This window comes from Eulemur rufifrons, chromosome 7 (assembly GCF_041146395.1).
Source record: "Eulemur rufifrons isolate Redbay chromosome 7, OSU_ERuf_1, whole genome shotgun sequence".
Taxonomy (NCBI): Eukaryota; Metazoa; Chordata; class Mammalia; order Primates; family Lemuridae; genus Eulemur; species Eulemur rufifrons.
This window is the reverse complement of record NC_090989.1, coordinates 105,954,200-106,026,288: the sequence shown is the minus strand read 5'-3', so window position 1 is coordinate 106,026,288 and position 72,089 is coordinate 105,954,200.

The window sequence follows — 72,089 nt, the reverse complement described above, 5'->3', positions numbered from 1 at the left end:
AAATTGATGTACCAAATATTTTGACACTTGCTCACTTGCATTTCTTTGTAGTAGACGTGAAATTGATATGTAGAAATTTTACACATACAAAATTACAATTTTGTGTGAATTTATAAACAATTTTGAAAGAGTTAAAAATATTTATTTAGAAATCTTAGTATATGTGTCATAAAACAAATGATGTCTTCCAAAATAGCTTGTTGGAAACTTTTTAAAAATTGATTTTCCGTTAACACTTGTTCTGTAATACTTTGATTTTGGAGATACTGAATTTCTGAAGCTGGAATAAAAAAACCACTAAGTCTCTCCTGTAAGATTTTATGGACATGTCTTGAATCATGGATATTATAAGTGAATATGGTACTTTGATTTAATGTGAAATATGCAAATGTTAGAATTTTTTAAAAGATGAATTTTTTACTTGCTAATTTATGAGTATTAGGATAGATATAAGCAGAATCTAAGACTATCTTTCAAAATCCCTTATTATTCAATCCTTTTATTCTGGTGGTGGGGATGAAAAGGAGAGATGAGAATTTCTCAGTGGTAGGATAAAACAGAAAATGAGGAAAGAAGATGTGTATTTTGAGTACGAAAGTGTAGCCTTTTCTTTTCCCAACAGATCATTGATTTGTAGTCTACATTGACACAGATGTTCATATTTTGGTTAAGTAAACTTTTATATTTCCAAACTATTTATTATTACTAATAATATATTATGTAAGCTGAAGTATATTAATATTGGTTATATAGACATTAAACAGATATAACTATGTTGCTACAGTTTGAAGCTATTGTGCTGCTAGAATATTTACATAATTGTAAATATTATTAATTCTAATAAAATGCTTAATGGAAATTATTTTTTAAAAAACATATATTTATCCTTCAATGTTTACATCCTAACATCTTCTGAACAAAGATAAAAAGTCTTCCTGTGAAAGATGCAGACCAAGAACATGCATTTATCCACTATACCTGTGAAGACCTTGTGAAAAAAAAAAAGTAAGATGTGTGAATAAGAATAAACTCATAATAGAAAGAAAAAAGAGATTGTGGAGGTTAGGATACGGGGGAATGTTATCATGAATGAGAAATTTCAGTAAACTCCTGCAAAACAGGAAAAGGATGAGAAACCATAGAGGAAACAAACTGAACAAATAGAAACTTGAGGTGGCTTTTGTGCATAGTGAGCTGGTTACCAAAATTTACCCTCATAAAATAAACTCAAGACATTTCTCTAAAGAAGTTGTGGAGAGCTTTGGTGGAAAGCTAATCTCTATGCAGGTCTTACTGTGTCATTTGGCAAGGCTTGAGCCAGGAAGACAGTGCCATACCAATGTAGCTTGCTGGCTCCCAACCACCCTTGCTCCATGTAGAGTAAACAGTCAGAATTTCCACTCTAGAAAGGTCCACATAGGAGAACAGTTTAATGTACATAAACCTACACACTGAGCAAAATTTTTAAGAGAGTAGCTCTTTGACAAATTTCTTCTATGGTTATTAGATTGTTTTATTTTCTTATAGATGTCAGTTTGAGTAAAGCATATCTTCCTAAAAAAGTAATCACTTCATCCATGTTTTAAAATGTATTTTGATGAAGTTTAATCAAGTAGTCAATTTTGATTATATAACTTTTCTCTGTATCTGTGGTTGTTTCCCCATCTTTATTTCTTATTTATATATTTGTTCTTTTTCTTCTCTTCTTTTGATTAGGCTAAAGTTTTAGCTTTTTTCATTTAAATAGTTATTTAATTTAGTGTTACTTCTAGTCTCATTCAACCTTCTAATTATTTCTCTGTATTTATTATTCCCTTGCTTTTTCCCTTATGTTTGAATTTGTAATTTTTCCAAATCCTTGAATTTCTACTAAATGTATTTATTTTGATTCTTTCCTCTTGATTTATTTTAGTATTTAAAACTACAAAATTTTCTCTGAGTGCAACTCCAGACATATTCTCATAATAATCAATTATATTTTTTAGGTATTCTAAAACTAAAGGTTTTATTTCCAATTTGTTCCAAGAATTTAAGAGAGATTTTTTAAAAATCTGCTTATTTTTCATCCATTTGATATTTCATAGTTAAAAGAGGCAAATCAAAGCCTTCCTATCATGCTTGGGTTTTCCATATTTTTTCTTTACAAATTCTGATCATGCATTTGATTTGTAGAAAATAAACAAAAAGGTAATATGTAAAAATATTTTCTCTTCACAACTCAGTTATTTGCAAAGATATAGCCAATACCATTATTTATTATAAACATCCCATAATACAATTTAGAGGCAGCAATGTCTATTGGATCAATAGTGATATGACCCCTCTTTCATTTTTGATATTGGTAATTTGTGTCTCTTCTTTTTTTTTTCTTGATATATGCTTCTTTGTCTATATATTAAATAAGATAATGCATTTAAAATATAAGCACATTAAAATTATTGCTTCTGGGCCTTTTAGCTAAGATCAAGTGAAGCATATTAAAATTAGGTTTTATTTTTAAAAGACATATCAATGTCAAACATGTGGTAGTTAGCTCAAATAAGAACACTAAACCATGGGATAATATTTGACAGGGCAATTTGTGTGTTTATGTTGAATATGGTAATAATGGTGATATGTTTTCATGTTCAAATTCATGGCTACATAATATATATTCTTGGATACATGTGGTTTCATGGTTAGTGTCCAAGGTATCCAGGTGAAGAACCTATATTCTAAGAGAGATTTCTATTCCAGTCTTTGAGATTACATGCCTGTAAAACAGAGGTTCACCCAAGAAATGTCATTTTCATTGATAATATTTCAGAATCTTTACTTATTTCCCATTCTTGCTTCCTTCCCTTCAATCTTTCCTTCCAGAAGCAAACTGAAAGGCTACTATGCTTCATACATTTGTGTTGGAACTAGAATTAAATTTAAAAAATCACACCTTGCTTTGTAAGAGCAAATTGTCTTGTGTGAGATATGGGATATTTAAAAGATGAGATATAACCTGTGAGAGAATAATGTCGAAATGCAATTGAAAAGCATACACAAATGAATCTGTAAATTGTCACAGAAGATATCACAGAGGAGGGAACACTTGGGGAGGCCTTTGAAAGGTGAGTGTGACATGCTCAAGAAGTCCAATACACGAAGATATTCTAGCACAGGGGGTGAGCAAAAGCCTGTTGAATGTGTGAGAGTGGTTTGTTTAGAAAATTAAAAGTAATTTAGTTCCAGGATATTTAGGTAGTGTGGGCCTCAGTCATAAATGACAGCATATGGCACTTTAAGGATGTGAGATTTTATCTCATTGGTGAAGAGCAATCGGCATTTTGAGAAGCATAGTGGCATGAATAGATTTGTACATCAGAAAGATTCCTTTGATACAGCAATAAAAATGTACAAAATATTCCAATTGGAACTATTGGCCTAGACATCCATGTGTACTTTTTAGCTCTACTACTAGATTGCTGAACAAATGATTTTTTTCATAGTATTATCAAAGTAATTGTTAATGTTAATAATTGTATCCAACATTTACAGCAATGTATCAATTCTATGTGCAAGGCACTATTGTATGTTCAAGGTTTGCATTAACTCATTCAATCATTCCCATTTTACAGATTAGAAATAAGAAAACTGAGACTTAGGAGGTTATGTAAATTATGCTAAGTCATTCAACTAGTAAATTAGAATATGTAGAATCTAACCTAGGTTTCTCACTCCAAAGCTATGCTCTGACATCAGAACCTCACGCTCTGATGACTATGTTGTCGGGGAAAAAGCATAGAAACTGGAGTCAGTTGACTTATATTCTAGCCCTATGTCTGCTTCAGTAAGACCTGGTATAGGTCAATCAAGCTCTATGGTGCTAAGTTGGAGTTATATGAGTTCAGAAGTCTACTAAGTTAGCATCAATGTTATGTGATCCTTGATTTGCTATTCCAGGAGTGGGGATAGATGTATGCATTCCAAATACTCCTGGTGGTCAGTGGCATCACCCATGATATGGCCAGCTTTGACTAAGGGTACATTCTAGAGTCATAAAAAAGAAAAGCTACCTGCCTTCATTACATTGACCCCATCAAAACTGTACTGTCACCAATTACTCTAAGTAATAGTGATGTATGATTTCATGCAGGCCTAGAACCAATGCTAGATTCTCGGAAGTTCTCAGGATCAGCTGATGTCAGAACAGTGCAAGTCCATGTGACAAGTTCAGTGGACATAAGCTTCAAGTTTAATCAATACCAATTTTGCTGGGTTTGACTAACCCACTGTTGGACTAACTTTGGTCATGTGTTCAGTATAATTTTGAATATAAAAACTACTTCTGTAAGTAGGGGTTCCCATATCTAGTTGTCTGAATCAAAGGACAATTTCTTCAAGATGATGGAAAAGAATCAGCTCCAAAGTCTTTTCATCATTTTGTCACTCAAGGCCCAAAATTAGGGCATATGGAATCTCACTGGTCAAGGTTGGCTCATGTGCCCACCTCTTGCTCAGGGGAAAGGACATCCTGTTTCATAATCTCACTAAGAGAAACATCGTGCCTCCATGAAAGCTGAGATAATCTTACAGAAAAAGAAGAGTAGATGCTGTAGAAAAGGATGACCAGTAACAGATACCTCCTATACTCACTACATTTTTTCCCTCCATTGTGCTCCACAGGGTAATTTCATTGGGCTTAATATAGTATCATTCATCAGGGTATTATCATATTCAATATGGCTACACATATTTGAAAACTCACACAACAGTGGCTTAAGTAAGATTAAAGTTTATTTCTCTCTCACATAAAAGAGATAGGTGTATAAGGCCATTTGGCAGTTAGCTGGCCTCCCTCTTCAAAGTCACCTTCAAGGTGGCTTCTGAAACTTCATCTATCAAATCTGATTTTCAGGAAGGAGAAAGGAAAAAGGGAGAAGGCAAAAGAACACATCTTCTAGCTGAGTCAGCTCCTGATAAACAGCATCCTCAGAAGTTTCCGGAGCACTGGGAATTACATCCCATTGCCCAGAACTTTGTCACCTAGCTGCCAGGGGAGCTGGCTTTGAATCTAGTCCCCTACAAGAGTGCACTGTATCCCCACTGTGATCAAGGTCTTATTATTAAGGGAGGAGAGAATGAATACTGTCTCTACTATACTTAGAAATTGCTCTTCTAATCTTCATAGTACAAGATCAATTCAAGGTAGTTATAACAATCTGAGAGTTTTAAACAACTCAATTTTTTAGTAATCAATGAAGTCATTATGTCTAAGACTTAAAGTTTTTTTCGCCTCTTGCCAATCATTTGTACTTTTTTTCTTAATTGGCTGCTATTTTCAATCAAGTACAATTGCCCTAAAGTAAAGTTACAGTCACATTCCACTGATTAGAGTTGTCTTCTAATGATTAATGAGCCAGTCTGAAAATCACACTGTGCTTATTTGGAACATGATAACATAGTTCAGTAATGAACTTTCAAGAGATTATTTATTTCCCACCACCATATTTCTAATCAAATGCTCATATGCATAATGAGTCCTTTAAGAGAAATCTGTTTTTTGCCCTGTTTACAAGGAGAGCCACCTTAATAGCAAACCATGAGCAATTGAGATGGATTGCCTAGTCAAATCTGAACATGAATTAAAATATTTCAAGAATTCCTAAGCCTGTAAAATACAATTGTATTTAAAATTCTAATAAAATCACATGAACCCAGATATGTAAGAGACCTTGGTATTTATTTAGTCTAAGCCTCAATCCAATGTCATGAATATAACCACCAGCAGGTGGTTCTCTAGCATCTTGTGGATGGCCTCTGGAAGTTGAAACTGCATTACTTCTTGTCAGTCCCTTCCAGGTGACACTAATTGTTAGAACATCCCTTTATTGAGCAAAGCCACAAAATTTACTTTCCCCATCATCATATTTAACTTTTGCTCTTCTTCTGTCATGTCAGATGTACAGTGTTAGGTATTTATTTTAGACAAAGTAAGCTGTCATCAATATCAACAGGTATATTAGAACAAAGTTTAATTTTGGAATAGCAAAAGTGGTGAAAAGATGCCCAAAGAACTAAATAAGTTAGGAAAATGGGATAAAGGGTGATGAATTTGGGAAGGCAGGCAAAAATCTGACAGAGACCTGAGGAAGTGTGGGACCTGTCCAGGCAGATATTTAATTCTGTGCCCAGAGTTCCAAGAAGGGAAAACAGAAAGCGAAAAGGCCCCGAGGTAGGTGACTTTGGTGGGTGTGTTCTGTGACTACCAGGAAGACTAGAGTAGCAGAGCAGAGTGAGTGAGGGGAAAAAGGTACGCGATTAGATAGAGAGAGAGTGAGGGAGGCCATGAAAGGGATGTGAAGTGTTTGAGGGTTTTGAACAAAGGAGTGACATAATCTTTCGTAGATTTAAAAGAACCATTCTGTCTGCTGCATGAAAAATAGATTGTAAGGCAAGGGGGAAGCAGTGAGACCACTTAGGAGGCTGCTAAGTGGAGATGGTGACTTAGGCCAAGGTAGTAATAGTGCATAAGTGCTCTGACTGTAGCTATATTTTGAAGAAAGAGCCTATGTGATGCATTAATGGATTGGTTGTGCAGAAAGGAACAAAATATAGTCAATCAGATGATTTTAACTTGAGTACCTGGAAGAATGACTGTAATGCTTAATGAAGTCAGGAATCTTGGGGGAGAGGGACATTTATGCAGGAGAACATCAAATACCTGATTTTGATTTTAATATGCTATTTAGATATTCAAATGGGCATATTGAGTAGGCAGGTAGCTATACAAATTGAAATTCATCTGAACAGTATTAGTCCAATGTCTTTTAAAGTAGTCTGATTTGTAGGATATCATCTGTCTTGTTTCCTCCTCAGTGCTCTGAGAGAGTTGGGCTTGATGATGACAGATGTTCATTTCGGTTCTCAATTTCACTATTAATGATATTATAGTCATAATGCCAATAGTATGCTGGAAGATTTTTCTTTGAGTTTGAAAATTGTATCAGATACTGTAGGGTACCCCCCACCGTCAGGATGAAGGCACCTGCTTGCTCAGTCGCTAGTGGCGTTGATGATTACAGATCACAGGTGCGTCCCATTTGGGGAACTGACCATCCTTTGATGGGGGCTGCCTTTCAGATCCCTTTCCCTGGGTGTAGTTCATATCCAATGACTGATCAATGTGGGAAGGATAATAAGGCCTTGACCCTTTGCCTCAATTTGAGAACATTCTTTTACAAACTGCATCACAGTTTAACTTCTGTGGCCTAATTATTTTCCCTTACTTCTTGGTGGAGTTCCTGAGAGAACTCCGTGACAGACCTCTGACACTCAAGTCTTCACGTCAGAATCTCATTTTCAAGGAACCCAACTTAGGCGAAAAATGTTCTACAAAAGTGAATATTCATAAATAAAATGTTGTAAGTTAAGAAGTGTAATATAAATACTAGTGATACAATTGGATTTTGTGTTATTTATATTACTTATTATAACTATCCAAGAATACTGGTTAAAGAAGAGCATTCAATTAAACTAAATCCTGTTTAGAATTATTTCACCTAATGTAGATTCACCCAGGCAGAATCAGAGTCTTATGGCAAATATGGATTTCATCTGCCTGTATTTTGTTTAATGTTTAATTTTAGATTAAACCATAGACTACACAATGAAAGGACATTTTAACAGAAATTATATTTAACAAAAGAAAAAAATTGAACCAAATAACACTTCAATTGCAAAAATACCTTAGAACAACATGGCAGGTTCATTATTTTTATAATTCAAAAACTTCACAAAAGACACCAAGATTGAATTCTCAAGGCTTTTGTGGAGATTCTCATCTGTCAATCAAATGCTCCCATCCTGAACATGTTGCTTTTCATCATTTCAAATAGTTGACATTTCTGTGATTAAAATTATCCCTTCATTTAAAAATCTCTCCCTCTAACTTCCTGTGTTTTTCAGTATTATTTTTTAAAACACTAATGAAAGGTCTTTTGATGGATTTGGTTTGTTTGCCTGACTAGTTATAAGCCAGCAAACTTTAAGAAACAGAAAGAATATTTCTTCTTTCTTAATTCTCAAAACATTCAAACTTGTTGAGTGAATTTTCTCAACTTTTATTATATATTTACTAATATTGATTTAAAAATTGTTAGAAATGTGAGAAAAAAATATACCCATAAAATGAGATATATACTAGAAAGCTCATTACTTAATGCTTTTTCAAAACTATACCTCTGAATATAGAAACATCATTTACCAACTGCCTAGAAATTTCTTACCCTCATCTTTTCTTGAAAGTCCTTTAGAATTTCAAAGTTTTTTTTTCTGTTGTTGATAGAGTAAAACTATATCTAAATAGAGAAATAAGCAATGTAATTTAGATGATTTCAAAGTGAAATAGTCTAATTTCAAATTATATTTCATGAAAAGAAAATGGAAGATTATTTTTCTAACGTTAGTATTGGTGACTGAGGTGCTTTTAGTGTATTGGAGATAGATTTCAAGTTTAAACTGTCTAAAAGTCCATTGTGGAAGACATTTTTATTTTTGCTTTTCTTTGTAACAAATCCAAATAAGGAAATTCTAACATAGATTAAAAGTAATTTAGTAGATCTATTATGTTACACATCTCTCAGATATTCTTACAAGTGATTCCTTATTGCATAAGCTAGATTCTTTTTTGTTTTCTTGCTTCAAATTGTAAAATAAGAAAACTTTGCCAGTTTCTTTAACTAGTGCATTCAGTGGCCTAGAATGACCAGTTAACAAGTAGAAGCTGAATTAGATTTTCACTTGTGTGGTTCTAAAAGGGAGAACTGAGAGCCATATGTGAACAAAACAGATGGGCACATTTCAGCACAGTGGCAGGAAGAACCTTCAAACAATTACAACTGTACAAAATTCAAATGAGCAGTGAATTACCATCCTTTGCTATGTTTAGCTATAATTGGTCTGAAACATTGTTGAGGGGACTATAGCATTGGGCAGTAAAGTTGATGTCTCATTCCAATTTTGTGATCCTTGGATTTAAGTTGATGGCTTTGATGGCTTGTTTGAATGTATCCCACTCCCCTTTAAATCAGGAATGTTTCAAATTTATATTGGAAAATTTTCATGTTGAAGCAGCAAAGCCAATTTGTCTAATTTTATTCCTCCCAGTACTATAAAATCTACTGACAGCTGGACTCTACTGACAGGTTTGAATTGTCCTTGAATTTACCTTAGGGTCACTTTGAGAATGAAGCCCTGCTAGTCTTTCTCCACAGTGACTTTCCAGGTTTCTCCATGGGCACTGTGGTAGGCAGAATAATGGCCCCTCAGAGGTGTCCCTGTCCTGATCTGTAGAACCTGTGACTATGTTCCTTTGCATGACAAAAAGGGACTTTTGCAGATGTGATTAATGTTAACCACTTTGAGATGGGGAGATTGTCTGGGTGGGCTCAATCTAATCACATGAGTCCTTATAAGCTGAGAACATTTTTCAACTGTTGTCAGGACAGAAGAAAGGTCAGAGAGATGCAATGTTGTAATCTTTGAAGATGGGGGGTAGGGGTAGGGGTGAGGCAAAAAATGTTGGCAGCTCTAGAAGCTAGAAAAAGCCGGGAAACGGATTCTCCCCTAGAGCCTCTAGCAGAGAAAGCAGCCCTGCTGACATCTTGATTTTAGCTCAGTGAGACCTGTTCTGACCTACAGAACCATGTGATTACAAATCTTTGTTGTTTAAAGCCACTGCACTTGTGGTAATTTGTGAAGGAGGCAATAGGAGACTAATACAGCATCCATAAAGCCACCTGGCTTTACCTCTGCTAAAAGAAGCCATGAGAACAGCTGCCCGTGTGCATAGTCAGAGGACGGAGCAGCCCTCTCCTGCTGAAAGCACGCAATTCGATGGCTTCGCTGTCCTGTTGCATGGATTTGAGTATCTCCAAACAATTAAAATGGCTTATATAACCAGAATAATTGTAATGTATTTCTGAATGGTGACTCTGGGATATAACAAGGTCTAAGAGGTTTTTATGAATCATCAACTTAAATATCTTCAGCATTGTTTTTAGTATCTGTAGTATTGTTATTACATTTTAATTATTTTAACACTTTCTATTGACTGAGGCTCAGAATAGATACTATTAATCTATTGCTGAGAAGCCTGATGTGACAGTTAGTAGCTTGTGGATCTGTTTTATCCAAAAGGGACTTAGGCACATGTAGAAAATAAAATAAATATACTTTTCATGCCTTCTCACTTTCTCTTCTGTGTCCCTCGTTGCCTGTGGACTATCCTACAGCTCAGAATGGGGCCTGCCATTGCATAAAGTTGACATTACTCTAAAGTTATTTCATTCCTCACACTCACTTTCTTCCTTTCCTTAAGATTAAAATAGGTAGTACCTCAAAGTGCTTATCTTTAGCATGAAGGAAAACATCAGATTAAAGTAATTCACACTAGGGGTTGAAGGTCTTAACCAGTGCAGTGTGAGGCTGGATAAACTAAGTGCACCTGTACTCAATGGCTGAGTGGGGACTTATTTCTAAAGGAAAGGATGTCAAAGGGCGCGTGTTTATTACAGGCCTACAGCTGCATTATGCAATCTTCAAACATGCATTCAATACCTACTAATGTTCACAATATGGCACTGAAGTTTAAGTTCAAAGACCTTGGAGTCACACAATGCTGATTGAGTTCAGACTCTGCTGTTTAGAGCTGAGACCATTGTTGTGATCAAGTTTCTATTTCCTCATCTGTGAAATAAGGAGAAAAGCAATGATCACATCTTGGGTTTATTGTGAGACTGATGCGAAATCCCACGTGTCCAGTGCCTAGCACAGTGCCTGACATAGAGTACGGACCCAGTAAACGTGAAATGTGAGTTACTCTCTCAGGCTCTGGATGAGACATCGCGTGAAGGCACAGAAAACAAAATGATGTAGCTCTAGACCCCACTGAGCTCTTTCCTACCCTCCAGACTTTTTCTGCCTATGAACAGGCACTAGAAAAGCAATAGCTCTCACTTTAAAAAGGTAGTTAACTCATACAAACCTGGAATTGTCAAACAAATTTTTATCAACAGCAACAAAACCCATTACTTAAATCCATGTGCATACATGGGTATTTACTTATTGCTTTAGAATTCTCAGAGTTCAATGACAGAGAAATACAAAGGAGAAAATTCATAATTAATTCATAAAATTATTTTTCCTTTAATTGTAACACTCTGAGTAAATGAATGAAGGTAATTTAGAAAAAATTATCTTTAGGCCGGGTGCGGTGGCTCACGCCTGTAATCCTAGCACTCTGGGAGGCCGAGGTGGGTGGATCGTTTGAGCTCAGGAGTTCGAGACCAGCCTGAGCAAGAGCGAGACCCCATCTCTACTAAAAATAGAAAGAAATTATATGGACAGCTAAAAATATATATAGAAAAAATTAGCCGGGCATGGTGGTGCATGCCTGTAGTCCCAGCTACTCGGGAGGCTGAGACAGGAGGATCGCTTGAGCTCAGGAGTTTGAGGTTGCTGTGAGCTAGGCTGATGCCACGGCACTCACTCTAGCCTGGGCAACAGAGTGAGACTCTGTCTCAAAAAAATAAATAAATAAATAAATAAAATAGAAAAAATTATCTTTAAAAAACATTTCACGGTAGAGTGGAAAAAAAGGAGTTTAAATCATAGAATATGACTCTACAACTTCCTCTGAAATTCTAAATTTGTTCAGGATACTTTTGTTACTGCTATAAAATAGAGAGACAATCTGAGTGAAAGGGAGGACATCAAGACTAATTTGGTGAAGGTTGTTAGGTGACAGTAATTATTAATGATTCCATTCTGTGGACTCAAAAGACCAAACCACACAAACAAACAAACAAAAAAACACCTCAATTTTAACTTCAGAATTAATAAAAAACATAAACTATAGCATGACTTGTAAGACAAGGTAAAATAAGTCAAAAAGGGTCCTCTTAGTATTTCAGAAAAGAAGAATAGAGATGCAAAAAGAGTTAAATTTTGGGAAAAGCCTGATTATAGTAAGAGCTGTTTTTTTCCCTAGGAGATACCACTCAGAATTGATTACCTTCTTTCACAGGATGAAACAATAGATGTGATTGACAAGCATGCCTAAGTCTTCATTCTTCTAGCTGATTATCAACCGTTCCTCCTGGGAGCCAATTACAATGAGTTGTTATATTTTGAGGTGCTGTCACAGACTCATTGGAAAGAGCTAGAAGTGTTAGTTCCTCGTGTCTGCAGTTCCAGCAGGGATTTCATGTCTGAGTACTGTAAGTTTAATAATAACATAATTTTAAAGAAATTTTTAGAACTGTATAGAGAAATTAGTGGAGTTACTATAATTAAATATTTATAGGAAAACTATAGAATATCAGAATAATGCTTCCTATATTCAATTATATTTAACTTCTTGTTATTGTGAATTGATAATTATTTTTGCAAACATTGAAATGAGTACTTGACTAGCATGTAGAAGTCAAATGTGTTAATAATACAGTTATTTATATTGTTAATACTTCTTTGAGAAGAAATTGAGTAAATACCCCTTGTAGCATGAAATGATAAATCTAACTGTTAGAATACTTATTTCCTGCTGAAGGGAAGCTATGAACATTTATAAATTTAATCAATCTTTCCTGGGACAAAGCAGTCCATAAAAATCACAGAGTAAGTATGTCTAATCTGCACAGAATAATGTTATCTTTCTAGGAGTAGCACTTACAAATTACTTAAGATAGTGTCTGGCACATAGTAGACACTCAATAAATGTTAACTATATTATCATTTAGAAATGGCATTTGGTTGTAAGTTACAAAGATCTAGAAATAAATGGTTTAAAAATACATTAACTTGTTGCTCATGTCCAGAGATAGGTTGTTCAAGGCTGGTATATTGACATGATATTGTCAAAATCTCAGAACACTTCTATTTTCTGCTTTACCATTCTGTTTAGAAGTTTTCATCCTCAGTACCACTTCACGCTCACAAGATGGCGACCATGACTCTATGTGCCATGTCTAGGTACAAAGAAGATAAAAAACGTGATTCTGCAAAAGGATAAATGCCAACTGGATCCATGCCATTTAAAAAAAAAAAAGCTTTCCAGAGTCCTACCCAACAACTTTTGCTCAAATATCATAGGCCTAAACTCAGTCACATGCTTTCCCTTCTCTTTAAGATGGAAAATACTGTATTTTAGCTAGATACATTGCTAAACCTAACAAAATAAAATTTCTGTTGTTAATAAAGGGAAAATTGGATTTGGGGACCAGACTAGGAGTCTTTCCCAGTGTTATTTTTGTGATTATGACTATTTGGAGGTTCACAAATAAACTAGTCCTTTCCCAGAGGTTTGCTATCCTGTGTGACTGAAATATCTCCTTTTCAGCAATGTGCTGGAGCCAGCTTATACCAACTTTGGAATTAAGTAAATTATATTAGCAACAAAGATAGTAAATACTTAAAACAAATGGCTTCCTATTTTTCACTATAATTTACTATTATCTGTGCTGTTGAAGTTATGCATATCTATTGTATCTTTATGGTGTATTATTTAATGGAATCCTATATATAACAAATAGTGTCTCCTACACGTGTCTTCCCAACTCTGTATTCAGTAACATCACTTTGGTATCTTAAAACTGGCCATGGAGGGAATATTTACATCATGGAAGTTGACAAACACTAAAATAAGGGCCCTTTTCTCTGGAGAATAGGTTGTAAATATTTACCAGCACACTTTTTCCTTCTAATATTTAGAAATATATTTTTAATAGTTTTCTGTGTTAATAACAGAAAGTATAAAAATCAGAGTGGAGCCAATTCAATGTTTCACTAACATTATAACGTACAGAAGGTTAACCAATGACCACATTAGGAGAGAGATGAATTTGTTTTTCTTCTATTCAAGCCTGGCAACAACACTCATGGGACTACCAACACCACCAGCCAGATATTTCAACTCTGAGCTAGAGAAATGAATTTTTTGTGACTGGTTCCTTGGGGAGATAGGAAACAAGAAGAACTGCTTCATGTTTTCCCCTAAGGACTAATAAGTTTGTTTATGTCCCTTTGAGCTTGGAGCACTCATCAAAAAAGAAAAAGAAATTTTCCCTCACTGCCTCTCTGATTGTCACTCTTTGGAGGGTAAAAAAATGAGGCATTTTGAGGGAATAAAGATGCAATATTAAGCAGAAAATAAATGAGACAATGTAGTAAGAATCATTTAAAAGGGTGATTTATAACTCCTTTTCTGTATCTAGTATTTAAATTGAGACTATTCAATTAAAGCTAATTTTGTTTTTTCAGCTTGAGTGCTTTTCCTTTGCTATCAACAATTGTGTGTAAACCTTCTGCTCTACTCTCTGGAGTCTGAGATGGTACCAGAGAAATCCATAGGAGAAAGCAGTGTAACAACATACTCGTTTTGCAAGGCTGCGGAGAAGCAAGCGCTCTTCATTGAGAAGAATGGGAGTGTGAATTAGTGTGACCTCTATGAAGGAAATTTTGGCAATATTTATCAAAATTGTAAATGCATATAGCTCTTGACCCAGTAATTCTACTTTTGGGAATATATTGTACAGATATACTTGTACATAAGCTAAATGATACAGGTTCAATCATATTCTTTGTAACATTTTTGCATAACAACAAATGGTTAGAATCAACTCAAAATCCATCAGTAGGAGTGGAAATTATGACTAATTTTTACAGTGGAGTGCTATATAGCTGTAAAAGGTCCTAGAAACTATATAGTGAAATAAAAATACATATCAGAACAGTATGTATAATATACCTTGTGAGTAAGAGAAAATAAAAATCTATAGCTGTATCTTCTTGAAAATGTATTACTCTGAAAGGATCCATACAATCTAAGAATAGAGATTTCTATGTGGAAGGAAGGGATGTTCTGGCTAGACGAGGGATAAGATTTGAAGGAAAGCAACCCTTTTTTTTGTTTTTTAGCTTTTATAGTTATTCATTTCTTTAGTCACGTGAATGTATTATCTACTTAAAAAATATCTTAAAACCATATACATAGCTTGTAACACTGAAAGAGAAAGGAACTTGCCTACCATCACCAGAGACATTATTTAGTGTGATTTAATAATGCGTTCCAGCTGTGAGATGGCTCCTTCACTCACAAACATAAGGGAGGAGAGTTTAACGAAGGCACCGTGTGTAGAGATGTGCAGATTTAAGGGAATCGACATAAGAGAGTGAGCCACTGAGGGACTAACAAGGGTGGTGGGAGCTGTCATGGAGGTGCTGCAGAGAGAGTAGTTCTTAACAGCAGAAGCAGCTATTGCTAGAAACAGTGGGGCAGTGAGGAGCAGAAGGAATCAACATCCCAGCCTTGCTGTCCTCCCACCCCTGATCTCTAGCTAGTGACAAACAGAAGTCAGAGGGCAATGAACACTGTTGCATACTCTCCATAGTGGTCATCTTCCTGGGGGACCACGGAGGACAGAGAAGGTGGCGAAGAGATCTAGGTGACAAATGAAAAATAACCAGCGCAGGATATCAGGGTGGCAATTTGTATCCTGGATGTGTATGTACATCCATACATATGGGTATGTGTTATATTGATGGGTTGAAAATGGCCCTTATATATTGGTACCCATGTTTACTTCTTCACATCAGGCTTGGACCATTAACTCAAATCCTACCTGCACCAAATTTAGTTTTACATATCCAATTGCTTTAAATGTGGCCCAAGAAAGTATATTTTTTAGCTTTTTAAAGACAGCCCTCTTTGTATACCCCGTGAAACTACACCCAGTGTCTACAGGTCATGGGTACGACAAACCCCTGCTGCTCCTTGCCACTCTTACCCAGAGACTTTCCTCCCTGCTGCTGAGGGACATTACCAAGACATGTAAGTTTCCTCTCTGATTCTTCTCCCGCCCCAGGTTCCCGTGCCCTTTTGCCCTCTTCCCTTCTGAGTGGTAGCCCCATCCTGTTGTTTCTGGTAGGTCGGTATCTGTGGAAAACATCCCTTCTCTTGCAACACGTCAAAGCACCACCCAATAATGGTCCTTATGTACTACTGCCACCTCGTGGTCATGTTTTTTTCTTGCTTGGTCCCCAAATCTAACCCATAACTACCTAATTCAATTAATGTAAGTAGTAGCTGGTATTCAGATGATTTTTAAAATAAATTATTCCATTTTGCTATTAAAACGAGCCTTTGGATCGAGTTATATTATCCCTGCTCAAAGTTAAATGGCTTCTCCAAGGTCTGAAGGCCATGGTGAAACCAGGATTCAAACTCAAGCAGGCCTTCTGACTTCAAATCCTAACCTGTCCTCCATACCACGTACAGGATTCTTCAGTCCCCTGAAATCCCTCATTTCTCCTATCCCGTCATTGTTGCCTAGTACACAATATTTATTATATTCTGCTTTTCCTTTCAAGGGGAGCAACAAGATGATATGCTCAGAGGTTCATCTGATGGAGAGGTTAGCAGATTAGCAAAAAAAAGTATCCTAAAGACTTTCTGGATCTTCTGTTTTTTAGCCAAGTTATATAACTATTTAACTTAAAAAAAAACTCCCACTCTAAAACTCCTTACATGTGTCATGTAAAATGTAATAAACTTTTTGAATGCAAAGCTTGGCTCATAAGATGGAGAAGGACATCTCCAGGGAATGAGAAACAAAGGATATCATAATACCTGAAATTATACCTGCTCCGTATATCTTTAAATCTGCATGTCCCAAAGTATTGGCTTTTTGCAGCTCCACATAGGACGGAACATGAGGTCTTGGGCACTCAGTACAAGGATTTGGAATTGAAGCGCCCTATAAACCTGAGAGCCATCAAAGGCTACATTCCTAAAGATTGATAGACTTATAAAATCTGTTCTCCAGAAAAGAAAAACAATATGGAAATTAATCAGTCTTGGTGTAGGCTCTGGTTTGAAAGTAATCTTGAGGGTTGGGATTCATTTTTCACTTACCTGTAAGGTTCAGTGAACCCCACATTAGACAAATAAATTTATGTGGTTCCAGATTGGTAGTAACACAGAACACCTGGTAGAAGCAAAAGCAAATACTCTCTGGAGACATGCCCAGTCATCAGGGACTTCATTGAACTCCTGCTTACTAAGTGTAGTCATTCAACTTAAGTTCATGATACAAAATTACAAAGCATCTGAGGAATAGGTCAGATGAGCAAAAGCCCGTAAACCCAAGGAAAAGCCAAATTTAATCCTTAAGGGCCTTGGTTATTCAAATTATTGTGTATAGAGGCCGGGCGCGGTGGCTCACGCCTGTAATCCTAGCACTCTGGGAGGCCGAGGTGGGCGGATCGTTTGAGCTCAGAAGTTCGAGACCAGCCTGAGCAAGAGTGAGACCCCATCTCTACTAAAAATAGAAAGAAATTATATGGACAGCTAAAAATATATATAGAAAAAAAATTAGCCGGGCATGGTGGTGCATGCCTGTAGTCCCAGCTACTCGGGAGGCTGAGACAGGAGGATTGCTTGAGCTCAGGAGTTTGAGGTTGCTGTGAGCTAGGCTAACGTCACGGCACTCACTCTAGCCCGGGCAACAGAGTGAGACTCTGTCTCAAAAAAAAAAAAAAAAAAAAAAATTATTGTGTATAGAATTACACATGCATGCATACACATGCACTTATTGCATAGAAAATAATATAAGGTGATTTTAAGTTTTCCCAAGGACTTTTGCTGAGTTTTCCCAAGAATGGCATTGCCATTCTTGATTTGATGCAGAAGGGATACGGAGAAGATTTTGTCATTTACTCTTCAATTGGAATTTGCCTTTTTAAACACATAGGTAGGTGGTAAAGATGAAAATTTATAAAATAAATGGAAGTCTTCTTTGAAACTGAAAATTATAATACTAACCCTTAGAGATAATTTTAGTAGTTTGAGAAATAGCAGCCTGCCACCTGGTCTCATGGTTTGCCTGGCCTTATTTCCTGTGTGTAAAATGAACATTTTAAACAAGATTGTGGATGAAAAAGAAAATTCTTTTTCTTCTTTCTCTTTTTTTTTTCTTTGGAAGTCTTGAAAAAGAAGATAACTGCTACTTCTCAGAATTCTGCTGTTTTTCATGGTGGTAAGTTGATAAGTTTCCAGGTAAAACCAGATAAACCTAGATCTATCGTGTTACTATGGAATCATTTCCTAGATACACTGTTAGGTGAGAAACCTGAAGATGCAGAGCAGTGTGTACATGCCCTACTTCTTAAAAATATACATCTCATACTTATTTATGTGTGAATAGATTATTCTTGCAGGAATACGCAAAAAAAACTTACAATTATATTTGTTTGGGGGAAGATGCTAGTGAATTTGTAGACCTGGGATGGAGTAAAACTGACAATTTTAAACCTCATATATGTGTTATTTCAATTTTAGGAACGAGGTTAATTGAAAAAAACAGACAAATTCCCTCATTAACCAATAGATACCATCTTTAGTTAATGGTTATGTATTATTTGCCATAAATCTAGGTAATGTATCTACCACGTATAGTGCATTAGACAGCTAGAGTATATCTGCTTAGGTTTGATTCCTGGCTCCACAATTTTTTAGCTTTATGAATTTGGGCAAGTTTTTAATCTGTCTATGCCTCAATGTCTTCTTCTATTTAATGGTCAAAATAATAAAGCTGTTTTGAAAATTAAGTAAGCTAATCCGTATAAAATTCTTTATACAGTACCCAACACGTGGAAAAGAGTGAATGTTAGCTCCTATTGAGATTTTAACCTCGATAACTATTTTTCAGTTCCTATATTTCAAACACATTTAGGTACTTGAAATCTCAAAAAAATCACTAATTAAAGAGGGTAGAAAGTTTTAATACACTGTAGGACACTATTATTTGACAATTATTATAGATTCACTTTCGAAACTTCTACTGGCCAGGTATATTTTGAAGATAATGACAAAACCATGCTGAAATATCAGAATAAGATCAATGCTATTGCCTTACGTAAATGTTTGGTCCTCGGGCTATATATCATTTGATGAACACCTGCCCAGAAAAATTGCATTTCACAGCTTACCAAATATTTTATATGAGTATTGGGAAGTGCATCCTGTGGACAAGAAAATAAAATATGCACTTTGTTTATGAAATCATATTGCTACTCCATTTGATATTACAAGTCAATGAAATCCTCCAGTAATACCAGCTGAGAGAATGCGTGGCTTCCAGAGAATTCCAATTTGTTCTTTTACAATGAGAAATGTGATTAATTATCAAACAGACCAAAATACCAGACTTTATTGATGACTATAATTTCTTCCCAGAAGACTAATTTACATCTGAAGACAAAACCTAACAATACTGAGTTTACAAAGCACATCTTCTGAACCTAGGGAGTTGGGGGTGATTTTTAGCCACATGATAACCCTCTCCTTGGAGGAAAATAGACTTTGATTTTCCTTGACTACTCATCACAGCTGGAGATCTATGGATTAAATTTAATTCTAGGATTTTTCCTGTTGTTGTTTTACCATTTGGTTCTAGGTAAAAATTGTTTCTTTTGCAAATGTTAATGATATTTACTTTGCCCCAGGTTAGACGTGCTGATATCCTCAGATATTTCTTATCATTACCCTGAATATATAGATGACTATTTTAATAAACCATGTTAGATACCTGTACCAGCTTACTATTGCTGTATAACAAATTCCCACAAACTTAGTGTCTGAAAACAACACAAATTTATTATCTCCCAGTTTTTATGCTATTGGAATTGAAGCATGATGGGATAGTAGGATCTTCAGCTCAGGGTTTCACCAGGTTGAAATCAAGGTGTCAGTCGGACCTGTGATCTCACCTGAGACTCAGGGAAATTGTCTTCCAAGCTCACTGGTTGTTGGCAGAATTCAGTTGCTTATGGTTGTAGGACTGAGGCCCTCAGCTACTAAAGGTCCACTATTCCCAGCCATGAAACTCTCCACTGGATGGCAGTTTGTTTCTTCAGGGTCAACAGAAGAACATCTGCTGCTGCCTGGAATATTTCTCTCCAGTCTGTTAAACAAAGTTTTATGTAACTTAATCTAAACAAAGGACCGGTCACCCTTCATATTGATAGCTGCCACCCACACAAAGTGGAGAGGATTATACAAGGCTGTACACCGGAGAGAATCCCAGAGGCCATCTTAGAATTCTGCCCACCACACTGTCTATTTACTGGTTATTATGAGGGTGGGAAGGAAAGAAGGGAGTATTTGACTTGACCTGTGGATGCACTGAAGCAAAATATCAATTTAAGTTGTGGTGTGTCTAGCTCTTGTTGCCCCCAAGTTTTTTCTATCAAAGTTTGGTCTTTCCATGTGGGTAAAACCTGACTTTTTACATACGTGGATTTGCAGAATCAGAATTGAAGGATTCTAAGAATTTACATGAGAGAGAAGATAATGCTAGGCCGGGCGTGGTGCCTCGCGCCTGTAATCCTAACACTCTGGGAGGCTGAGGTAGGAGGATTGCTTGAGGTCAGGAGTTTGAGACCAGCCTGAGCAAGAGCAAGACCTCATCTCTACTAAAAACAGAAAAAATTAGTCAGTCAACAAAAATCAGAAAAAAATTAGCCAGGTGTGGTGATCCACGCCTGTAGTCCGAGCTCCTTGGGAGACTGTGGCAGGAGGATTGCTTGAGCCCAGGAGTTTGAGGTTGCTGTGAGGTAGGCTGGCACCACAGCACTCTAGCCCTGGCAATAGAGTGAGACTCTGTCTCAAAAAAAAAAAAAAGAAGCTAATGCTGATGTGTTCTAGAATTATGCTGCTTTTTAGGATTAAAAAATAGCTTTTATGATAAAAGATAGCTTGTCTACATAAATTATTTTTATTGGGATTCAGATTTAAAAATTATGGTAATTGTGTATAAGCAATTAAAAGAATCATCAGTTGAATGCTCATTATACCAGGTGCGCTACATACATTATTTCCTCAAATCTTCCCTATAAGAAAATTGAAGTTCAATTAATATCAATAATGAGTAACTTATAAAAATTAATAAATATCAAGTTATTGCTCAATACCAACAGCTAGTAGATCTCAGAGATAGGGGTTCAAATCTAGCTCCATTTGAGTTGAAGGAGTATTTCTCTAAATTTTAAACTGTTATTGAAACTGGGAGCTCCAGAAATACCCGTTCAGCTTGTCCACAAACATTTATTGAGGGTGTACTATTTGCCAGACACTGTTCGAACTTGTAGGGATATAATGTTGAACAAGATAGACAAGGTCTCTGCCTTGCAGAATAAGAGCTCAAATTTCTTCCAGAGTCTAAGACATAAATTTTTCTTATGTTACATAGAAATTATGCCTGTTAGTATTAATAATACTAATCATTAATAGTAATATTAGTAATACTGTTTTCCACTGAATACAATAAATTTGTTTGGATTTCTGATATAGCCACAATGGATCTAAATAAAATTTTTTTCAACCTTAATAAATACTATAACATTTTTACTTGCAGTTACTATAAAGAAGAGAGCAAGAAGCTCTGTGTGTGTGCTTATGTGTGCATGTGTGCTTTGGTTTGAGAAAAAATAACTTATTCTGAATCAACTTTAACATCTTTGTTTCTCTTTTTGTAGGGTGCCATTAAAACAAAAAGACTTTTGAAGTAAACTGATGTGCACCCTTTCCACAGTACAGAAATGAAGATGTTAAACCTAACTTCCTCTGTGAAAAACAGAGACAACTGTTGCCACCTAATGATGGCAATGCAAACAATGCAAACGAAGTGCAGATTTTTCCTTCAATAAGCATCTGAAATTTTTACAGCACATTGGACTATGTATTAGTAAAAATGGTATCAATTTAATATGCAAATGATATTAAAATAAAACAATTTGGCAATGATAAATATGGAAATGCTTATTAATGTCAGTTATGTATTATTATTAATATATGATGGGACTTTGAAAAAACTTTATGCCTCATATTAATACCTGACATCAGTAACAGTCTGATGAACTTTTCTATGGTGCTACTTCTGTGATAACAAATACATAATATAACATGAGAAAATTACTTTTTACAGTTTTTAAATTATGTTGGAAAAAATCTAAATATCCAAGGTTAATTGCTTTAAATTTACCATTAAATAAAATTAAATATTTGATCGTATCTTTGTAATTATTTTTTATTCATGTGTTTAAATGTCCATAAATTTCATCTTCTCTTGGGATGTCTATTTAAAGTGTTTATTTAAGGCTAATGTTTATTATATGATTTAAGATGAATTACTATAATGTCAAAGTTGGATCAGTCAGCCAGTACAATGACTTAATGGGGGTGTGATGATCATTAACATTCAGGATATGCCCTGTGAAGAGACGGCACAGAAAGTTGCCTACCTAATGAGATTTGTAGGTTGCTCACATTTTTGCACTGTCATACTCTTCACTATTCTTCTATGTATGAATGCCAAGTCATTGTTTCCCCAGTTAAAGTGAAAGTTTCTCTTTAAGATGACTGACTATATTATCCCTTTGTTCATGTATTTGGGTTTGCTGTGTCTTGTGGACATCATTGCTCTTTGGAAGGGGGACAAGGGACAGAAGATTCTGATGAGTATTCAGTGGAGAAAGCTAGTCCTGACTACAGGACCAGCAAGATAAGGCAAGTGTGAAAGTGCCCAATGTGAGGCCCTTTTTCTCTGGCACTGAATTCCTAAGGGAATCTGGCGAAAGGAGAAACTTTGAGGGCAATGTAAAGGGCCTAGAGAGATCATTTGCCCACTAAGCTATGTTAGTGGTAGAAGTCTGGGATTTGGAGTCAGAAGACCTCCGTGTATAGCCCTCGCTAGATCATCAATTAATCTTTTAAGCCTTGGTTTGTTTGTTTGTTTATTTATTTATAAAATGGGTGTAAAAATACTTGTGTAAAGATGCACAATTGCTAGCTCACATAATAACCAATCCTTCCTCTTAGTTGCTACGAGTTAGTCTATAATTAGACTATATGTTGCTATAATGAATCTTAACGAATTATATCCCACCAGCTTAGGTTGGGCCATAATCGGAGGATTATATGATGTGGAGAGAGAGATTTTAATATTTTCAAGGCAGAAACTTGCTCAAGCCAGGAAGATATTGTCATTTGCTTCACATGAGTCAACACTGACTTCTGAGGATAAATTTTCTGATACATAGAAAACTGTAAAGGCACTCAGTTCATAGTTTTTACCTCTTAAATCAATAGTATATCTGTAGGAGAGACCATTAGTGTCCACCAAATACTCCCCATTATCTCATTAACATTTCCTACCTGCTCTTTCAGTTAGGGTGGGGCCAAGTGACTAGCTCTTTAGTGAAGGGACTGCACAAAGAAGTGACACGTGTTCTTCCAGATGAAAAAATAGTAAGAGCCAGTGCAGTTCCAGATTTTTCTCCTTCCCAGCCACAGGGATTTTGTGTGTCCCAGATGGTATAACAAGGCCATTATATTAATAATGCAATATAAGATGTAGTACAATATAATTTTATTATATATTATATAAAATTAAATATAGTTAACAATATATCATGTACAATATATAACTGATAATTATTTACAATTTAAAACATATAATTTATATAAGATATAATAATGTAATGTAATAGCCAAAATGGGGAGAAAGACTGCCTGATTCACACTGAACCATATCTGAGATATAAGAAAGAAAGAAATCTGTTCCCTGATGAATAGAATAAGGGAAAGGACATTTTATTAGAATAAGTAAATAGATAGGAGATATCCCATCCTTGATTAGAGAAAATGATATTCTAATGATGCCAGTGGTCAAAATGTAGTTGGATCATTTGTTCAGGAAGTCATGAGCTTTCCACGTCTGAATGATATCTGGGTTAAAAATTCATTTTTGTTTTTCATAGATAATAGTTACAATTTTGGTGAACATAAGTGTGGGCTGGTGGACAGGCCATCCAGAACTCTGTCACCTGGTCTGGGTGAGTGTGGGAGTCACTTGGGAAAAGGGACACTGTCATCAAGATTTTGAGTTCTCTGGCACCTACAGTCAGAATCTTTTACTTCACTTCTGATTTGGTTTGCTCTCAAGTTGAACAGGATTTGTTTATGCACTTAGGTTCTGCCTACCAGGATCATATTATCTATTTGGATCTAGATACATTTTGATAATTTTTCTTCTACAGACAATGCTGTTAATTATGTTTGTGCACCTGAAAAACACAACTTCACATTTTAGATAGAGGTACTTGCTTTTCTGTGGGCAATTGTGCACCTATGGGAGAGTAATGTGCTAAATGAAGAAAATAATTGCCATGAATTTTATTTATAATTAGATTATGATGTTGGTGCCCAGGAAAGTTGGGTCTAATATATATTTGCTGTATAAGAGAATGCATGAATGAATGGATGGATGGATGCATGGACAGAAGAAAGAAGGAATAAATCCTGAATAGAAACATGAAATAGATCAGCAATTGGCATTTTGCTGTTGTAAAGGAAACCTTATCTTCTATTTTATCCTCTAACTTGTTGCTACTTGATTACAGGAAGACTATTTTACTTTCTTTTGATTTTCTAGCTACAAAATACAGGCATACCTCAGAGATATTGTGGGTCTGGCTCCAGATCACCACAATAAAGCAAATTTCACTATAAAGTGAGTCACATGAAATTTTTGGTTTTCCAGTGCTTATAACACATATGTTTACACCCGCCATAGTTTATTAAGTGTGCAGTAGCATTATGTCTAAAAAATGTATATACCTTAATTTTTAAAATACTTTATTGCTAAAGATTGCTAATGATCATCTGAGCCTTCAGTGAGTCATAATCTTTTTGCTAGTGGAGGGTCTTGCCTCTCTTTGATAGCTGGTGACAGATGAGGGTGGTTGCTGAAAGTTGGGGTGGCTGTGGCAATTCCTTAAAATAAAGCAACAATGAAGTTTGCTGCATCTATTGACTCTCCTTTCATGAAACAGTTTTCTGTAGCATGCGATGCTGTTTGATAGCATTTTACCAACAGTAAAACTTCTTTCAAAATTGGAGTCAATCTTCTCAACCCTGTTGCTGCTTTATCAGCTAAATTTATGGAATATTCTAAATCCCTCTTGTCATTTTAACAATGTTCACAGCATCTTCACTAGTCGATTCCATCTCAAGAATCCTCTTTTCTTTGCTCATCCATTAAAAGCAACTCCTCATTTGTTAATTTGATCATGAGAATGCAGCAATTCAGTCACGTTTTCAAACGCCACTTTTAATTCTAGTTCTCTTGCTATTTTCACTATATCAGCAGTTACTTGCTCTGCTGAAGTCTTGAACCCCTGAAAGTCATTCATAAGGGTTGGAGTCAACCTCTTTCAAACTCCTGTCAATGTTGATGTTTTGACCTCATCCCTTAAATCCCAAATGTTCTTAATGGCATCTGGAATGCTAAATTCTTTCCAAAAGGTTTTCATTTTACTTTGCCCAGATCCATAAGAGGAGTCACTATCTATGACAGCTAGAGCTTCACAAAATGCATATCTTAAATAATAACTTGAAAAATCAAAATTATTCTTTGATCCATGGGCTGCAGAGTGGATGTTGTTTTAGCAGGCATGAAAACAACATTAATCTCTTTGTGTATCTCTAGCAGAATTCTTGGGTGACCAGGTGCATTGCCAATGAGCAATAATCTTTTGAAAGGAATTTTTTTTTCTGAACAGTAGGTCTTAACAGTGGGCTTTAAATATTCAGTAAACCATGTAGTAAACAGATGTGCTGTCACTCAGGTTTTGTTGTTCCATTTATAGAGCACAGGCAGGGTATATTTAGCATAATTCTTAAGGGTGCTAGGACTTTCAGCTAAATGAACATTGGCTTCAATTTAAGGGCACCAGCTTCACCAACCCCAAACAAGAAAGTCTGTCTTTTGAAGCTTTGGAAGCCAGGCATTGACTCCTCTCTAGCTATGAAAGTCCCAGATGGCATCTTTTTCCAATATAAACCTGTGTCATATACATTGAAAATCTCTTACATAGTGTAGTCACCTACAGAAATTATTTTAACTAGATCTTCTAGGTAATTTGCTACAGCTTCTATATTAGCACTTCCTGCTGCACTTTGCACTTTTATGTTATGGAGATGGCTGCTTTCTTTAAACCTCATGAACCAACCTCTACTAGCTTCAAACTTTACCTCTGTAGCTTTCTCACCTTCCTCAGCCTTCATAGAATTGAAGACAGTTAGGGCCTTGCTCTGGATTAGGCTTGGGCTTTGGGGAATGTTATGGCTGGTTTGATCTTCTATCCATACCACTCAAACTTTCTCCATAACAGCAATAAAGCTGTTTCACTTTCTTATTATTCGTGTGTTCACTGGAGTATCACTTGTAATTTCCTTCACGACCTTTTCCTTTGCTTTCATAGTGTCGCTGACTGTTTGGCTCAAGAGGCCTAGCTTTTGGCCTATCTTAGCTTTGAGATGTGCCTTTCTCACTAAATTTAATCATTTCTAGCTTTTGATTTAAAGTGAGAGACCTGTGACTCTTCCTTTCACTTGAACACTTAGAGGGCATTGTAGGGTTATTACATCATTGTGTTTCAGGGAATAGGGAGGCACAAGGAAAGGGAGAGAGACGAGGAATGGCCAGTTGGTGGAGCAGTCAGAACACACACAACACATCAATTAAGGTCGCCGCCTTATATGGGTGCCTTTCATGGCACCCAAAAATAATCAAAAGTTTGAAATTATGTGAGAATTACAAAAAATGTGACACAGAGACACAAAGGGAGCACATGCCGTTGGAAAAATGGTGCTCATAGAATTGCTTGATGCAGGATTGTGACAGACCTTCAATTTATAAAAGACAAAATATCTGCAAAGTGCAAGAAAGTGAAACACAATAAAACGAGGTACATCTGTAATTGTATATTTAGGCAATTTCTATTATTTTTTAATTTTATTATTTTGTATTCTTCAGGTACCAAATTAAATGTATTATGAAAATGAAAAATTAACCTCACAATTTCCATTTTTCCTGTCTCTCAATTATATATTTGTGTTGGTTGATATATCTAGGGAAAAAATTTAAAAATAGCAATAATGATGGCTATCTTTCCATTGTTCTCGACTTTAAAAAAATGTGTTTAGTAGAGACTGGGAAGGGTAGCACGAGAAGGGGATAAAGTGGGGATGGTTAATGGGTACCAGATTACATTTAGATAGCAAGAATGAACAATATTTGACAGCATGGGAAAGTGACTACAGTCAACAATAAGCATACTTTAAAACAACTAAAAGAGTGGAATTAGAATGTTTCTAACACAAAGATATAAAAAATGCTCAAGGTGATGGATACCCCAATTACCTTGACTTGATTAATTTACATTGTATGCCTATATCAAAACATCACATGTACCCTATAAATACATACAACTATTATGTACCCATAATAATTAAAAATAAAAATTTTTAAAGGAAGCGTTTTTAGATTATAGCTCTTAAGTATGACCCTGGCATTTGGGTTGGCATATACCATAACTCATTAGATAGATAGATGAATATGCTTATCTCTATATGTGTATACATATATATGTATATGTGTATATACACATACACATAAGTCAGAGATATATATTCACACTTAGATATATTTATATTCCTATGAATATATGCATGGAGATGTCTGTATCTCCATATCTTATATGTAAACAATTTTCTTCAAAATACATTGAACTTTGCCAATATTCAATATCTTTGGATATGTTGTTTTACTCTTTTTATCTAGCATGATGAGTTATAGTAACAGATTTCTTAGAAATGAATCATCTTTGCATTCCCAGAATGAACTCAACTTATGTAATGCAATTTATTTTAATAAGCTAATACATTATTTGCTATATTTTATTGTATATTTGAGATTGGTCTATACTTTTCCACTTTTTGTGTTATTTTTGTTAGGATTTGAAATAAATGTTCCTCTGGCTTTTTGTAATGAATCTAAAAGTTTTTATTCCTTTTTTGTGCTTGGAAACATTTAATAATAGTGAGGTTGAGCCTAAATTAATCTTATTCTTTCCTGATATGTTATTTGGCTATAAATTTTTCTCTGAAGTTTTTCACATAGATTCTAATATTTTTATTGGAATTTTTCATTATTTTATATATTTTATTTTCTGCCATAGATAGATATATGATAGATAGATCATAGATATGTTAAAGAAAGATTCATACATTTTTAAGTATTGTAAAACATTACTCTTGGAATAGATGTTAGGAACCCTAATCACACATTTGTCTGTGTATTAGTATGAACACAAAACTGTTTCTGGAAAAAAAAATGAAAAGAAAGAAAAGAAAAGAAAAAGGAAAAGAAAAGAAAAGAGAGCCACGCTTTCCTTTTCTAAGGAATGTTTCTTGAGTAAGCATCTCAGTTTTTATTGACAGAACTCAACCCTTCCAATGTTTGTTTATCAGCCTCATAAATATGCCTTTAGAGTTTTTATGGTTAAAGCCTTGAATTTTCTTCCATTTGAATGTAGCAGAAACTCCATTATGAAAAACAATGACTTATTTCTCTAAGTAGTCCTAACTTTATCTTGGTTCAAATCATACTAACAAATGTGCCACATTGATGTAACACAAATATAATCAAAGTCACAACTCAGAGATATTTATAGATAACTTTTGGTTAAAAGCTTACCACATGACATGGCAGTTGCTTTATAATTAGCTGTAGAAAATTTTCTTCCAGGTATTAGTAACTGGAAAACCTGAATTTTTTTTTCTGAGCAACCAATACGCTTTTATGTTATGGTCACTAATATATCTTTATCTTATTTTCTTCTTTAGCATCTAGAAATATTACAGCTAAATTTTGGACCATTCCCAGGAATTGTACATGACATCAAAGTGTTAACTTTGTATAAATAAACTATCTCTAACTTCATCTTATTTCTTGCTTTTATTTTTCTTTTGCTCCCTGTTTAAGTTTATAAGTTGTCAAAATCTTATTTGGTTCCAAGGGATATATATTCTATTTAAACTAATTTAATCAAAGAGGAGAATTTATTAGATGATGCTATTTTTTATAGAGCCCAAAGAAGAGAATTCTTCTGGACCTGAGGTATTAACTAGAGCTATAGGTTGAAAAATCATTATGATTTTGTCTCCACTTTGTATATCTGCTCATCTTTGCATAACAATTTAATACCTTACATTTCTTTTCACTTATGGTATTAACTTCCAGTCCAAATGATGGTACATGGCCCATATGAACACTGGGAAAGTGTATAATCAGAATTAAAGAATTAAAAGTACTCATTCTTATTCAGTAGGTGAATAAAATTATTGGCTTAATTTAAAGCTTTTCAAGTCAAGCATGTATATGTAAAAAATTTGAAGAATAAAAATAGAATTAAGGACACTGATCAATCTAACAGAATGGAAGAAAAAATATGAGAAAAGGAAAAACATTGTTAACAGCACTCAATAATATGATAGTAAAACATCTACTATAAAAATCCACAATAAATACAAACATGAAATGGCAGGATTAAAGACAGAAATTCTCAGTTTGGTTAAAACTAAAAAATTAAGCTATATCTTATTTATAAAAGAGATACTAATAACATTAGAAAAGATTGTCAAACAAAATAGATTTTAATTAGATACATTATTATGGATTAGAGGGCATTACATTGTAAAAGGAAGATACTATGATTTTGGTGCTATATGACCCTAGCAATGCATCTGTAATATACATGAAGCAAAAATTATAAATAGAAATTGGTAGATATGCATTCATAGAAAGAGCTTTGTATCTCTACTTAATATAATTTTAAAAAGTAGTTGCTTGAGCAAGCAAAAAGTTAGTGTTTATAATATAGAGGATTTGAACAATACAATTTGTAAACTTGATATAATAGCCATATATGAAGTGGGCATAAAACAATTAGAGAACACATTATTGCCAGACACAAAATCTTTTAAAAACAGGGCTGGGCAAGGTGGCTCATACCTGTAATCCCAGCACTTTAGGGACTGAGGCAGGAGGATAGCTTAAGGACAGAAGTTCGAGACAAGCCTGGGCAACATAGAAAGATCCTGTCACTATAAAAAAAAATAAAAAGTTAGCCAGCCATGGTAGAGCACACCTGTAGTCCTAGCTACCTGGGTGTCTGGGACAGGAGGATCACTTGAGCCCAGGAGTTTGAGGGTTCAGTGAGCTATGATCGCATCACTCCAGCTGGAGAACAGAGCAAGACCCTATCTCTAAAACAAGCAAGCAAACAAACAAAATAACCAGTAAAACCCCAAACCACACATTGTCTACAAAGAAACTCAACAAAATCAGAAGCAAATAGCAATAAATTTAAAAATCAATAGCAAAAATACAGGCATTTGGAAATTTAAAAATGCATGTTTATGTAATTTATTATTTAAAGAAGAAATAATCAAATATTCACATATCAAAATGGATGCCTGAGATATAATATCAAATGAAAAGATCACCATTGTATTTCATGGCTGAGTAGGACTCCATAGTATACATATACCACATTTTATTAATTCACTCATGTATTCATGGGCACTTGGGTTGTTTCCACATCCACAGCAATTGTGAAATGTGCTGCTATAAACGTTCTAGTGCAGATGTCTTTTTTATAGAATGTCTTTTTTTCTTCTGGGTGGATACCCAGTAGTGGGATTGCTGGATCAAATGGTAGTTATACTTGTATCTCTTTGAGGTATCGCCATATTGCTTTCCACAGAGGTTGTACTAATTTGCAGTCCTTTGCAGTCTTACCAGCAGTGTATTGATGTTCCTATCTCTCCGCAACCATGCCAACATTTATTGTTTTGGGACTTTTTGATAAAGGCCATTCTCACTGGAGTTAAGTGATATCTCATTGCGGTTTTGATTTGCATTTCCCTGATGATTAGAGATGCTGAGCATTTTTTCATATGTTTGTTGGATTATTCTGGATAGAGCTGGAGCCCATTCTACTAAGTGAAGTAGAATGGAAGAATAGAAAAACAAGCACCACATGTACTCACCATAAAATTGGTATTAATTGATCAACACTCATGTGCACATATAGTAGTAACATTCATTGGGTGTTGGGCAGGTGGGGAGGTGGAGAACAGGATGGGCATATACACACCTAATGGGTGCGTTGTGCACTGTCTGGGGGATGGACATGCTTGAAGCTCTGACTCGGGTGGGACAAAGGCAATATATGTAACCTAAACATTTGTACCCCCATAATATGCCGAAATAAAATTAATTAATTAATTAAAACAATTTAAAAATACCAAATGAAAAAGGAAGTTGTGGAGTTGTAACATGCCATTTGTGTAGATTTAAATACAAAAAACAGTATTACTACATTACATAGGCACTGACTACTTTAACATTCCTAAGAATGATTAAAAGTCTCTTCAGGGCATTGGATACTTCTAGGAAAATCAAGAAGGGAAAAGAATGGAGTTAGAACTATAGCTGGATCTATATAACATGTAATTTCTTTTTTAGAAAAAGATGTGAAGCAAATATGGTGCTGTTAACTTCTCTTAAATCTGGTTGTTGGATGACATGCTAATTTTGTTCTTTTCTGAATGGATAACATATTTTGTAATTAAAATAAAAGAACGTCTTTAAAGAAATAAGTCAGCAAAGTAGAAAACAAATGTCTCTATAGTCTGCGGAAGTTGTTTCCATTCTGGCTCTCCACTGAGAAGAGTGTGGGGCTTTGCATGAATTATATAATTTTATTGGGTCCCAGTTTCTTATGTCATAGAATAATTCTGAGAATTACATAAGGTTTCTATATATATCGTTCACGTAATTTTGAACTTCCACGTGGTAGATACTCACCAAATATTTATTCCCACGTTTGTTGAATAAATGAATGAACGAAGGCTCAGTCACGACTCTGTTGGTGTTCTAAGATTATGATGAGTGAGCAATGCATACTCCTCAATTTAGAATCCAGAAATATGTCTGATAAAGTAAACAAGAGATAACTGTATCTGTGTCTGCCAAGAGGTGTGCAGTGAGTCTTGTTATTTTCTGACCATTATCTTTTGGCAGCAGCAAATAAAACATGACTTTCTGCCATATGAAAAAGCTGCACCTTTGGTTGTCATGTCCATTGTTTGTCTTGATTTAAAGATTTTTTCCAGTGTATAGTTCAAAAAATAATTTCTAGGTGGTCTCCTCAGCAACATCTATTTCCTTTAGAAATAAAATGCTGCCTAGATTTTGAATATGATAGTGTTTGTGAAAATGATGGACTATTTATTTAGCAATATTTAACCTCATAGTCATTCAAAGAAAGCTTCTCTCTATCTCCCAAAAAGGCAGGGCTCTGTCAAGGATCTTCATGCTCAATATTAGACTCTCATCATAGAACACGAAGTTTCTAGGCTACATGGTGCCAAAATAACCAGTTGAAAGGTGAATAATTCAGTCGAGATGATTTTGTGGAATTCTTTAGAAGAAAATATGCTTAGTTTAAAAAAATTAATTGACCATTTCCCTGAACTCAGCCTCTTTTCAAATGAATTTATCAAAGCCATCTGTATGTCTAGACATGGCCAAAGATAAAGTATTCCCACCAGTATATTAAGTAATGAAAATGAACAAATTAGAAAATGAATAGTTCTTTAGGGAATGTTAGTAATCTTGGTGAAAGAATTGAAGGAATAGTTTATGTTTGAAATCTACTTAAAGCCTATATTCTTAGTATTCCAAGGCAAGTAATTTGTTAAAATATTAATTTCAAAAACAGTTAATTTGCCATCTGGAGGCAATATTTTATAAGAGATAACTACTTAAGACTTATCTAAAGCAGTTTTAAGAAATATACTGCAAATTTTTTTTCTTTGAGGAACTAATAGATGGAATAATTGATTTTAAAAATCTGACAGCAGTATATTTGCTGTAAGTACAGTCATTCCTCAATATTCATGGGGAATTGATTTCAGGACTCTCAAGGACACCAAAATTCACAGGTGCTAAAGTCCCTTATAGTATTTGTAGTATTTGCATGTAACCTATACACCTTTCCATATGCTTTAAATCATGTCTACATTACTCGTGATACCTAATACAATGTAGACGCTATGTAAATAGTTGTTATGCCATATTTTTACTTTTATTTTTATTGTTGTATTGTTATTTTTTATTGTTTTTTACAAATATTTTTGAACCAATGTTGATTGAATCACCAGGTGAGGAACCTGTGAATACAGAGGGCTGACTGTATTATGGAATCACTAAACAGTATTTGTGTAGATAATTTTGATCTGTAAAATGAGAAGACTATGTGCTTAGGATTTTCATTAAGGCATAGTAACATTCTGAGTTAGAACTCTTCACATTATTCATATGATCTAGACAAATATTCCCAATTAAAATTTAATAAAAAAGCAACTGTTCTTAGTTCCTTGTGTTTCATCATTGTTCTTGTATATGGAGGGTTGTGAAGTGAAAGAAAGAATGAATGAGGAAAGGAAGACTCTGACTTGATACTGAAGAAGGAGTCATACTTGATCTGGGATCTCACGCAAAATGCACCACACTGCCTAGACCATGACTGTATTTTTAAAATTTTTTTCTTTTTCTTTTTTTTTTTTACAGCTTTATTGAGATGTAATTCATTTTGTCCTATTTTCTGGGTTGTCTTTTCACCATCTTGATGCTGTCTGGATGTGTTTCATTTGAAACACAAACATTTTTAATTATTTTTAATTTCAATAAAATCCAACTTATCTAGTTTTTTGTTGTTCTTGTTCTTGCTTATGCTTTTGGTGGCATGTCTAAGAGGGTTTTGCAAAACAAGGTCATGATTTACTCTTGTGTTTTCTTCTCTGAGTTTTATAGTGTTATCTTTTACATTTGTGTCTATCTTCCATTTGGATATTATTTCTTGTGTGCGGTGTAAGAAAAGGGTTCTGCTTAACTCTTTTGCATGTGGGTGTCCAGTGTCATAGTACCATATGTGGAAAAGGCTATTCTTTCTCCATTGAATGGTCTTGGTATCTCTGTCAAAAATCAATTGATTATAAATATGAGTACATATTTTTGGACTCTCAATTCTATTCCATTGATCTATATGTTTATCCTCATACCAGTATCACACTTTTTTGAGTACTGTAGCTTTGTAGTAAGTTTTGAAATTGGGAAATGTGAATTCTGTTCATTTGTTCTTTTCATCAAGAAGATTTTTGCTATTGTAGGTCTCTTGAATTTGTGTGAATTTCAGGATCAGTTATAAATATCTGCAAAAAAAATAATGCAGGCATTTTGACAGGTGTGTTGAATCTGTGCATCAATTTGGGAAGTATTGCCATCCTAACATTAAGTCTCCTACATCCATAAAAATGGAATAGATTTCTGTTTACTTAGATACTCTTTAATTTCAAAAATTTTTGTAGTTTTCAGTGGATAAATGTTACATATTTCAATTTATACTTAACTGCTTTATTATTTTTTATTCTTTTGTAAATTGAATTATTTTCTTAATTTCATCTTTGAAATGTTCATTATACTAGCATTAATATATAGAAGTACATATGATTCTTACATGTTGATCTCATATCCTGCATCTTTGATGAACTTATTTATTAATTCTAATAGTTTTTTAGTGGACTTCAGTTTTTCATATTTTTCTATACAAGATAATATCATCTACAAATAGAGATAATTTTAATTCTTTCTTTCCAAAGTGGATGCTGTTATTTGTTTTTCTTACCTAAATGCCCTAACTAAAACTTTCAATAGAATGTTGAATAGAAGAGGTGAGATTGGTCATTCTTGCCTTGTTTCTGATCTTAGGGGGAAAGCATTCAGCCTTTCACCGTTAAGAATGATGTCAGCTGTGGATTTTTATTTTTCATAGATGCCATTTTTCAGGTACAGTTCTCTTCCATTCCTAGTTTATTGAGTGTTTTTATCATGAAGATGCTTTTTCTGCATCTGAGATGATTGTATACTTTTCATCCTTTAGTGTAATATGGCATATCACATTGACTAATTTTTACATGTTAAGCCAACATTGCATTTTGGAATACATTCCACTTGGTCATGGTGTATAATCCTTTTTATATATTGATAGATTTTGTTTGCTGATATCTTGTTGAAGATTTTTGTATCTATAGTCATATGAGATATTCATCTTTAATTTTCTTTTCGTATATTGTCTTTGTCTTGTTTTGATCAGGGTAGCAATGGCCTCATAAAATGAGTTAGGAATTATTCTGTCCTCTTCAACTTTTTGAAAAAGTTAGTGAAGAATTGCTGTTTATTCTTCTTTAAATATTTTTTAGAATTCACCAATGTAGACATCTGGTCTTGGGTTTTTCTTTGTTGGAAGTTTTAAAATACTTAATTCATTCTCTTTACTTATTATAGGTCTATTTACATTACCTATTTCTTTTATGGCAGTTTTGTTGGTTTCTTTCCTTCTAGAAATTTTTCCATTTCATCTAAGTTAACTAGTTTGTTTATAGATAATTATTTATATTATTCCTTTAATCTGTTTTATTTCTGTAAGGTCAGTAATGATGTTTCTCCTTTTGTCATTGATTGTTCTCTGTATTTTCCCAGTCAGAATAGCTAAGTAAATTTCATAATTTTGTTGATCATTTCAAAGGACCAACTTTTGTTTCATTGATTTTGATATTGGTTTTCTAACCTCTATTTTACTAACTTAAATTCTAATCTGTATTATTTCCTTTTCTCTGTTTGCTGTGGGTTTAGTGTGCTTTTTCCAGTGTTATAAGGTAAAAGTTTAGATTATTGGTATTTATTCCTTTAAATATATGTGCTATAAATTTCTCTCAAAGCACAGCTTACAGTATCTCATGAGTTCAGTATGTTATATTTTCATTTTTGTTCATCTCTAATTCCTTTTGTAATTTATTCTTTGACTCATTGGTTATTTATAAGTATGATGCTTAATTTTGACATATCTAGGAATTTCTCCAGGTTTTTTCCATCATTTATTTCTAATTTCATTCCATTGCTGTTAGAGAAAATACTTACATGACTTCAATATTTTAAAATTCATTAAGGTTTGTTTTATGGCTTAGGAAAATGTCTATCCAGGAGAATTTTCTCTGTGTCCTAGCATATGGTCTATCCTGAAGAATATGTACATGAGAAGAATGTGTACACTGCTGTTGTTGGCGGGATTGTTCTGTTGATGTCTCTTAGGACTAGTTGGCCTATAGTATTGTTCAAGTCTTCTATTGCCTTGTTATTCTTTTACCTAGATTTATATCTATTATAGAAAGTGGGATATTGAGGTCTCCAGCTAGTACTGTTGGAATGTCTATTTCTCCCTTCAATTCTGTCAGTTTTTGATTCATGTATTTTGGAGCTCTATTGTCAGGTGTATATATGTTTGTAATTATTCTATCTTCCTGACAGATTGACCCTTTAAAATTATAAAATGTCCCTCCTTTTCTCTACACATTTTTTTCTTTAAAGTATATTGTATCTGACATTAAGATGGTCACTCTGACTTTCTTATGATTGCTCTTTTCATTATATATTAATAGCTTTATTTATTAATTTACATTCAAAATATTTATCACTTTGAATTCAATATGTGTCTTCTATAGAAAGCATGTGGTTGCATCCTGAGTTTGCTGTTGTTGTCATTCTGGCAATCTCTGCCTTTTTATTGAATTGTTTAGTACGTTCCCATTTAATATTATTGCTATGATTGGATTTATGCTGGCCATGTTACTTTATATTTTATATGTGTGTTATGTCATTTAATTCCTTTGTTATTTTTTTTACTTGTTTCTTTTGAATTTAGGGAATATTTTCTAGTGTTACTTTTAAATTCCTTTAAATATAAATATATATGTTATTTATATTACTCTTATATTGGCTATTCTAGGGCTTACATTATATATGTCAAATTTTAGAATCTATCTCAGACTTGTGCTAATTTAATTTCAGTGACATAGTAAAACATTACTCCTATATAATTCTAGTCTCTCTTTTCCCTCTTTTTGGTGTTATTAATATTATTTTATATAATACATCTTCCATGGAGCACTGTGAGCTAAGCCAGATTTCTCCCTGGGCAAGCCATTGTCTGGGTCATTAAAGAAGTCTGACAAAATGCTAGGGATTAGTAAACTGTGGTATATGTATACCATGGAATATTACTCAGCTATAAGGAATGATGAAGATACGACATCTCTATGGTTCTCCTGGAGAGAGTTGGAACCCATTATATTAAGTGAAGTATCCCAAGAATGGAGAAACAAGCATCACATGTACTCACCAGAAAATTGGTTTCCCTGATCATCACCTAAATACAAATCTGGAAACGACACCAATTGGACATCAGACTGAGGTGGGGGGTGGGGGAGGGGATGGGGGTATGCCTACACAATGAGTGCATTGCGCACCGTTTGGGGAGTGGTAACACTTGAAGGTGCTGACTCGGGAAAGGGGGGGTGGGGAAAAAATATGAAACTATTGTTTTTAACTTGCACTGTTCACTTAATAATTTATCATGAATATTTCCCATATTATTTCATATCATTGTACAAGAAATAATGTATACATTATGAGGACATACTGTATCTAACAAGATATACTGTTAGACTCTTTGATTCTGTAAAATTAAATTGAAAAAAAAAAAGATAAAAAAAAAAATGCTAGGGTCATACATGCCTTTATAAGGGAACTAATCAACACTGTCTACAACATCACTGAAAGCGTTAACACGTTAGCCTCAACATGCTCAAGGAGCAGCACTGCATAATGGGAATATTTTTATCCACTGACCTCTTGGAATCCACTGGACTGGATACTCTCGGGGCTTAACTCCTTGTTCTGTATTTCAAAACTACCTTTCATGTTAATGTTTTCTTTCTTCATTTTAGGGATCTCTTTTTCAAGGTGCCTGATCTGTAGGACCCTAAACAACTGATTTTTGCTACTACCTCTTTATAGATGGTTTAACTGAATTTGTGAGAACAATGCCAATGAGTCCTTAGGAGACTATTCCTTAGAGCTTGTTTTGCTCCACTCAGGAGGCTTGTGATTGCCCTTGAGTCATTCAGTGATGAGTGGCATTCAGAGAAGAAGCTGACAATGCCGAACTGTATATGTCTGAGCACTGTGTGCTTGGAAAACAGTAATAGTTAAGAATCTCCCCTTTTAGTGTTCCACTGAACAACTTACTGCAAAGAGCCACTCTTGTCCAAATGACTTAGATAAGACTCACAGAAGACCCCTTGCTTACCTAAGACAAGGCCAGACGCAGACCCTCCAAATTTCCATTCTTTATCTCATAACTGATTAGCTGAACTGTCTGTCCCCATTGACTAACTTGGCTTAACCAAGTGTTAGTCAGCTTCCCACCTCCATACAGATCGCTGAACTGAGACTTGCACCTGAGATTAAATAAGCATTGAATGCAAGAACACCTTTCTCTACAGCCCCTCCTAAGAACTGGCTGACGGCAGAGGAAAACATTCGCTGATCAACCTCTCCATCATGCCACCTGCTCACCCCACTTCCCCATACCAGGTTCTTTCCAGCCCTGTTTACTCTTCCCTATAAAAGAAAAGCATTTTTCTGCCTGATCTTTAAGATGCTTACAGGCCTCATGGTTGCTCCTATGGTGAGAAAGTTCTCTCTATTGCAATAGTCCCCCTTTTGGTACCACAATAGTCTTCTTGAATAAAATACCTTTTTACCTAAGCCTAGATTTGTTTTTCATTGGCAGGACAAAATATTCAAATATTGTTAACTCACATTAATGTTCACAACAGAATATAACACTTTCGAGGAAGCCCTCAACAGCCAGCGGTTAGATGACTCATCCTCTCCATGTCAGCTAGCCTCTCTCCTGGTCATCTCAATATTTATAGAATGGATCTATAAACAGTGTCCATTTCGGTAGGAATAGAAACCATGTGTGAGCTCAAGATCATAGGCTCTCTCTCACCAAGGCTGATTTGGCAGCTGTCACTGCTGAATGTTCAAGTACTAGCAACAGAGACCAAAGCTGAGCCCCCAGTATGACACCATTCCTCAGGAAAACCAGCAAGTAGCTTGGTGGCAGTTCTGCTGTATCAGGTGCTTGCACCTGAAAGGGAACTGCAGTCAGTTCTCACCAGAAGTGCCACATATTCCAGCTATAGTTTTCCTCAGCCTACCCACAGTGCTTCCAGCAGTACTGCCATCTAAGGAATTACAGAATCCCTGCCCTTTTGATACAACATCCCATACAATATTACCTCTGAAAAAGAAACCCATTTTAGTTACAAACCCAAATGAGTTACAACATTGAGGATAGAGAGGGAATATGTCTAAAACCCAGAGGATCTACCACACAGAAAATTTGATGCTTCTGTGCCCATTGATAATTATACATGGGTGATAATACCAACTGTGATCCAACAAGAATAAGGCAAGTAAGGAATCAGACCCATTAGGGTTCAACATCTGGGTTACCTCAATAGAGTTACCAACTCACCTGAGTTTGTCTGGGACTCTGCCAGTTTTTAGCACTGAAAATCTTACATTCCAAGAAACCTCTGTGTTTTAGGCAAATTAAAGTTTAAAACTGAGTCTTGTATCCTAGAAACCTCAATCTCAGGCAAATTGGGCTGATTAATCAATCTACCCCAACAAGGAAACAATTCAGAAAATGTAAAGTGCTGGCCAAAAGTGAAAACAATCTAGAATGGATGGTGGGGGAGGAAGATGATAAATAAAATTGATGAACTTAGAATCAGTTGTATAATCATGAACTGTGTCTTTATTAACCCTCTTTAAATCTTTGCAGAGGATTGCATCCATCTCTGAAAATTAGACTTGTCCATCATCTCTTGAGGAATAAGCAATGAGGTGGGCAATTTTATTATAACAATTTTACAGATGAGATAAATGAGACTAAGAGTGATTGTGTAACTTGCCCAAGATCACAAAGCCAAGGAAGGATATGAATGCAAGTCTTCCTAATTTCCAGTCCTGTAGGTCTTTATCACTGTGTCATACTGTTTTGTATCTGTAACCATGTCCCCAACTAAATCATAAATTCCTAGGGGGAAGAATACATATTTATTTTTGAATTAAATAAGAAGTAAATAAAGTGCTACTATAGCACATAATAGTATTAAATATTAACTCCCTTCTATTTTGTGTACACCTCTCTTCACTTTGCCATTATTTTATTTTACCGAATTGAGTGTAAGAACATGCAGTTCACTTCATAGTTTAAAATTATTTGAAGAAAATAAGAATTTGCAGAGGTTATATCTGAAATACTTATCAATGCTAGTATAATAAAAATAAACATAAAATATAAAAAAGGATATCTTTTTATTCTTTAAAGTATCACCATTCAACAGAACTTTCAGAGATGCTGGAAATATTCTGTCTGTGCAGTCCAATTATGGCAGCCATTAGCCACATGTGGCTTTCTGAGCACTTGAAATGTGATGTTCAATGAAGAATTGAATTTATAATTTTAGATAATTTAAATTTAAATAGCCACATCTGGCTAGCAGCTACCATATTGAACAGCACAGGTCTAAATTATATAAAACTGTATAACAAGTCATATAAGTCGCAGCAAAAGTCATTGATCAAATTATTCTAATAATTTTCCATTCTTGTGTGGCTCTGGCTTCTATCTAAGCTATGTTTTGACTGTGTCTCTTCCAATTATTTCTTCATTGAGTTTATAGTCATTCATTACTGGGAATCCTGTCAGGCACTTACAGGGGTGCGTTCACACGCTGCCCTCCACCTCAGCTTTCCTGTTTTCCTCACCGCTCCCCTGTTCCACCTCTTGGTGACTCTTCACCATGAACTGTAATGATATTTATCATGCCATTCAGATACTCTTTGGATGCCAGGAGCTGGTCCTGGGAACGTTCGAGCCAGAGGACAAGAGAGACATAGGAGGGCATGGTGGCATAAATAGAGGGGACAAAGTGGGTTGGATTTGTCTCATTCTGATTGCCAGAGCCACTACCTTTCCAGGACCTTGTTTCACTTAAAAAAAGGGAAGAGTTCAGTTAAGTGCAGTCCAGCCAATACATGTGACAAAGACAAAAAAAAAAAAAAAAGAATAGAAAGTGCAAAAGACAGACTAAGATAGACAGGGGCTCAGTCAGGGCTCCCTTCCGAGGCTTGGTTTGCCCTGGCAAGTGACAGAGCAGGTAGGCACAGGGACGACGGGGCAGCCTCATGTGAGACTCCTCTGTCCAGGGACCAGTTGTAGTAAAAGTAGACTCTTACTGGAGAGTCTACTCTTCTAGATGTTAACCAGAGTCTCGGGGACATACATACCTACAGACTTGCTCTATCTACAGAGATTTATGTGCTCCACCAGGGGTTAAATTGTCCAACAAACAGAGCTCCCAGGCCTACCTGAAGAAATGTTAACACACTATATGGGAATATATCACCTCCAATCACCTGTTTAGGTCCTTGGTTAATATCTGTGCTGGAAGGAACATGCATTACCCCTTTGGGCAGTAAAGCATCTATTCAGGGGTTAAAAAAAAGTAGGTCGTCCTCAATATGACATGTCAATCCATCCCCACCAACTTTTGAAGTAAACAACAGGAGATTTATATCTGGCCACTGCCCTCAATCTCAGCTTCAGAACCCAAAGGGAAAAAATGACTTGGAATTGCAATAGGCATGATGGTATGATTGGTGTTGATTGATTAATTTATACTGCTTCTTATACTCTTAGACTATTATCAGCCAGCACAGAATTACTACAGTATTTTAACAACTCATAAATTTTGTAAGTTTGACATTCTCATGGGAGTATCAGTCCTAAAGGCATGCAGTGGCCTTTCCCATTAGTTTCTCACAACTTTGTCTTTGCCATAATTCCTTGTCTCTCCCAGGAACTGTAAATTGTTTTAAAGTATTGTTTGCCTCTGTGTCAATTGTGTTCAAACGAGAATAATATTTGTTTATCAGCTAGGGCCTGATCACTGAATAATTAATATTTGAGTGACTTCCAGGTATCATCCAGGTTTTATTAATAAAGAAGCCCGTCTGCTGAAAAGTGATTTGTCTCAGGACTCAGTGAAGGTTGGTGCTCTGGTCTCTAGAGCTGCATATATAACTTGTGGCATGCCCAGCGGAAACTGGACTCTGCTTAAAGGATTCAAAAGAGAGTTAGAGTGTTAACTTTCTTAGGTAGATTAGAAGTCTCACTCCAGGTAGTGGGGAGGAGATGTTTTTATTCATTTATTTACTTAAATTAGTGAAATTTACCAAAGGACTTAGGGAAAATCACTGAAGCCAAACCCTGGAGTAAGAGCCACTAACATCATTTAATGAGTTTTAGACAACACCTTCCAGTACAAGGTCTCCCAATAAGCTTAGCTAGCAGCTCTCTGGTTGTCTCCACTCTGGCCTGGAACTCTTGTTTTTTACTGTCTCGGCCCTGCAAATTCCTTTCTGTGACCTGATGACATTCTGTACTGGGATGCAGCTTCTTTGTTTCTGGGCCTTCACGACTATTTACGTAGAGCCCTCAGCCTTCCCATCTGTCAGTGCTCAAAGTTCACTCCAAGTGCAGCCTACAGAGTCCACAGTTCCTCTCCAGCATGTTTGGCTAAATGCTGCCTGACTGCCTTCTATTTTATTGTGAACCCCACAAGCGGTGTTTTCTTTACTGGCCTCCTGCAGTCCTTGTTGACCTGATTGTCCACTGGGCATGGCCCTTTTCCTGCCTGGGTTCTTGGCCTCTTGAAAGTCCTGCCCTGCCTGCGAGGTCTGCTCTCTTGCACACAAGCCTGATACAGGAAGGGTGATCCAGTGACTCATCTTGTTTTGGTAGGGTGAGCAAGTTCCTGATCAAGGCCTGAATTGAAGCACGCCCTCCACATTTCAGGGAGACTCTGGCATTTAGTTCCATGGTTACACATTCCACCAGCATTAACAGCCCAGCAATATTACTACTACAAGTGCAGGGAATAGTAACTACTGAACAGATTGTATTTTGACTCCAAATAAAAGGTGGAATGTGTTCATGATAACTGATGAGTTATTTGGCTCAACTGATAGGTTCTATAATTATATACCTGAAAACAAAGTTACTCTTCTGGCCCGATATTTGGAGACATTAACCTATGTTCCCTCTCTTTATAATATTTCCTCTTCTCCCATCTTTCCATTCAAGCAGAAACTTCTGAATCAGCTCTCATTCTCAAGAGAGATCTATGAAAGGGCAAAAGCCCATGCTGCCTGAGAATAAGTCATTTCTTGCTTTTGGTTTTTAAAATGCTAAACCCTAGAGTTTTAAAAAGGTTATCTAGTCAAAGTAAAATGCCTTAATTTAAAAAAAAAGGAAAGATAAAGATCTTTTACACACTAGTACTGTCAGAGGAGAGGGAAGCAGAAGGGACTCTGTGCAGGGTCTCAGGCAGTTTCAGGCTGCTATAGCAAGTTACCATAGACTGGGTGGCTTAAACAGCACATATTTATTTCTCACGGTTCTGGAGGCTGGGAAGCCCAGGGTGAAGGTGTCAGCAGATCCAGTGTGTGGTGAGGGCTCACTTCCTGGTTTGCAGATAGCTGTCTTATTGTGTCCTCACATGGCAGACAGTGGAGGGAGAAAAAGCAACTCTCTCATGTCTCTTCTTATAAGGACACTAATCCAATCGTATGGGCTCCCTTCTCATGACTTAATTACCTCCCAGGGGCCCCACCTCCTAATATCATCATATTCAGGGTTAGGATTTCAACATGAATTTTGGTGGGACACAAATATTTAGTCCATAGCATCCATTCTGCTGGGTGGCCCTGGGGACTCACTAAAGGGAGTGACTGCATGATATAACTGCACCAGGGATCTCAAATACCTACCACGGTAAAGGCAGGTGATATAAATAGTTAAGGACCTCCTGTTAAAAAAATCTTGCAATGATTATAACATCAACTGAGCCCCTGCCTCAGTGTTGGGGAGATAATGAGATTGGATGGGAGAGGTAAACAGGCAGCCCCTTCTCAGCTCCTGCAGTTGTTGCCACGTGGAGAGGTGGCCCATTTTTGCTAGATCTTCTGATTTTCAAGAAGCTAGAAATTTTCATTTTTTTTTTCAGTGAACTCTCCTGACTTTTAAAATTTGGCTTAAATGTTTTTGAAACATAGAGTGGGCCAAACAAAGCACATCTGCAGGCCAGATGTAGCCTCCATGCCACAGATTTGCAACCTTTAGTCTAGGCAGGTCCAAGGGCCATCTCAGCAAAGATTCTTGTGCCTGTGGGTGGCGCTGTAGCAGCAGAGGGCTGTTGGTCTAAAGGGTCATGCAGATAGGGGCCCTGTAATTTGCAAAGTGATAACCAAGGACCGAAGGCAACTCCACCACCAATGTTTTGGCCTGTGGCCTACCTCTGGGGGTAAGCAAGAAGTGGGAATTCTGATAAGCAGAAAGCTCTGAGGGTAATTGTTTCACCATTCAGACAGGATGAAGGTTGAAAATATATACTGATTTGGGGTATGGAGAGAAGCGACGTGATAATTCTTGCACACAAGAATTTGTGAACCAATATTTATATTGGCTACGACCAAGGATTGTCAGGTTCTGCTAACAATTCCTGGGTGAGCACAAAATGCCTCCTGACTCCCAGCATCCCACCACCCATCAAGGATTCTCTGCATTTCCTTAACCTTCAAGCCACCTAGTGACCTGGAGATTATGCTGTGAACTTTGTTACAAGGGAGAGGAATCCTGTTCCATAGAGAATCTAGACAGATGATTACCATACTTTGCTTTTAACATCTTTATTGAAGTATAATTCATATAACATAAAATTTAGTCACTGTAACTTTACATTTCAATGATTTTAGTAAGTTTATAGAGTTGTGTAATAATCACCATAATCCACTTTCAGAACATGTCAATCACAGCAGACAGCTACCTCGCACCCCTTTACAGTCAATCCTTGCTCTACTCTCAGCCCTAGGCAACCACTGAACTGCTTTCTATCTCTATAGATTTTCCTTTTATGGAAAATTCATATAAGTGGAATCACAAAATATGTAGTCTTTTGCATCATATGTCTTTCACGAGCATAAAGTGTTTGAGGTTCATTCATGTTGAGGCATGAATTAGTAGTTTTTGCTTTTTATTTCTAAGTAGTATTCCACTGTATGGATATGCCACATTTAAAAAAAATATATTCAACATTTGGTGGACATTTGAATTGCCTCCAGTTTTTGGCTTTATGAATAAGGCTTCCATCAATATTTGTGTACATGTTTTTGTGTGGTTATGCTTTCAAGAGGGAGCATTTCAATATCAGCTACAAGGGTGTAGGAACCCATTTCATAGCCAGAAATGCAGAAACTAAGGTATGCTTGAGGAACCAGGGAATGATGTATGTTCATATTAATAGTAAAAAATAATGGGGGAGAGAATATGTGGGTAATGAAAAAGAGAAGTAAATGACACCCAATCCAACCACCATTAGATACAGTTCAAAGAATAGCCTCCCAGAAGTAATACACACACACACAATTTTATGTATCCTGAGCATACCTCAAATTTCTAGCCTTCTGAGATCACTGTTTTCATAAATATTGGGATGTCTGTTTTATTGCAATATTTTTGGAAATTCCTGGGGAGTGCATGCCATCTCCTGGTTGTTGTCTATTACTCCATCTCTTTTTTTTTTTTTCTTAATTTATGATTGATACATAATGTACAATGATGTTTTGATATATGTATACATTGTATCACTCCACCTTTTAACAGCCCTCCTCTACTTTCTCTTATCATGTTGACCATCTGTAGCAGTGGAGACCTGGGAAAACCAAAACAAAACCTCGTTCACAGGAATAGAGAATCCCTACTCGCAACCTGTATGATGCTTCTCTGAGTGTCAGCCCTAACCTTGCTGCCTTGCTCTTGCCATAAGGTCCCTCAGCTCCAGTAGAGTATTGAGCCTGTGTAGATGCTAGACGGATAACTAGTCAGTGGTCTTAAGCTTACGACCACTCAAAAGACAGGGTAGAAGAAGCTCTTTCATTACTAGATGTAAGAACAAAAGAAAGGTGTTTGGATTCTATAATTTGTGACTCCCAAACCATGAGTATCCTTGGCTTTCTTGCAAATTAAGACACTTTTAAGAGATCTGCATGAAACAGGCCTATGAAGACTGGTCCCAGGTGGTTATTCCTCAAATTGCTTAACACTTTGCTGACTTTGCCACCATACTGAGATGACTTGCACAACCAGGAGCCCTGCACTGTCTTCTGTACATGTTTACCGCACATATCAAGACCTTCTATTGATGTCTGTCTCACCCCTCTCTGAGCATCCTAGGAGTGGTGCTGCCTGGCCAGTAGTAAACCTATTTTGAGGAAGAACTCCTGTTGTCCCCATTTTCCTATATGAATCACCAGAAATCCTATGGTAATCTGGCAGGGTTGAAGTGAAGGGGGCATATGGCTTTCCCAACCCCCAGCTCAAATAATATACTCTCTTCCTACGACACAAACCTGCTCTTTTTGTTGTTTGGTTTAAATTCTTAATGCCAGCCCTGTCTTCATTTCCTTCATCAGCCCAGTAGCTCACTTGCACTATGCTACAGGGATAAATAATCACACTGAGAATTAGAAGGTAAAAGCAAGCTTAGGGCTATGATTCAGGATATTCATGAGAATTAGATGAGTTAATACAAGAAAGAACTCAGAATTGTGGTTGGACCATAGTAAATACTAAATAAATGTAAGTGATGATGATGAAGATGATGATTACAATGTGAAGAAAAAGTCTGCTGAACTTTTATTTGCTCCATCTATCTGTCTGACACCAACACTAGTTTTTATTATACTTTTAAAATACCACTATTTCTCCTCATTATTTCTTTACTGAATTTTCCTATATATTTTAATTTTTTCTTCCAGATGAATTTCAGAATGATTTATGTCAAGTGCCAAAGAAAGTCCTGATGAGAATTAAAATGATATATAATATATAAATTTGGGGAGAATAAACATGAGCACAATATCATTTTCTCTTTCATCGCTAGGTCTCCATATATTCATGCATTGTATTTAGTCCTTCAGTAGAGATTCATTGTCATATTAGTCTCATACATTTCTAATCACATTTATTCATAAGAGCTTTTGCATGATTTGTTGCTATTGTGAAATTATCTATCCTATTTTAAATGGTTACTATTTTCCTTAACAAATGCTATTGAATTTATGCATTTATTTTGTACTTCCACCATCTTACTGAATTCTCTCATGATTTCTCAGTTAAATTTGATAAAACCTGCAAAAATGAATTGAGAGAAAATGTGAGTCATAAATATTCTGAGAGAATCTGTCTTAGCAGAGTATAATGCCAGAGAATTTTTTACTGAGCAATTTAAGAAAGAGTACAAAATTCAAGAAAACAACTAAATACAGAATTGCAATGCTGTCATTCTTTTTTGATATCCTCTTTTTAAAAATATATAGTCTGACTTAATAAATACATATACACAAAAATGACATTTTTATTATTGTCATTAATCCTTTGTTTTTTACAAGAACATGATCCCTCTAATCTCAATTTCAGTAGGATATTACCCTTTGCTGAAATGCTATTCCAGTAACTCTTTTAGAAAGAGTAATCTAGAATAATTTGTTCTTATTAAATTCATGGTGGCTTCAATGATTATCATTTTTTTTGCTAGATTAAATAATTCATTATAAAGTTTTACCTAGAGTTGTTCTCAGGCTCACCAGGTATATTTTGTGGCTTACCTTTTCTTTCTCCTTTGAAAACTGGAACAAGATTTGTCTGTTTTTTTCTTTGTTTATTTGGTAGATGAGCCTGGTTTCATGGTTATTGGCAGCTGCTCAGCAATTTCATCTGCAAGTTCCCTCAGCCCCTGGGATGTAATGAATCTAGGACAGGAAACTTGAACTAATTATGAGCTGATAGGTGATATCTGAAGATGTCCTCATCTGTTTTGGCCTTCAGTTTTCTCTTACTAATGCTTTCTTCTTCCCGGATTTCTGGTCTAAGAATGACTTTATTTGACAGCAAAAATGAAAGAAAAGCAAGAAATTGAGCAGTTCATTATTTTCTATTATCCATTCTAATTATACTTTCTTATCTCTAAGTAAGCTCTTTCTTGTTCTTCACTTGAACATAACTATTCATTTTATTTATTTTACATATTTTTAAAACCTGGTCTTGTTCTGGCCCATCTTACATGTCTAGTACCATCTTGTTTGTATGTGTGCGTATGTGTGTGTGGCCTCCTTTGTTTCTTTTTTTATATTAAATTTCAGGGGTGGGAGGGATGGGTGTATACACACATAATGAGTGCGATGTGCACCATCTAGGGGATGGACATGCGTGAAGCTCTGATTCGGAGGGGGGAGGAGAGCAAGGGCAATATATGTAACCTACATTTTTATACCCCTGTAATATGATGAAATAAAAAAATTTCAGAATATTATGGGGGTGCAAATGTTTTGTTACATGAATTGCTTTTGTACTACTCGAGTCAAGGTTATAAGTGTGCCCATCACCCAGAGAGTGTACACTGCACCCCTTAGGTATGATGTATGATTTCACCCATTCCTCCCCGCGCCCACTTGCATGATTTCCATTGAGTTTTACGTCCATTTGTCCCCATGAGTGCTGATTGGTTAGTTCCAATTTAATAGTGAGTATATGTGGTGTTTGTTTTTCCATTCTTGTGATACTTCACTTAGGAGAATGGTCTCCAGTTCTAACCAGATTGTTGCAAAAGGTATTAATTCATTTTTCAAATGGCTGAGTAGTACTCTATGGTGTACATATACCACATTTTATTAATTCACTCATGAACTGATGGGCACTTGGATTGATTCCACTTCTTTGTGATTGTGAATTGTGCTGCAGTAAACATTCTAGTGCAAGTGTCTTTTTGATAAAATGACTTTCATTCCTTTGTGTAAATACCCAGTAGTGGGATTGCTGGATCAAATGGTAGGTCTATTTTTAGTTCTTTGAGGAATCTCCACACTATTTTCCATAGAAGTTGCACTAGTTTGCAGTCCTACCAGAAGTGTGTAAGTGTTCCTTTCTCTCCACATCCATGCCAGCATCTACTGTTTTGGGATTTTTTGATAAAAGCCATTCTCACTGGTTTTAGGTGATAGCTCATTGTGGTTTTGACTTGCATTTCTCTGATGATTAGTGACGTTGAGCATTTTCTTCATATGTTTTTTAGCCATTAGTCTATCTTCTTTTCTGTTCCTGTCTTTTGAACACTTTTTAATAGCATTGTTTGATTTTTTTCTTGCTGATTTGCTTGAGTTCTTTGTAGATTCTGGTTATTAGCCCTTCATTGGATGTATAGCATGTGAATATTTTCTACCATTTTGTAGGTGTTCTATTTGTTCTGTTGACTGTTTCCTTGGCTGTGCATAAGCTTCTTAACTTAATCAAGTTCCATTTATTTGTTTTTGTGGTTGCCGTGATTGCCTTTGGGGTCTTCATCATAAATTCTTTGCTAGGCAGATATCTAGAAAAGTTTTTCTAACAATTTCTCCTAGAATTCTTATGGTTTCATGTCTTAGATTTAAGTCTGTTATCCATCTTGAATTAATTTTTGTGAGTGATAAAATATATGGATCCTATTTCAGTCTTCTACATGTGGCTATGCAATTTTCCCAGCACAATTTATTGAATAGGGATGCTTTTCCCAGTGCATATTGCTGCCTACTTTGTCAAAGGTCAGATGGCAATATGTGGATGGTTTTATACCTGGGTTCTCTGTTCTGTTCCATTGATCTATGTCTCTATTTTTGTGCCAGTACCATGCTAGTTTGTTACTGTAAACTTGTAGTATAGCTTAAAGTCTGGTAAAGTGATACCTCCAGATTCATCATCTTCTATATTCCTAAGTCATATGTCCCTTCTTTACTCTTCCCAACATGTTATTTAATGGCTGAGCTTAATACATAACTACTTATGCAGTCATTTCAGACTCATTATGAATATACCCTTTCCTCTGAATTGGGAGCACATGAGCCTATGTAAATAAAATTTAACTTTCATGTGGATATCAACCTTCTTATATTGTCACCTTTTAAAGAGTTTCTAGCTATGTTATTATACCTATTTATTCTCTGAACTTTTGAAATCTAAAAATTAGATTTTCCTTTTGGATATAAATGTCATCTTATTAGTATATCCTGGCACTGCCTTTCCCAAAGTCCAACCAAAATACTAAGGAAATCAGAGAAAAAAAATTGAAACGCTCACACTCACATGCACACACTAGAACTAACAGTTGATTGCATGAATCTAATAAAAATTAAACTCACTGACTACAATATTGAGTGAGTACACAGAAACGTACTCTTGGCGATCTACCCATTTTATTTGGCTTGAAAAACAGTGTTAGCCTATTTACAAGAAAGTAGGGTGAGAAGAATTCTTCTACATCTGCCCCATCCATAAATGCAATGACTGGAATAGCCTGAAAACTGGGCAACCAGCGCTGTACTGCATAGTGATGCTCTTCAAATAAATTATGATGCTACCTATACACCAATCCTAGGATCCCATATCATTTGCTTATCTAGTCCTTTCTTATCACTACCTCCTGGAGACAAAATTTCCAGGAAACAAATAGGTAGACAGTGATGATGGTGGGCAGGGTGGGTAGAGCTGAGTGGGAGGCTAGTCACAGTATGCTCCATTCTGGGAGGTAAAATGCTTTCTCCACATGGAGCTCTGAGGGTAGCTGCAAAAATAGTTCTGAAAGAATATAATAGAAAGGATGTGTCTTTTTTAAAAAAAAAAATTTTACGCATTATGTACTAAATTAGTCTTCTCTCTCACTACAGAGAAACCACACTAATAATGCTATATTATAAGGGAATATTGTGAACAACTGTATGTCAACAAATGACACAATTTAGGTAGAATTCTTAGAAGGACTAAAACTACTAAAACTGCAATAAAAAGAAATAAAACACTTGAACATAAGTAAAGAACTTGAATTAGTTGTTAACAATCTTTTCACAAAAAAGGTCCAGCCCCAGAATGCTTCATGGATGAATCCTATCAAACAATTAAATAAGCGATAATACCTATCCTCCACCAGGAAGTAGTGCGGGAGGAAGTATATCCCAGTTCATTCTATGAGTTCAGCATACAAAAGAACAAAAGACAAAGGCATCACAGAGAAAGAAAACAAATATTCCTCATGAACATAGATGAAAAATCATTTAATAAATTATTAGCAAACTCAATTCAATAACATATAACACACATAAAAAAGGATTATATACCATGATCAAGTGGCATTTATCCCAGAAATGCAAGATTGGCTTCACATCTGGAAATGAGTTGCTGTAGTACTTGATACTAATAGAAAGAAGGACAAAAAACACATGATCATCTCAAAGATCCAGAAAAAGCATTGGACAAGATCCAACATTCATTCATAATAAAAATTATCAACAAACTAGAAATACAAAGAAACTTCTTTTTTCTGAAAAAGGACACCTATGAACAATTTAGCAAAAGAAGTAAAATAATTGTGCACTGCATATTATAAAATATTCTTGAGAGAAATTAAAGAAAATTTAGACATTTCATGATTATGGATTAGAAAACTCAATGTTGTCAAAATGGCAATTTTCTTGAAATTAATCCACAAATTTAATGCAATCTTCATCAAAATCCCAGCATGATTTTATGTAGAAACTGATAAGTTTCTCCTAAAATTAATATAGAAATGCAAAATATCTAGAATATCCAAAACAATTTTTAAAAAGGAAGAACAAATTTGGAGAATTTTCACTACTCAATTTCCAAGCATATTATACTGCTACAATAATGGAAACAGTATGTTATTTGTGTAAAGACAAGTATATAGATCAATGGAACAGAATTAATAGTTTAGAAATAATTGTTTATGATTTTTAACAAAGATACCCAAACAGTGTAAGAGCATAAAGAAAGTCTTTTCAACTAGTGGTACTGGGACAATTGGATATCTATATTTAAAAAAGATTATTACCTTACCACACACATAAAATTTAACTCAAAGTGAATTGTACACTTAAATGCACAAGCTAAAGCTATAAAACTTCTATAATAAAACATAAGAGAAAGTCCTCATGTTCTTGGTATGAGCAAAGAGTTCTTAGACATGACAACAATAGCATGGATCATAAAAAAAGCATAATAAATTGAGCTAATTAAAAGCTTTTGTACTTTAAAAGACATCATTAAGAAAATGTAAAGACAAGTCACAAACTGGGAAAAATATTTGCAAAATATATATCTGGTAAAGATCTTATATCCAGAATATGAAAGAACTCTTACAATTCAATTATTAGAAGACAAAAAAAAAAATTAAAAAGAGACAGAAGACTCACAACTCAAAAATAACAAAAAATAACCCAATTTAAAAATGGGCAAAGGACTTGACTAGACATTTCTCTAAAGAAAATATACAAATGGCTAATGAGCACATGAAAAAAATGCTTAACATTATTAACCATCAGGGAAATTGAAATTAAAAACACAGTGTGATATCAGAGTACATCCACTAGGATCTCTCTCTGGGAGATTGTAGTCTGGTTGGAAGAGACAGACATGTAAATAGCATCTGTTAGAGTTTCTACAATGGAAGTCTAAATAGGGTTTAATAGATACACAAAGGCCATGGATGAAAAATTGCAGCAACAGATAGGCTGGATACCTCTCACCAGACTTTCTGTGGTGTTTTGACTCCAAGCTTTAGGAAGAAAGTCCCTTCCCCTATCAATGGCCCTATCAAGAAATTACAAACGACCTCATCTCAGACTTTCTTTCATACTCTGAATAAAGTTTCTTCAAACTTTTAGTGTTTGAGGGTCTACTTATATCTCTTTATTGCTTTTCATCCATCCATCCATTTACCCATCCATCTATCCATCCATTTATTCATTCATTCAATCATTCATTTAGTCATATAATCAGTAAATAATTTTTGAGCATCTCTTGTAAGCCAGCACTGTTCTAGGCACTTGAAAATAAAAAGTGAAAAAAAAAAAAAAACAAAACTCAAACACCATTGCCCTAACGGGGCTTAAATTATCAAAACAGAAAAGAAAGGTTTGAAGTTTTTATCTATGGGAAGAAGTGCACATCATTTTTATTGTGTTTGTTCCCATCTTTATTTCTCTTTTCCTTATTCTTTGCCATATTCTACAACTTAGGTCTGTTAAGCTTGATGCTAAATTCCTTATGCCCGTACTTGATAATCTTTGACTATTTAGTGTACTTTTCCTCATTTTCGCCATCAAATCTCTGAATTTTTTTCCAGAACAGCTGAAATATATCTCTCAAGCTCCAAGTTCCCCATTACCATCTTTTTCATGTGGGAGGAATCAAACTTGCATTGAGCACAACCAGAATTGGTAATTGCCTCAGCATGAAGACAAATATAGCTGCTTTCCTGCACATTACTAGGACAAGACCCCTGAATTCATGCCTAATGGTCACTGCTTAGGGAATCTGCTTTCCATTGGCCTTGATACTCTTTGAAGCTATTCTAGATAGCTCTAGCTTTTCTGAGTGAGTTTATGGGGGCTTAGACTGATTAAATCAATCCACAAGCATCTGTAAATGCCAGCCATTGACACCATTGGCTAGCCTAACTCAACCAATATCAGAATGCTTAAGATGTTTAAAACAGAAGAAATAAAGACATAAAAATTATCTGGTATCATTTATTATACTATTTCACAATAGTAGCAATTTTAGAAATCGCTTCTCCTTTTGAGGTTAATAAATTTAATTAGTTCATCAAATGAAAGTTTAAGTTGCTATATAAAAACTTATGCATTTATTTTAACTATTTAAGAATCTTATTTTAAATAAGATTGTTCTGATTTTAATGTGTATAAGGAATTATTTCTGCTTTTATCTATACTTTTGTATGAGAATATTAAACAGTACATGAAGGTAACTCTTAGAAATAGAAGAGGGACTAATATTTACTAACTGCCTATATAAATTAATGAGCAAATAAGATGTAACTCAATCCTCATAGTAACAATAATATACATATTATTGTTCATATACTTTGGAAGAAGTAATAGAGGCTCAAATGTGAACACAAATTTCATCATGATCACAGAATTATTAAGCAGGAAAGGAAGGATTGATTCTCAGATCTCTTTGAATGCAAACTTCTGTAACAGTTCCATTGCAACATCTCATATTTAAGTTTAAGAAATAATGTTTACAGTTAGAAGAGCCCCTGAATTTATACTAAAAGTTAACCAAGCATAGTAAATATGGCTACATTTCAGTTATAAATTCATTCTTTACAAAATCTCATCATTGGAAGAAGTTGAAGGAAGGCGTGATTCATAAATTCAATTACTTGTGTATTTGCTCTCAGAAGCAATGAATAATTTTTCTCTTGCCTCTTTAGTCAATTTAACACATGTACAGATGCTTTTATGATAATGGTACAACAGAAATGCATCTTACAGATTGCCACTTTGGGAGAAACAACTAATTTTACATTTTTGAGGGAGAGAACTCGATTTAAAATTCTCTTTACTATGTTTTTAGAGACTCCTGAAATTAAAAAAAAAAAAAACTTTCTTCATTTCCCTAAGTCATTATTTGTGTTATAATTTCAATAGTGTCTCCCAGACTTTTGCCATCAATGAAACAAAAGATTCTTTCAAGAAACTGACCAACAAAACAAGAAATTACTGGCAATAATATTTTGGTTCATTTTTTCATAACAAAGATTTCATTTATGCTTATTGTTGATTGCCTTCTCTAAATCTATCCAAAAAGAGGTCAGATGATCCTATTCATTTTGAAGAAAATGCATCTATTAACTTAAAATTTTCAACTCTATCACTGAATGGTCGTATTTGGTTAGGTTTAGGTCTTAGAAAGTAAAGAAATATACTGGTCATTAAACTATTGGAAAATGTCAAAATGTTTCTAAAAGCAAATGAAATGACAGGGAATGCCTTCTCTACATCCAGATGAGGATGAGCACTCAGAGTCTGCATATCGCCTCCATGGAGCTTCCCTCTCTACCTGCTGGGATAAAGCCGCGGAGCTTGAGTGTGACAGCCGGAACCAAAGCTACATCTTCAGCTGCGTTGATTGCAGCCTGTGGGGACAGAAAAGTTTAAAGCCTAATCATTCTCCTTTTTAAAATGTAAGTAGAGGGCCGGCGCGGTGGCTCACGCCTGTAATCCTAGCACTCTGGGAGGCCGAGGTGGGCGGATCGTTTGAGCTCAGGAGTTCGAGACCAGCCTGAGCAAGAGCGAGACCCCATCTCTACTAAAAATAGAAAGAAATTATATGGACAGCTAAAACTATATATAGAAAAAAAATTAGCCGGGCATGGTGGCGCATGCCTGTAGTCCCAGCTACTCGGGAGGCTGAGACAGGAGGATCCCTTGAGCTCAGGAGTTTGAGGTTGCTGTGAGCTAGGCTGACGCCACGGCACTCACTCTAGTCTGGGCAACAGAGAGAGACTCTGTCTCAAAAAAAAAAAAAAAAAAAAAAAAAAAAAAAAAAATGTAAGTAGATCAGAAACTTCTCATCTTATTAGATACAAACCCAAGTCCCCCGTGGCTTTGCCACCAGCTACATCTCAGACCTCATCTCCCACCCTTTTCCCATGCCTTACTAGCTCCCACCACCCTCAAACACACAAAGCATGCTCCTGTCTCAATGACTTTGTGGTTGCTCTGCCCTGTGCCTGGGATTCTTTCCTCTTGATACAGCCACTTAATTTACTCCCTAAGTTCCCTCAGTTCTGTTAACATGTCACCTTATTAGAGAGGTCTTTCTAGAACATATAATATGAAGTAAGACTTTCTCTCTTACCATCGCTTTATGAAGTTCCCTTGTATTATTTTTATACTGTTTAGTCACTACCTTGCATATGATGTGTTGCTCATAGTCTCTTTGCCCCTACCAGAGTTGAAAGTGCCAGGAAGAGTAGGGACAATAGTTTTACTATGCTTTACCTAGAACTATGTTCCTGGTACATAGCAGGATCTCAAAAAGGACTGGTAAAATAAATTGTTGAATAAAATCAGCAAGGCTTATTTTCTTTTTGACATTAAATGTCCATAGTGATTAACAGAATGGTTTAATTGCTTTAATGACCAGGAAATGGAAGTGAATGACAGAAAGGTCAATGAATAGAAAATTTAGGGGAGCATTTCAGAAAGCAGGGGCTTGGCTAAGTCTTGAGATGTAACCCATGGTTTATTTGGGCTGGTATATGAAGAAAGCCCACTCTGGAGTCATGTCACGATTACTGTCTTAGTTTTCAGCAGCACTCAATATTTTTCATTTATTTCTATTGGTTCCCTGTTTCCTATTCTGAAAAGATTTAAACTTCATACACTTGAAGTTAGACTGATATAATCTCCTCCTTAAAAGAAAACAGAAGCGATGCTAACATACTTTGCTTAGGATTAGAAAACCCTATTTAGAAGATTATTTTGGGGTGTATGCTGTTTTTTAATACAGCTTCCACATAATAGCTTTTAATTTTTCAATATAGAAAATGTTTACTGGGATAAAGCTAGAACAATCTGATCTGATACTTGGGGACTTTATAGCACTCTTACATTTTTGTTCAGGAAGATGAATAATGTACTAGCTGAGAATAATAATGTGAAAGATAGAATGTGGTGATGGCATACTATTGTTCCCTTAAACAGCTCTGAAAATCATACTTTACTTTTTGTGTGTGTTGAGGCTAAAAATATGCTTACCATTCATTCTAAACAATTCTTATCCATATCTAGGCTATTTTTATGAATAAGATAGCTATGTTCTGACTTGCTGTTTTATTTTCATTGTGCTAAATTTAGGGTTTTTCAACTTCTTTTATAGAAATAAAGAGAGAGGGCAAGAGAGAGAAAGGGGAGAGGTTTTGTGCAAGGCTAGAATATATTTATGATTTTAGAGTTTTTATTTTTAAAGGCCAATATATATATATGTATATATATATACACACATACATACACAATAAATTAGTTTTCTCATAAAATATAATGAGTACTTCACGTTTAAGCATGCTCCTTGTTCTTTAACATTTTATGCATTCTCTAAATGTGTAGGTTAGTTTCCAGGAACTTAGCAAAGAAATGATAAATAATTTACATTTCTTTTTTTCCCCAGAGTTAAGCTATTGTCACAGACATATCTATTAAATCCTATAATTTAAACTACATATATCTGTTCAATAAGACCTCTTCAATTTGATTCACAAGAGTGAATTTTGAGGTATCATAATTGAATTTGTACAGTGATTGACCATATTGAGGGCAGGTAAGGGCAGAATTTTATTTCTGATTTCTCCAGAAGAGATGATAACAATGAAGTAAATCATAATTGAATTCTGGACACAAGCAAAACATAAAGAAATATAAATTTAGTTTGCAAATGTCCATAAATGCATTATGCTTAGAGTTCAATGCCATTTTAATGTTTTCTTTCTAAATAAAAAATTACATTCTTTGAATTTTTCAAAACTGAATGTGTTGTTAACGCCCTGGCCACTTTTTATATCACTAAATCAATTTTTATTGCTTAATTTGTCATTATTGTAAGGAAATTATCTTTACAACCAAAGTATTTAGGCTATGATCCGAACATAGATTGGATATTTGATGATCCTGCTCAGGCACTACTGTGTTAATTAAACATTTTCTTTATTACTGCAAACCTCATTCATTTTTTTGTGTATCTATAATATGTATCTGTTAAGTGCTAAAGGATTAAAAAAATCAAACAGCTTGGACTTCTAATTTTTTTCATTAAGGAAAAATATATGTCCTTAGTTATAAGTGTTCTTAGTTATGATTTTTTTTTTAAAAAAAAACAAACTCTTGACTGAAATTAAGTGCATTTGAAAATAGTAATAGAATGAAAAAGATTTGTAGAATGGACATTAAATAATTTTATTAAATCTAGCTACCTTTATTATCTAATTCTTTTAAATAACTTTCCTCTTGCCATTACAAGAGAAAGTTATTGTATTTCATTCTCAATTTTTTCTAGAGATATATTTCTTTCTAGAGAAGAAAATAGTATATACATAATGTGTCCTAAAGCATTTAATAAACAATTCTTTATGTGCCTAGCTTAATAATAAGTTGTAATGCCCAGCTTAATTTCCCCTTTCCAGTTGTTTAGATGTGTTTCATCAATTATACTTCAAAATATTTTGTAATAATATTAATAGATTCAATTTATTGAATATTTATTGTATAACAGACATGGCCAATATAGCCTAAAAAAGAATCTTGCCTAAAAGTTAGGTGCTATTATATTTTCATTTTACAGACAAGAAAACTGAACTTAAAAAGTCAAAAACATAAAGCCAGTAAGTGGATAAGCAGAATTTTAATGCAGATCTGTCTTACTCTAAGCCTATGCTCACAACAATTTCTTATTTATTACTCCAAGAGGGGAAGTTACATATATTGATTCCTTACTGCCTATCACATATTATACGGGGAAGATTGCATATGTTATTAGTTCCTTACCACAGTACTATATATAATAAATATTTAATGACTGTATTGTACAGATGGGCAATATTTGTTCCATAAATCTGAGTTCTCCTCCCATAACTAGACAGGTAACTTTGGGAAAAATGGGTAACCTTTCCAAGAAGCAACTTTTTAGATAAATGAGCATTTGTTTAATGACTCTCTAAGCAATGATATAGTCTCCACCTATGAAACTTAGAATATCTTATCTGAGAGATTCCCCAGCAAGGACTGCCATTGCACGTAACAGTCTCCTCCATAATCCAACATTTGTGTAGATTCCCTGCTGGGAAAAAATATAATTGACAGTTATGCTTTTTCCCCTGCCCTAGTGTCAGACTCTGATTTCAATAAAACCCTACCAAAACATTCCCTTTTCACTCATAGGCTCTGGAGAATATATAAATGGACTCTTCCTCTAAAAAGTTTTCAGATGCTTGGGCAAGATCACTTCCAAGTTAACTTCCAGTTTTCTTCCTGTGATTTTATTCTTGATTCTCTATAGAGGCACAGTTACTTTAACTAAGGTAGTTTATATTTGAAGGGGATGTTGGCAGTAATGTCTCATTAAATAAGTACCCTTGTGTATGGACTTCATTTAACACCAGCTGAAGAAACAAAATGAAGGAACAAAATGAAGAAATTCTCAAAGCTCAACATCCCTAAAGGCAAATTGGCAGAAGTGTCTGTTAAAAGAAGACAGAATCATAAGAGATTTATGCTCAATAGCTTTTCTTTCTTTTTCGACTTCTGTGAGGTAGAAGACATGACTTATCAGATCCAGGAACAGGGAACTAAAAATAAACAGTGCATCTTTCTCCTCTCAGAGAAAGTCTTCCTATGGTACAGGAAAGATGAGATGCCGTAGAAAAGCCATGGAAACATCTAAGATTGGTCTTAATGCCTAGCTGTGTAGGATTATAAGAATACTTCTAGGTATGTTTATAGAGAGAAGAGAGAACACAAGAGGAAATAAAGAAGCTGAAAATGGAATGAAAAGCAGAAAACTCAAACCATGAAGCAAAGCCCTAGAAATTACGTGTAGCATAAAGTGCCTAATAGATGTTAAAGTTGCAGTTTAGCGGGGGTTATGTTTTCCTCTTAGGTGGGAAAAATGAAAATGAATAGAGTTTATGATCCCACTAGCAATAGTTAAAAATGTGGAAAAATGGTGCTTATGAATCTGGAGGTGAGGAGATGGAGAAAGGGCAAACAATGCCCTTATTGTTCAAGAAACGTCACTGAGGTATCGCTGCCACCTGGTGGCCAACATCAAGTTTAATTCTATCTGGTTCCTGTTTTGGGGTTAGGGCTCCAGTATTTTTTAAAAGAAGATATGGAAAAACAATAAAGTCACTGCCATTGTTTCTCCATGACCTCTAGTTTGTGTTCTCTTCCAAGGCTCCTCCACTTGTAGGAGGCTGTATGTATTTCAGTAAGTACTTACCTCTTGTGGACGAGAATAGAAAATCACTTTCTATGGACTGTATTTTGCGCTTTTAGTTACACATCATCGTATTTTTCCTGCTTAGAAGAATAGGCTCATCTTTTTATTTTAATTTTTTTTTGGGGGAGCTAACATTCTTCTTATGGCTTACCTTTAAGCCATAAGAATTTGAATATTTAATTGGAATGAAACTATATGGAAAGTTAAGCACTCAATTTTTTTTTCTTTCTTTCTTTTTTTTTTTTTTTTTACAAAATATTTAACCACCAACTGGCAGAATTTCACTTTTTTCCCCTCATGGAATGATCTGATGAGATATTTTCTCACAACTACTGTGGGCTAAAAGATCAGTCAAGTAACTCTACAGTCCCAAATTCTGAAGAAATTGCACATGAAGAGGGATGGAAAGAGGATGAAGAAAAAAAGAGTAAAACAAAGCTTCTTACAACTTAGATCTGTATTTCCTTAATCTCAAAGTTTTGGAACTCATAAAAACCACAGATTTACAGAGCTACTGATTATATTTATAACAAGTTGTCACTTTAGTTTTTTCCACCATTGTTAGTTATATTGCAGAAAACCTACCTTCTTGGTGTTAATGAATAAAATCATCACGTTTAGTGAAAAAGTTTGGGACAACTAAATAATCTTCAAATAACCAGCCCTATGCTTCTGCCCAGTAGCACTTGGAGGCAAATGTACAGACATAGACTTAAAATAATGTAGTAATAAATTCTAAATTCACACTTGGTTCTTTTCCTCTGCAATAAATGGTTCGTCCAATTAATCCATAACAACAGTATCTGCTTCCTGAACTCTGGCACTCCAACACAATCACAGCATATGCAAATATACAGGAATAAAACATAAAATAGATATGTGTTTTTAATTTAACCCTCTGCTTTCTTCTGTCAGACATGTACTCATTCATTTTATATTTTATTTTCATATCTTAATAGCCCCATCTGAAGAGAGTGTGTAATTGTCAAGAGGAAGGGAAAATGTGGATGAAGAGATGTATGGGACTACGCATTCCTCAGTTTATCCCTGATTAAAGTGGATATTTCTAGTAACATCATATTGCTAATTTCCAGACACTGTAAGTACATTTCGTTAGTCAACTCAAATGCAGAAGGACCCCTAAAAGGGCAATAATATGAATATATCTTTGACAGACAGGATATTCAAAGAGAAGAAAAGTAAAGTGTTAGATCAGGCACAAAATGTCTGAGTGTTTTACTCTTCTGCTTTCTTTTCTTACCTAGTCCTTCTACAGTGCACGAAAGGCCCCCCGGTCAGCCAGCCATATACCACATTACCACCGTCACAAATTTTGCCTTTATTTTTTACATTTACTATGATTCACTGATTTTTTTTCTTTAAATTCACTTTTACTTAGCCTCATTCTAGGTAATAAAATACATGAAATGACAATTTTGATGTTAATTTTTATAATCCCCATTAAAAATGTAAATATTAAAGTAAAAAAAAAAAAACCTCAAAAGCCAAAAAAATGAAAGTTAAAGGAAAGAAAATAAAAATAGTATTTTTTCCATTACATATTAGGCATCCATCTCTCTTTTCTCTCTATCTCTCTCTCACATAAACATATAATGGCAATCTACCTCTGAAAGTATATTGCCCTAGATGTTTAGGAAATGATTGAAGGAAGAAACGTAAAAAATATAATAATTTAAAGAATTCAAAGTAATTTCATACAGAAATTTCTACTTCTGTCCATAATAGAATAAAAAGGACCAGACGTAACTTCCTGCTATCAACATAGAACACCGGATGAAATATATAAAATAAACTAATTTTAGACTTTAGACAATAGGCAACCCAGGACTATGATCCCTGGAGAAGGAAAGCAATGATGGGGCTCTATAACCCCTTCCCCCCAAGCTTCCTGCTAGAGGCAATTTCTGTACCACAGCCACAAGGAAGGGAAACCCAGAGTCCAGTAGTCTCAGGGATTTGAGCAGACAGTAATTAGAGTTCAGAGAGTTTGAGGTCCTTCGAAGTTGCAGTGTAGAATTACAGAAAGAAAAGAGCTATTAAAAAGACAAGACAAAACAAAACAAAAAATTCAGCTGCAAATATCTGTATTGGAATCACTGTGAGTCTAGGCACTGTCACTGTTGAGTACTAGACAGTTCATGGAAGAGTAAAACTCCATAGCATCAGACAAAGAGCAATCTGAGATTTGTAAACAGAATAATTTCTAGAGCTTACAAAAGCCAGGGTGTCATTTGAGCACCAACCAATCAGGGTGAAGAGTCCTCAGTAATCACTTAGGGGCATTCAATGCAGACTCCAAACAATCATGCCTTAGTGAAATTATTTCTGGAGTAAATGCTACTCAAAACCATCCCTAACAAAGCTTGAAAACAAGACTCAAAAATGTTCAAACTGATCTGCAACTTACCTGTTTGCCAAAATACTCTTTAAAGGAAAACAAGAAAATACGAACACTTAACAATGTCCAATGATCGCTAAAAAAATCACTGGATATGACAAAAAGCAGGGAAATGTGACCACACCAGGAGGAAAAGTATTTAAAAGAGAATGTAAGCCCAATGAGAAGGGGGCAGGGAACCCATACACATATTTCACTTTGATTTTTACACTAATCAATTAAGGCATTGCACAGCATTATTTAACCCATGTTAAAGATAAGAAAACTGAGTCACAGATATAGAAAAAACTGCCAAAAACTCACAAGCCCGATAATTCTTAGAATCAAACTAGAGCCCGAGTCTCCTAAATCCTTAATGTTCTTAAGTACATGGTAGTGTGAATCATAGTTAAAAGAGGCCACTGTGGATGACAGTGGACTACAATAAAATTTCTTAGAGAAGGCATAGGTAAAAATATCAAAGAAAACTGTGCAAGTGTAAGTGTGTGCCTGTGTGTACGTTCATAGGGGCTGTGCTGTGTACATTATATAATTTGTCAGAATATTTATTCTTATTCATAAAGCACATTTTATAATACTGTGCTCAAATCTTAGTATAGTCAGCTCTATAAAAATGACTATGCTGACGAAACTAGGGCTAACACCTCCTCGATTCTAAAGACAGGGCCCCAAAACATTGCTCTAAAAAGATAACTGGAGAAAAAGCAGCAGCAGGGAATTAGTTTTATAACTAAGAGCCACTTTTATGTGGCAAGGTCAATTAACTCAGGAAATAGTTTAAAAATTGAACTTACATAATATTTGTTACTGGAAATTTCTAAAGTATCAACAATTTGTCTTAAAAATTTCTATATAACTCTCAGAGAAAAAGGACTGACTAGCAGATGTGTAAAGGGGCCAGTGTAATTCTAATGCTTCATATTGGATAGCTGTTCTTGGTCTTTTTTTAATACACTGGAGTGTTATAGCCTATGGAAGGAATGCAAACTTTAGAGTATCAAAATGCTCTCTCTTTTTATGCTATGCACTGAAAAATAAATTAGGAGCTTACTATCATTGTTATGTTACATTTAGAGCACAGGAATAGAAATGATCAGGTATGCAAAGGTCAATATAAGACCTCACCAATGTGAACACTTTGATGAATATAAAAGTGTGCTTCCTTATAAGTGCACTCTAAAAGACATAAATAATTATCTACAATTTATATAATAATTAAGTAAATGTATATAAATGAGATTACACATATGCATATATACATATATGCAATCATGTATGTGTGCATGTGAACACACATGTATATATATATGTTTGGAAAACACTGAATATGATATTCTTTCTTAAAGATTCACAAAGGCTATTAAAGGGTTTGCAAAATTGTGCAAAAAGTTTTCATGTACTGGCAAACTTCTCAGACATTGGAATCTTGTTTTGAAAAATAACTTAATATCCTGCAGAGCTACTATTTTTTCAAATCCCCGTTTGGGTTTTGGTGCTGGAATAAGACCCTCTGTGTACAAACCTAAGTATATTGCTCTTTAATTACTTAATCTTGTTGCGACTCAGTCTCCTCACACCAAAAATAGAATAATGAGAATATATCGAAGATTTGTGTGAGAATTTAAATTACAAACTTTGTTCAAAACAGTATCTGGCCCAGAGTAAATATTCAATAAATTTTAGCTATATTGACTAAAATTTTATAAAACAGATAAAATTGTAGAGAAAAATGTTTTTCATTAAAATAGTGGATTGTTATTGCAAGACAACTTTGAAAAAATTCAGAGTGAAAGGGCACATCATGTTCAATGTTCAAAAAAAGAGAAATGGGCTATTTTTCTTCACTTGACACTTTTTACGCCTAAACTAAGAGCATGAAATGCCCCAATATGGTGGCTTTCTCAGTTTCGGGGAGATCTTCACTAGCCTTTGAGGCAAATAAATAGAGGAGATTTCTCTGTTGAATGGAAACAGAAAATCTATCACTTTAAATGGAAATAATAACTGGCCCCAAAGCAGTAAGCAAATAGAATGTAGTTTAAAAAGTCTGTTTTCATTTAAATTTAGATGTTTTCCAATTGTCCATTTTAAATTTAAAACCCTGCATTAAGTTTCTCTCAAAATCAATCCTGTGATAAAAAGTGGAGTGAAACTAGTGGTTAATGATACTTTTTACTCACCTCTTTTGATTTTAGCTCACTTTGGTAATTATCAAAGCCAACTTAGCCACAGCTTAGTACATGGCACTAACTCACACAGAGGGGAATTATTCTTTTCTGAAAAAACAAACAAGCAAATATTTTAGAGAAATTTGCTGTATCCCTATCTACAGAATAGCACTCAAACATAGGCAGAAAACCTTCCAACAGGACTTTCTTCCTAAGAATCAGGTTGTTCTTAGGGGAGTTGGCCCCAAAACCAGACAAATCTAAACCTAAACTCAGCTCCCCATCTTCCAAACTGTGTGAATTTGAGCACATTATTTGGCCGTTCTGTAACTTACCCTACCTAGAAGAGGGAAATCATGCCACCTGCTATGTGAGGTTGCAGAGGGAAGAAATAAGTGAAATAACACATGGAAGGAACCTAGCAGAGGGCCTAGCAAGGTGTAAGTACCAACCAGATGTTAATTTCATTCCTTTCCATCCATAAGCTAATAACATAAAATGAAATATTCGTAAATTGAAGCACATAACAAAACATTCTTTTTTTTTTTTTTGGTGGGGGGAAGAAAGAGAATTTTTATTACTTTGCTGGCAAAGGAGGAAAGATGACAGACTTTTTCTCTAAAAATCCAAATTTCCTGAACGTAAGTAGAAATACAGAGCTTTTAAAGGGAGGGCCCCTCAGTTCTAGGCTATTGTGGTTAACCATTCTAACCCTCCCTTCTCTGCTAAAGACAAAGCCTCACCTGGACCCACCTGGGGGGCTGGTGCTGGCTAGGATGCAAAAACATAAGGCCTTCTCCCTGCTCCGCCCAACCACTGGCCTGAGGAGGGATGCAGGTTGCAGTTCAGAATAATTTCTGCCTCTTTGAAACTTCCCCCACTCTTTGTGAGAATAAAACATGTGCTTTAAAAAATTTTATAAAATTTTATTCATTATTTGTCATCACATGAATAAGATGGGGAAAGAAAATTCCTGTGTCTTTGCTGCTATTCCCCTATTAAGCAAAACCTGCACCCTACCTTCCTCTGCCTGGCTGGTTGGCTCAAATACTCCTTCCTTTGGATGTTTTTCTCCACTCATAGCCCTGGCTGAGTTGACCATTTCATCCTCTGGACCCCTGTGGGACTTACTTGTAGTAATTATTGGGTTTAGCCTGTACTTGCACTGTCATTGGTTTTTTTAATGCTCATGTAATACTGGCTGGTAAAAGAAGGTGTATTTTAGCCGGTTGTCTGTACCTCAGAACTCAAATGGACACCAAAACCATATTACTTGTAACCACTCATTCTGGAAGCCAGGGTACACATTTTACATAAGCTGTAATATAAAATACCATATAAACGTTCTCTATGTAATCTTGGATTACTGAATGTAATACCTACGTAGTCTGGTTTATAGATCAATAGGGAAGAGTGATATCATGAAACCAAGCTACAACCTCTTTGTATACCACTGTGCAAAGATAGGTTGTCTAGTAAAGCAATAGCATTAAAACAACCATTAGCCACAGTAAGAAATGCATTTTACATTTCAGACTTCTACAACTAGCACACACACAAACACTTGTACACATGCATAACTAAAACAAAATTTTCACAACATAATACTTTCTTTTATAGTAACTGAGAGACTCTAGTTCTATTTTATTCCATTTTTTTTGGATGCTGGTTATGGCATAGTAAATTAATTTCACATACTGCCAGAGAATTAATGAGTGCTTAACAGCACATGAAACATCATATTATTCTTCCACCCCTCTCAAATTTTCAGAATCTTTGTTTTGTAAAATATTCTATGAGTGTTCTACTTTGGTATTGATTTTCCCAATAAAATACCAGTATGTTTCAATGTTAAAAACCCAGATTGCACAAATAAAATCAGATATATAAACAGATCTTTCTTTAAATGAGAAATGCTATGTATTAAGGCCATAGTTTTCCAAATTCATGACGCTAGCTTCTAATTTTATTTGTGATTAGCACCATGATGGCCACCAGACATCTCCCACACACATTACACCAATTATAAATTTGTTTTTACAATGAATGGTCACTTCATAAACATGAGGCATGAAAGATACACTTCCTGTGCTGTTCTCCACAGACAGCTGGGGAGGAAAAATCTGATTCTTTATACAAAGTCTCCTTGTTGTCAGCACATACGGTCTGTAGTCTCCAGACAGGGTGTCAGCCCTTTGGCAGTGAGGTACAGGAAAATGTCAGCTTTTGCTACTGAAGTTAAATGAAGTTCACCACTTGGAGAAGCAGTGCAGCTCCTAAATGAGTTTCTGTGTAGGCTTACTGATGATGCAACAACAGTATCTCTCCAACGTCAAGGGAGCAAATGTAATTTTAATGTAAGAAAAAAACTAGATGCACTTAATTATATAATATCAGCAAAGACAGTAGAGAAAGATAATGAGTGAAAAAGGATTACTTTCTCGAACAGAACTCCAAGTTCAATATAAATAGCATAATGTCTTTTTAGCTCTACTATTTCAGGGAAGATGTGAAAAACAGCCTATACCTTAGCCTGATGACATTTTCCATTAAAATAGTCCAACTCCCTTTGTTCTGGCTACAGCCTTCTGATAGAACAGTTTCCAGTGTAGATGGTTTTTAATGTGGATGTTCTTTGAGGAAAGATAACACAATGAACACTCTAACTCCTTGTCAGTTCTTTATCAATATAAATTAAAGCAATTGAATCTTGGCTAATAAAGTGAAGACCACAAAGTTTAAAGAGGGTAAAAACTTTAAGAGCATTCAATTCCTTTCTTTTACAGATTTGGAAATTGAGAACTAGAGGGTAATGTGACTTTCCAAGGCTGCAGATTACAAATTTATCTAGGTTGAGCTGTCTCCGCACGCCAGATTACTCCAAAGTAAATGGAAGTAACTAATGGTCCTCCCATATTTGATTATTCTAGATTCACTGGGAAAGACAATGCTACTTCTAAACATACAAATTTGAGACTCCCTCTCCCTCAGTAGAACTCCATCAAAGGGTACAATTTGAGTGACCAAAATTTTGCACTAAGGGTAGAAAAACCTAAATCTAAACCCAGCTGTGTGACATCAGCCAATTTGTATGATTTATTTAAACTTCCCCTTTCTTATATTTAAAATGAGGATGTTAATACCACATTAATAATACCTAACCCACATGGTTAGTGTAATGATTTAATAAATACATAACAAGCACCTATTAAGTGTCAGTTATTCTTAAAATAAGATTTCATTCTGTCTCTTATGTCTGAATTCTCTATAAATATAACTCAGAAACTGGACTTCTATTCTTATTTTGGAGCCAAGGTTTTGGACATGGGTAGAACTAAATTGTCTACCACAATGATTCTCAGAATGTGACTCCCAAAAGGTAGTAGCATCATCACATGGGAGCTTGTTAGAAATGCAATTTTCAAGCTTCACCCCACACCTCATGAATCAGACACACTAAGGATGGAGTCTAGAAATCTGAGTTTTAAAAATTGCTCGAAGGGATTCGGATACATGCTAAGGTTCAAGAGTCACTGGTTTACCGGATTCAGAGGGGGTGGAGATGGAGATGGGTGGTGGGATCAAACCATAAGATCCATTTGAAGGCAGCTTCTATTAAAAGAAGACTGGGCAGAGGCATTAGAAAAATAGCTATAAGGGGCTGGGCACGGTGGCTCACACCTGTAATCCCAGAACTTTTGGAGGCTGAGGCAAGAGGATTGCTTGAGGCCAGGAGTTTAAGACCAGCCTGGGCAACATAGAAAGATCTTGTCTCTACAAAAAAATTTTTAAAAACTAGCCGGTGTGGTGGCATATAGTCCCAGCTACTTGGGAGGCTGAGGCAGGAGGATCACTCAAGCATAGGCTGCAGTGAGCTATGATGATGCCACTGCACTCCAGTCTGCGTGACAGAGCAAGACCCTGTCTCAAAAAAAAAAAAAAAAAAGGAAAAACAGTTGTGAGGCAAAACATTAGTCAGAAGGGGTGAGAGTAGGGTGGAGACAAGACAGGGAGAAATGCTCCAAGTCAGGAGATATTCCATATCTAAGGCACATCAACATTGAATGGAGAGTTCCCTATAAATAGATGGGGAAAAAGATGTTATGACTTTGAGCCCAGAAACTACGCTATCCCAACTCACCCTAAACCTATTAATTCTATTAAATTCCCACTTACTTTAAACAGAGTCCACACAGAACAGCTATTTTGGATAAGTCATAGATACTGTCAGACTGAAGGTTTATAGAGATAGACTTTTGTGATTTAAAAATCTAACCCTTAGTAATTTCTAATTCTCATGATTTCAACAAATTATTCTTCAAAAGACACTTCGAATTTCCCAGCTTAATAACAGAGGCAGAAACACCACATTTTTGTCTGGTTCAGCCCTGACTCTTGGCCCCAAATGCAGCAACTACAGTGATCAGAAATGATTTAGTGTCTGAAGAAAAGTTCTTAAAGGAGGCCATAACTGCGCCCAAACTGTACCCACTGGTAGGGGAACCAATCCCTTTATTCTACAGTCATCAGACATTTGTTATATTTATGTTTAGACCTGTAGCTCATATTCTGGTGACTGGGCACATGTATTGATACATGCACTATAAAGGAATAGGTCTGCCCTCTGTATTCTGTACAACACTGCAAGGTTAATCTAGTGAGGTTCACCTGCATAGAAACATAAAATCTTCAGTCTCTTGTAGATGGAATTTAGCCCCAACTCCTTTGTGCTATTCCAAAGACTGGAATCCTGGCCATCCAGTTCTCTCTCTCTCATTTCTTTTCCCTGGAGCCAGTTGGCTGAGACTTCATATATTTCCCATGACCCTTTGCCCCTGTCCATGCTTTACTTATGTTTTTATTTTCCATTTAAAGTGTATTCTACCCCAACTGAGCCATGATCTTGATTCCCTTTAATAAATTCATTCATCCAATCAATAAATGTCATTATATACATACAGTGCATTGGCACTTACAAGTTACTGAGGACTGAAGAAGTCCTGTTTCTGCACTTGCATTGGCTCACAGCCTAGTGGTGGGAGACAGACAAGGTAACAGATATTTCTAATATGGCGTAAGAAGATTACGAGCTTCTAGAGGACAGGACCTCTGTCCTATGTCCTAATCCTCATTCACAACCTCTAGCACACCTGAGCTGCCTATATAACTAGAGCTTAAATTGCAGTGATATTGAGTTGAACTGAGGTCTAAGAATGGTAAAATCCTGCCTGAATTTGTCCTTTTGTAGGGAGAAATAGCAAAGAAAGTGGAATATCTAAGGAAGGAATGCCTTTTCTGAGAAATTTTGCAATTACAGGGAATAGATACAAAGGAGATAGAAAGAAAATAAGAAAGCGTTTGTGGGCTGACTCTGGAGAACCTCAAATGAGAGGTTCTCAGGCAAGAACAGGAATTCCCAGAATGTAGGGCAGAGGACAGGCCCTCAAGTCATTCTTTTTGGTTAGGAGTGCCTGTCATGTGAGGAAACCACTGCTGTTCCTTGTCCCATTGCCTTGAGGGAAATCTCCTGATTTCACCTCACCTCACCCAAAAGATCTTCAAACTCCTGGTTGCTTCTAACCGTTCCTGGAAACACTGTTTCTCTCAGCACAAATTCTCCTTGATGTTTTGTGGCTTCATTTGCTACACTGTTGACTAGGTAGTAAGAAAATATATTTTACACAGTGGTTATCTTTATGTTAAAAGTTCTTAATTTTTATGACCATAAAAAATGAGTACTGAGATACGCAGACTTTAAAAATTGATGGCACAAGGCACATCTAATTGAAAAGGAAACAAATTCTTTCTTTCATTCCCTTTGTTATGGAATCAAACTTATTTTTCCTGTGAATCTTCAGATAAAATAATTATTTAAAGGTATGCTGTAATGATGTGCTTGAGTCTATTAAATCTACTGATATAGTATACAAAGTAGTCAAAGTAAATGATGGTGGCATTAATACTATGGATTTTCCTAATGCAAATTATTTAGCTAGTGAAATTTTGTGAATTTAATGGACTTGGAAATTTTTATCTTGGCAGACAGTTGGCAAAGCTGATTTTTGATATAAGAGGTGATATGCTGGAGTTTTGAGATAAGCTACAACAGTGCTCTTCAGAGTTAAGTGAAGATATCACATTACCCAGAAAGTGCTACCCTTATAAACAGGCAGAGTAGGTGATGGTCTACGTAATGTGGACAGAAGATGAGGGGACCCACATCTCTGGTTCTCTCCTCTGCTAATAGCAGGTGCCTCAAATTCCACCACTGGAAATTGAGCTCTTGATTTGAATATCTCTGCTAAGAGAGCATAAGCAGCGGGCCAAAGTAATTCTAATTTGTTGCTGGCCACTTATAGTGTCTATTGAAAGAAAAATCTGTCACTGAGATATTGAAGGGAATGAAGAGAACAGACATTAATTATATGCTTTCTCTATACAAGGCACTCGACATTTCTCTCCCTTAATCTTCTCTCAAAAACTATGAACTAGATGGGGTTTCAGGACTGGCTGCCACTAGCCTATAGAATTCTTCTGTTCACATGAGAAAAGGCTCCTGTTCTGGAAAGACAAAGGCATAAGCACATGACTTGGTGAGGGAATGAAGGCTGGATTTTAGTCCTAACTCACATTCCTGTGTGCTACACCAGCTTCAGAACTGTTCATGGTGCTCTTATCATTTTAGATGAGGCTCAGGGGCTAAGTATCCTTCCCAGGGCTGATAACAAGTAAGAGGGGCAATCAGGATTTGAACCTTGGCCTATTTGATTTCAACTTGTAATTCATTTCTTCATCTGTAAAATTAGAATAAAATGTCATTTATCTTGTAAGATTGTCATGAGGGGTTAAATAAGATGATTTATATAAAGGATTTGACACTGTACCGTGTCTACTATATTGCATTATACTATACTACCTTCCATACATACGTGGAGCACAAAGGCTAACAACTGCTTCTGTATGCTCTCCTCTGGTTTTGGAGATACTTGAGGATTTGACCCTTGATCTAGCCCCTTGGCAACATTAACTCAAGAACTTGTTTAAGAGTTTACCATTTCCAAGGTAAACGAGAATCTGTCCATTGACTATGTTCTGGAGGAAGCACTTTTACCTCCTTTTTGAGAGGTGCTAATGAGTAACCTATTTGCATCTGAATGGAGGAGAAGGGGCTTGACTCGCCAGGTGTGAATGGTTAAGGGACCACTCAACTGTTACTAAATTATCCCTGAGTTGAAATAGTCTGCAGGTACTCAGCCTGCAGCTTGTGACCACCATGTGTCCCAAATGTAAAATGACTAGAACGTCAGAAACTGTGAGTAGGAATCATGAAACCTCCACTGTGCCCTTGTTGTGCACACTTTGTTGTTTCCTGTTTTCTCTTAAAGGCAAATATACGTAGGGCTGGATGAAGCCCACTTTGCTTTGTGAGTTTGATTGTTGATCTGACCCCAAGACCACAGTTTCCAATAGAATAGTGTAGGTGTTGCAATAGATTGCTGAGTAGAGTAGAGATCAAGAGAGAGAAACAGAGAAAACATCTCTGAGGGGAGAAATAG